Source organism: Eptesicus fuscus, chromosome 3 (assembly GCF_027574615.1).
Source record: "Eptesicus fuscus isolate TK198812 chromosome 3, DD_ASM_mEF_20220401, whole genome shotgun sequence".
NCBI lineage: Eukaryota > Metazoa > Chordata > Mammalia > Chiroptera > Vespertilionidae > Eptesicus > Eptesicus fuscus.
The window spans coordinates 102260898-102332986 of NC_072475.1; the positions used below are offsets into that span (position 1 = coordinate 102260898).

At 42.1% G+C, this 72089-nt stretch overlaps 1 protein-coding gene across 1 annotated transcript; it reads left to right on the forward strand.

Annotated features, from left to right (window-relative positions):
* Positions 1-21863: 21863 nt before the first annotated feature.
* On the forward strand, positions 21864-24040 carry LOC129148614 (formin-1-like). Its single transcript, XM_054714076.1, has one exon. The coding sequence runs from the start codon at positions 22230-22232 to the stop codon at positions 23853-23855; it is 1626 nt and encodes a 541-aa protein (XP_054570051.1). The 5' UTR covers positions 21864-22229; the 3' UTR covers positions 23856-24040.
* Positions 24041-72089: the final 48049 nt, after the last annotated feature.

Sequence of the window (72089 nt, forward strand, 5' to 3'; positions counted from 1 at the left end):
TCCAAAAAATTAAATTATATTTTAACATTTTTATTGTATTTAAAATATCCCCCTTTTATAGCATATATAATTTTATAATTGCCAATGAACTACTCTATAAATACCCTGAGGACAAGAAAAATCTCTTTTTTTCCCCCTTTAATTCTATCTTTCTAGCAAAGGGCATAGTTGTAGAACTCAATAAATATCACAGGTGGATTGAATGGGATGCATTTATAAAAGAATGAAGGTAATAGATTTTTAGGCATTGTGAAATGGAGGTTGAAATACCAAATTTCTATCTGCAAATCTCTATCCCGCAAGAATAGTCTGTGCATAGAGAGAATTCTATAATTGATGGTAGACAGGACATAGAAACTCATTCAACATATATCTGTGATGCATGTCAGTGCTGTTCTGATCATTTGGAAAACATTGTTGAGAAATATAATCCCTATCCTAAATCGCCTGCATGGCATTGAACACAAGCATTCATTTCACCAGACTCTGACCAACTGTGCCTTAACTAACCTGAACTCAAAAATATAAAGGAGGGATCCTCCAATTTATTTTTCTTTCAGTAGTTTATTATAGTGCTTCTCAAACCTCAATGTGCATGTGAATGGAGATTCTGATTAATTACATCTAATGTGCACCTATGATCTTGCTATGCTAAGACGCTCTCAAGTGCTGACCATGCTACTAGTCCATGGGCCACAGGTTCTGTGTTTGTTTGTTTTTTACCAAGGGTTTAAGATTCAAGAACATTTTTAATTTTTTGAGGAAATGTTATACTGTTTTCCACAGTGCCTACACCAGTCTGCATTCCCACCAGCAGTGCAAGAGGGTTCCTTTTTCTTCACTTTCTTGCCAACACTTGTCGTTTGTTGATTTGTTGATGATAGCCATTCTGACAGGTATGAGATTGTACCTCATTGTTGTTTTGATTTGCATCTCTTGGATGATTAGTGACTTTGAGCATGTTTTCATATGTCTCTTGGCTTTTTGTATGTCCTCTTTCAAAAAGTGTCTATTTAGGTCCTTTGCCCATTTTTTGCTTGGATTGTTTATCTTCCTTTTGTTAACTTGTATGAGTTCTCTATAAATGTTGGAGATTAAATCCTTATCAGTGATAACATTGGCAAATATATTCTCCCATGCAGTGGGCTTTCTTGTTTTGTTGATGGTTTCTTTTGCTGTGCAGAAGCTTTATATTTTGATGTAGTCCCATTTGTTTATTTTCTCCTTAGTTTCCATTGCCCTCGGAGCTGTATTGGTAAATATTTTGCTATAACGTATGTCTGCAATTTTGCTGCCTATGGCTTCTTCTAAGCTTTTTATGGTTTCCTGTCTTATGTTTAAGTTCTTTATCCATCTTGAGTTTATTTTTGTGATTGGTGTAAGTTGGTGGTCTAACTTTATATTTTTGCAAGTATCTGTCCAGTTTTCCCAACACTATTTATTGAAGAGACTGTCTTGACTCTATTGTATGCTTTTGCCTCCTTTGTCAAATATTAATTGAGCATAATGGCTTGTGTCCATTTCTGGGTTCTCTGTTCTGTTCCATTGGTCTATATGTCTGTTCTTGTGCCAGTACGAGGCAGTTTTGAGAATAGTGGCTTTGTAATATAGCTTGATATCTGCTATTGCAGTGCCTCCAACTTTGTTCTTCTTTCTCAAGATGGCTGCAACTATTCAGGGTCTTTTTTTTACTCCAGGTGAATTTTTGCACAGTTAGGTCTTTGAAATATGCCCTTGATATTTTAATGGGGATTGCATTGAATCTATAGATTGCTTTGGGTAGGATGTTGATTCTACTAATCTATGAACACGGTATATTCTTCCATTTGTTTATGTCTTCCTCTATCTCTTTTTTCAGTGCCCTGTAATTTTCTGAATACAGGACCTTTACCTCCTTGGTTAAATTTATTCCTAGGTATCTTATTTTTTTTGTTACAATGGTAAATGTGATTGTTTTTTAGTTTCTCTTTCTGTGAGTTCATTATTGGTGTATAAAAAAGCCATAGATATCTGGGTGTTAATTTTGTATCCAGCTACATTGCTGAAGTCATTTATTAAGTCTAGTAGTTTTTTGATGGAGTCTTTGGGGTTTGCTATGTACAAAATCATGTGATCTGTGAATAATGACAATTTTACTTCTTTTCCAATTTGGATGCCTTTTATTTCTTCTTCTTATCTAATTGCTTTGGCTAGCACTTTCAGTACTATGTCAAACATGGAGTGGTGAAAGTGGGCATCCATGTATTTTTCCTGTTCTTAGGGGAAATGGTTTTAGTTTTGCCCATTGAGTATGATATTGGCCATAGGTTTGTCATATAAGGCTTTTATTATGTTGAGGTATGATCCCTCTATTCCCACTTTGCTGAGAGTTTTTATCATAAAAGGGTATTGGATTTTGTCAAATGTTTTTTCTGTATCATTGATATGATTGTGTGTCAATTTGTTTATATGATGTATCATATTTCTTGATTTGTGGATCTTGTACCAGCCTTGCATCCCTAGAATAAATCCCACTTGGTCATGGTATATGATCTTTCTAATGTAATGCTGGATCTAATTTGCTAGAATTTTGTTGAGTATTTTAATTTTAGCATCTATGTTCATCAAGGATATTGGCCTATAATTCTCTTTCTTTATGGTGTCTTTGTCTGGTTTTGGGATTAGGGTAATGCTGGCTTCATAGAAAGAGCTTGGAAGTATGACTTTCTTTTGAATTTATTTGAATAGTCTGAGAAGGATAGGTTTTAGTTCTTCTTTGAATGTTTGGTAAAACTTCCCTGTGAAGTTTTCTGGATGAGGGTTTTTATTTGCTGGAAGTTTTTTGATTACTGTTTCAATTTCATCAATAGTTATCAGCCTATTCAGTTTGTGTTTTTTTTCCTGATTAAGTTTTGGAAGCTTGTATTTTTATTGAATAAGTCCATTTCCTCAAGGTTGTCCAATTTGTTGGAGTAGAGTATTTCGTAGCATTTTTTTTATAATCCTTTGTATGTTTATGAGGTCAGTTGTTACTTCAACTCTTTCATTTCTGATATTATTTATTTGGGTCCTCACTCTTTGTTTCTTGGTGAGCCTGACTAGCAGTTCATCAATCTTGTTTATCCTTTCAAAGAACCAACTCTTGGTTTTAATGATCTTTTGTATTGTTATGGCTTTTTTTGTTGTTGTTGTTTTTGGTCTCTATGTCATTTATTTCTGCTCTGATCTTTACTTCCTTCTGCTTACTTCGGGCTTTCCTTTTTGTGCCCTTTCTAATTCTTTAAGTTGCAGGGTTAGATAATTTATTACCATTTTTTCTTGTTTGTTTAGGTAGGCCTGTAGAGCTATGAACTTCTCTCTCAGGACTGCTTTCACTGTGTCCATAGATTTTTGAATTGTTGTGTTTTCATTGTCATTTGTTTCCAGGATGCTTTTTATTTCTCCTTTGGTCTCTTTGGTAACCCAATCATTGTTTAATAGCATGCTATTTAGCCTCCAACTGTTTGATTTTTTTATTGTGTTTATTATAGTTGATTTTTAGTTTTATGCCATTGTGATCTGAGGAGATGCTTGATATGATTTCTATTTTCTTGAATTTGAAGAGACTTTGCCTGTGTCCTAATATGTAGTCTATCTTTGAAAATGTCCTGTGTGTACTTGAGAAGAATGTATATTCTGTAGCTTTGTGGTGAAATGTTCTGAAGATGTCAGTTAATTCCATCTGATCTAGTGAGTCATTTAGGATTGCTGTTTCTTTGCTGATTTTTTGTTTAGATGATTTATCCAGTGGTGATAATGGGGTATTAAAGTCCCCTACTATGACTGTATTGCTGTGGATCTCTCCCTTGATATCTTCCAGAAGTTTGTGTGTGTGTGTGTGTGTGTGTGTGTGTGTGTGTGTGTGTGTATTTGGATGATCCTGTATTGGGTGCATATATGTTTACCAGAGTTATGTCCTCTTGTTGAATTGCTCCCTTTAGTATTATGCAGTGGCCCTCTTCATTTTTTGTTATGGTCTTCACTTTGAGGTCTATTTTGTCACATATAAGTATTACTACCCCAGCTTTTGTTTCTCATTTCCATTTGCCTGTGAAAATTTTTTTCCATACCTACACTATCAGTCTGTGTGAATTCTTTGTTCTGAGGTGGATGTCTTGTAGACAGAAAATGTATGGGTCATGTTTTCTTATCCATTCAGCTACTCTGTCTTTTGATTGGAGCATTTAATCCATTTATGTTTAAGGTTATTATTGACTAGAGGCCCATTGCATGAAGATTCGTGCAATCGGCCTTCCTTTCCCTGGCTGCTGGCACCAGTTTTCCTCTGGCACCTGGGACCCAGGCCTTTGCTCTAGCCACAGCGGAGAAGCCAAGCCTCGAGGCTAGGCTTCTCTGCTCCAGCCACAGCGAGGCTTGGCTTCTCCACTCTGGCTGCAGCGGAGAAGCCAAGCCTCTTCAGTCTTCACTCTTCAGTCTTCAGTCTTCTCTTGGACCGAAGCCTTCAATCTTAGCTCTGCGCCTGAATATGCAAATTAACCCGCCATCTTTGTTGGGTTAGTTTGCATACCCATGCCTGATTGGCTGATGGGTGTCATGGAGGTATGGGCAATTCGCATATTTCTCTTTTATTAGTGTAGATAGGTACTTTTTGTCACCATTTTTATTCTTTATGCCTATGTTCCTTCTTCCCTTCCTATTTCTTCTTTTTACAGCAGTCCCTTTAGCATTTCTTGCATTGCTGGTCTGGTGGTAATAAACTCCCTTAGCCCTTTTTTGTCTGTAAAGCTCCTGATTCCACCTTTAATTTTGAATGATAGCCTTGCTGGGTATGGTATTCTTGGATTAAGTCCCTTGCTTTGCATCACTTTGTATATTTCATTCCATTTCCTTTTTGCCTGATGTGTTTCTGTTGAGAAATCAGTTGATTTTCTAATGGGAGATCCCTTGTAGTTAACTTTCTATCTCTCTCTGGCAGCCTTTAAGATTTTTACTTTGTCATTGATGTTTGCCAATTTAATTATGATGTGTCTTGGTATTGATTTTTTGGGTTCATCTTGTTTGGGACTCTGTGTGCTTCTTGAACTTGTGTGAGTTTTTTCTTCCCAATACCGGGACGTTTTTTGTCATTATTTCTTCAAACAGGTTTCTATTCCTTACTCTGCTTCCTCTCCTTGTGGTTCCCTTATTATATGGATGTTGCTTCATTTTGTATTATCCCAAAGCTCCCTTAGGCTTTCCTCCTGCTTTTTAATTTTTCTTTCCTATTGATGCTGTATTTGTGTGTTTTTTCCTACCTTGTCTTCTAATTCGTTGATGCAGTCCTCAGCCTCTTCTAGTCTACTGTTTAAGTCTTCCACTGTGTTTTTTATTGCAGCTAGGTCATTCTTCATTTGCCCTTCATTCCTTTTCATGTTGGTGACATCATTCAGCTCCTTATAATTCTCATTGAGTTGTGTGTATTTGTCATCCAGACTTTTGAGCATTCATATAACCATTATTTTGAATTCTTTCTCTGATAAGTTACTTGCCTCCATTTCATTTAATTTCCTTTCCAGTGATTCCTCTTTTTCTTTCCTTTGGTGATTTTTTTTGTCTCCCCATTTCTTGCTGTAATTTTAATTGTTTCTATGTCTTAGATTCAACTGCTTTGCTACCCAGGTTTTTTTGGGGGTGGTGCTATGTATATGGTGATTTTTGGGACCCAGTGGTGCAGTCTCTCAGATCCCCTGGGCTTGGTGATCTAGTGAAGTCCCCTATTTGAGCTATTTGTGTTCTCTTGATGTATTTGGGTCTTGGATGTTAATTTCTTATTTGTGGATGAAGTCTCATCATGGATTTGCAATGTATCTCATCCCCAGCTTCGTTGTGCAAGCTGTTGTGGATGTGATCATGGTTCCATCTTTTGTGGAAAAGGTTTCCTGAGGTCTCACTGGTATATGCTTACTTGTGAGTTCCCAGAGTCCATAGCTTGGGAGGAACGGGTCTTGGGGCCTGAGGCTCAGGTACTGTGTGACTTTGGCCAGCGTTGTGTGACTCTTGCTGGGGTAGTGTCACACTGAAACTCACCCCGTGACAGTGGGGGGACAGCCATACCATAGTCTTCAGTTGAAGCAGTGGGAATCTGGCCAAAGTTTTTCCCTCTCTGAATCATGAGGAGGTTCCGGAGCCTACAGCTGTGGATTTGGAAATTTTGGAGTCTGTGGCTAAAACAATGTGAACTTGTCCAGGGAGGTGGGTCCTCAGTAAATCCCCAAGTTGTCCAGAGGTAGGCAGCTGGGAGGGGGATGTTGTGGATCCTTCTGAGAGAGCCATGCACCTTTGGTTGGAGAGGCATAGCCCCAGTGGCAGCTCACAAAGGGGCCTAGGAGCCGTCTTCCGGGGCTGTGTGCTCATGGGGCCAAACTTTGGAGTGGCGCAATCATGGTGTGTGATTATGGTGTCCAGACACCAGCCCCAGGGAGAGAGAAGTCCCAATTTCTGCTTCGGGGGCTGTGAACCCTTGGTTGGATACGCACACTCAGTGGTAGCTTACAGAGGCACCCAGGAGCTGTCTTCTGGGGCAGTGGGATCAGGGGACCTGCATGCTGGGGCAGCCCTACCATGGAGACTGGATGCTGGCAGCTGGGGTCACATCTTGTGGTGGCTCAGAGACGCACTCAGGAGTCGTCTGCTGGGGCAGCAGGCTCAGGGGGTCTTCACGCTGGAACGCTGGAACTGCAGTATCTGGAGGCCAGCCGCTGAGGAGGGGGATGTCCGAGTTTCTGCTGCCAGGACCTTGCACCCTTGGTTGGATTCATGCAAGTGTGCCTGGCAGTGGCTCACAGAGTCACCCGGGATCTGTCATCCAGGGTGGAGGACTCAGGGGGCCTTTGCACTTGATTGATATCCAGAGGTCGGCAGCCAGGGAGTGGGAAGTCCCACTTACTGCTGCAGTAGCCATGTACCCTTGGAAGTGGATATCCTAGGGTCTGCAGTTCTGCGGGTAAGGCAGCAGAACTTTGGCTGATGTGGCTGCAGGGTTCCCGGCAGTGTCCAAGGCCAGTCTGGGTGATGCTGATGATGAATTTCTAGAGGAGGCCACTCTTCTCTTCAAGATGGCATGGTCTCTGTGTCTGAGCCCCACAGCCTAGGGAGTGCCTGCAGTGGTGGTAGGGGCTCCCTGTCCAGGAGAGCCTGTTCTGCCAGCTCCTGATACTCCTGCCAGATTTAACTGTCCCTCACTCACTCACACACACACCACACATGTCCACACACTCCCCTTTTATCCCCTCACTCACTCATACCCTTTCCCTCACCTTTGTCCTGCCAGCTGCCATCTTCCTCCTCCTCAATCTCTCACCTTTTGAGACAGTATGGAGAGAGAAAGACATGTGTCATGTAATCTCACTCATATGTGGAATCTAATTAACAGAATAATCTGATGAACAAAATAGATTCAGGGACATAGAAGCATGGACCAGACTGTTGAATCTCAGAGGAAGGCGGAGGTGGGTGGGTGGGTGGGTGGGTGGGATGAGATCAACCAAAAAACTGTATGCATATATGCATAATCCATGGACACAGACAATAGGGTGGTGAAGGCCTGGGGTTGGAGGGTAGAGAAGGCTAGAAGAGGTAAATGGGGGAAGAGGGGCATATGTAATACTTTCAACAATAAATATATTTAAAAAAGTAAAAATAAAATAAAATGTTGTAGAATCCTTTAAAAAGAAAAGAAGAAACTTCTACTTTCCATTCAAGATGGCAGTATAAACACAATACTTTCCTCCTTGCACAATCACATCAAAATTAAAACTAAATTACAGAATAACCATCATTTAGAACCACCTGAAATTAAGCTGAATGGAAGTGCTACAACTATGGAATTACAAAGAAGCCACATTGAGACTGGTAGGAGGGGCAGAGATGCAGATAAACAGAACCACCTGGTCCCACATCTATGTGTGGTGGGTAAAAAATAGGGAGGGAAGTGCCCTGTGAGGAGCAAGATGTCTCAGTCCCACTCCAGGTCCCCCAGCCCAGGTTTCCAGTGCCAGGAAAAGAAGTCCCCATAACTTCTGGCTATACAAACCAGTGGGAATTGAGGTTAATGGAGAAAGAGGCAGCTGGCTGAAATCTCAGGTAGTTCCTCTTAAAGGAGTCACACATGGACTAACTTGGACTTGCTCCCTTTGAGCTCCAGCACTGGGAAACAGCTTGAAAGGCACCAGGAACATATGGGGAGGAACCACAAGGAGAGTCAGCGTTCTCCCAGAAGAGGCCATTGTTTCTTTAATCATCCCTACCTCCACAGAGTTGGCAGGCACATGCCATATCTGAGACTGTTATCAGTGATGTTTCCATACAAATGGACTGTCTTAGCTCATGCTTCAGATTTTGCTAAAAATGTCCCAAATAAACAATATCTGGCCTCAGTGAATCCTGTACCTCTTAGTAAGTGGCCCCAGGTCTTACATGGCAGCTGGCCTTGGTTCACAGCTTGGCCTTGCCTGGGCACCTCCAAGATCAGCACAAGTAGCAGTTATCTGCAGATCACTTTGCAGCTCATGTTGGATGGACCCATTAAGAACATAGGCAGTGACTGAAACTTAACCTGTATCTTACAGGAGTCCCCAGAGCCAGCGTACCAAGTGTACAGCTTCAGATCACATCAAATAACCACCACCCACTCACCTCCACAAGCAACACACTCAAGGGTCAGACTCAACAAGTACCAGAGCCCATGCTGATGTAAGTCCTTTTCTGTGTGGTGGGCCCTTGCACACTTGATCCTCCACAGTGGTCAGAGGTTGGTGGTCAGTGGTTACAACTAGTCCTTGCAGCCAACCAGCCTGGGAATATATCCCTCCCATTTACGTGCCAACAGAAATCAAGGCTGCATACCTGAAGAATGTGTACAGTATACCTGAAGAAGGTGTGTAGTCCACACAGGGGGCACACATCAAGTGCCCATCTTGAATGATCAGGAAGGTTGTGCCACTGGACCTACAAGACACCTACTACATTAGGCCATGCTACCACACCTCAGAGACATAGCATCTCTACCTAATACATAGAAACAAATACAGGGGGACAGCCAAAATGAGGATATAAAGGAACTTGGCCCAAATGAAAGAGCAGGACAAAACTTCAGAAAAGAACTAAACAAATAGAGACAAGGATCTATGAGATGCAGAGTTCAAAACAATGGTTATAAGGAACCCAAGGAACTTAGTTAGAACATCAACAGCATAAAGAAAGGACCTGTCAGAAATGGATACACTAACTGAAATAAAGAATAATTTACAGGAAACTAACAGTAAGTATATGATGCTGAGAATCAAATCAGTGATTTGGAATATAAGAAAGCAAAAAACACCCACTCAGAACAACAAAAAGAAAAAAAGAATCCCCCCCAAAATAAGGATAGTGTCAGGAGCCTCTGGGACAACTTCAAGTGTACCAACATTTGCATCATGGGGGTGCCAGAAGGAGAAGAGAGAGAGCAAGATATTGAAAACTTATTTGAAGAAATAATGACAGAAAACTACTTGGTGAAAGAAATAGACTTACATGTCCAGGAAGCACAGAGAATCCCAAACAAGAGGAACCCAGAGAGGCCCACACCAAAACACATCATAATTAAAATGCCAAGGGCTAAAGACAAAGAGAGAATCTTAAAGCAACAAGAGAAAGCAGTTAGTTACCTACAAGGGAAAGCCCATATGACTGTCAGCTGATTTCTCAACAGAAACTTGCAGGCCATAAGGGAGTGGCAAGAAATATTCAAAGTGATGGAAAGCAAGGACCTACAACCAAGATTATTCTGCCCAGCAAAGTTATCCTTTAGAATAGAAGAATAGATAAAGAGCTTCCAAATCAGGAAAATGCTAAAGGAGTTCATCACCACCAAACCAGTAGTATGTGAACTATTACAGGGTCTTCTTTCAGAAGAAGAAAAAGATAAAAAACATGAACAATAAAATCGCAATAAATACATATCTATCAATAACTTGGTTGTTACAGAATAGTCATGGGAGTATAAAGTACAGCATAGGAAATACAGTCAAGAATCTATACTAATAAAAGAGTAATATTCTAATTAGACCAGACATCTTCTGGACATCCTTCTGGACAAAGCCACGGTGGTGGGAGCCGAGGCAGAGGTGGTTAGGGACAATCAGGCTGGCAGGGGAGAGCAGTTAGGGGAGATCAGGCCAGCAGGGGAGGGCAGTTAGGGGTGATCAGGCCAGCAGGGGAGCAGTCAGGGGCATCAGGCAGGCAGGCAGAGTGGTTAGGGGTGATCAGGCAGGCAGGCAGGTGAGTGGTTAGGAGCCAGCAGTCCCAGATTGCGAGAGGGATGTCCCAGATTGAAAAGGGTGCAGGATGGGCTGAGGGCCCCCCCCCCATGCACGAATTTCATGCACCAGGCCTCTATCCTATATAACAAAAGCCTAATATGCAAATCGACCAATCGACAGAATGACCGGTGGAATAACTGGTTGCTATGATGCACACTGACTATCAGGGGGCAGACACTCAATGTAAGAGCTGCCCCCAGCCCACAGGCCCCAGGCCAGCCAAGGCAGGTGCCAGCAGGGACCCCTCAATTGCCCCACCAGTCGCCCCACAGAGGGAGGCGACTGGCAGTGGTGGCAGGGAGTAGGGCCAGCGAGCGGGCGGTGCCAGGCCAGTCAACACAGGTGCCAGAAGGGGTCCCCCGATCACCCTGCTGATTACCCTCAGATCCGCCCTGATCACCAGCCAGGCCTAGGAACCCTACCTGTGCACGAATTTTGTGCACCAGGCTTCTAGTATTCTAATAAATATGCATGCAGTCGGATGATTGCAAGATTTATTGAGATGATCTCTTAAGTTATGTAATGTCTAATCATTAGGTGTACAACCTGAAACTTATTTAAGAATGTATGTTGTCCTGGCCAGTGGGCTCAGTTGATTGGAACATCATCCTGTACACCAAAAGGTCATGGGTTCAATTCCTGGTCAGAGCACATACCTAGGTTGCAGTTCAATATCCTGTACCAGTCAGGTCAAGTAGGGAAAGCAGCTGATCAATGTCTTTCTCTCTCTCTCTCTCTCTCCTCCTTTCTCTCTAAAAAAATAAATAAATAAAAAAAAAAATCAATGAACATATCCTCAGGTGAGGGTTTTAAAAAGTATTTATGTCAACTGTAATTACAAATAAAAAAGTTTTACAAAACTAAAGGGAAACTTCTGCACATCCCCCTTAACTATCTAGAGGAATTTGAATTAGGGGCTTTGCCCATAATAATAAATTAACAAAAACAACCTTTTTTTACTTAATATATATGGCAGGCCAAACTACTAATTGCTGAACATTAGCTCTTCTTATGGTCCTGCAATTACCTTCTGAAGCCCCTAGGTGCCTGACCTCATGCTTACCTCAGAATATCATATATACCTTATTTTCCCTTTTTATCTTTGAATTTCTCATGTATACAGGGTCTCCAACTCTCTCATGTATGTGGGGTTCCCAGGCATACAAAATTAAATTTTATTTTCTCTTGTGAAATTATCTCATGTAGATTTGATTCAACCAGCCAAAAACAAAACAAGCAAACAAAAACACAGAGAAGGGAAGAGGGCATTTTCCCCTTTCCCCCCAATGCGAAGATGAAAAAGTAGTTAGATGATATTGGAAGTTGTTTCAGAAAGTTGCAGTAGTGGCTCTCCAGAAATTAAGTCAGGTCCCAACCTAGCCTAAGTGATGAAATGACAAATACCTCTAGATAATAATAAACATATTTTGAATAGATATGTCCTTGCCAGCTTCTGTAGAACAACACTTTATACATTTCTCACAACACGAAAGATACTGGCTTTGCATAGAAGTTAAATATGTGCAGAATGAATGAATGAATAAATGAATGAATGTTCTTTATTTTACAATATAATTTGAAGCTTTCAGAATTATAAGTGACTTCTCTGATATATTAGTTATGGAAAATGGTTTAAGCTTTATTGAAATATTGTTAAGAACTGTTATATTGACTTATGTAGGATGAAATAATTCAAGAAGAGTACACAGTACATAAACTGCCTTTTAACTGAGTGGGATGGCTGGCATTTAAGCACTATGGTTTTTGTGTTCTGTGCCAATTGTCTGCCAGAGTCTAGCTGAAATTTAACATTTAATAATGTTAAGTATGTGAATTTGGGGGAGAATTTGCATTTGTATCTCAGATGGCTAGTTATCCAAGCAGAAATGAGTGGCTACATTTTTCTATTTTTTCATGCCTTATTTTGTTAATCATTCCAATCATACTTGTTCCATTTCATAAAAATGAGAAGCTTACCTTCCACCTTTGTGAAATTATTGTTAATCATTCTCTAATGTCTGCATTATCCCATTTAAGCCATCCCCCTGTGGTTTTACAATTCCTTCTGCTCACTAATCCAACAGAAGAAATGATGTGCAAATAGGCAAATATAGGTTTTTCTTGTAAATCATCATTGTAAGTCTCTTCAGCAACATTAGAGTTTCTCAAAGTGTTATTTAAGAATCAAATAAATCTCTAGATAGACCATCCAAGCCAAAGGAGATATAAGCTTGGTATAAAATAGAAAATGATCCACCCCCACTGCACCCAGACTTAATCTTGACCAATATAACATAAATCTTAAAATTTGACCATGATGAAAGAATAATTGGAAAGAAGAGACATATAAAGGAAAATGAAAATATACATAATTTCCTAAGACCCATGTCCCTCTTGCTACCCAAACTTATCTTAGATGTAAAGGACTACATATCTCCACATACTTGTTGCATGAGTAAATACATCAATAAATACTGCCAAATATCTGCATGGAATACAAAAATACACAACCCGTTAGCTGGATATTTCTGAAATATCTGGATATTTGGTGTTATATAAGTAAAGTACCCAGATATGTAACAAGAAATTATCATTCTCAGGTGTGTATTTCATATTTTATACACAAATACCTGATATGTATTTCAGGTCATTATTTTTATCTGGCTTTATGGGATTATATAGTATATAATTATGTATCCATGATCATGTCATATTTATTTCTTTTTAATAAATACTACAAGTTGTCTGATTGGTCACTTAAATAAATGTTCAGGTCCACACTGACCCTGTTTATATGCTAAACCAGTATTAACTGGTGAGAGTTCACTGGTGAGAGCCAGAAAAGGGGGCAGACAGCAACACTTACTGGGTATACATCTTATTTGTTTATTTTCTTTCCAAATACCCTTTGAGATATTATAGGAAAAAAGAACATTTTATTATTATATATGCAAAGATAATAATAAAACAGGAAGCTGACTACCAAAATTACCAATACCACATTTAAACCTTGAAATGAAACTTTTCTCCATCAATTAGGACACAAGCAACTTTTTTATTTTTAGCTTAATAAAGAATAGTACTCTTTTTATGCCACAACCCTAAATCCTCCCCTTTCATTTCACATGACTAGGATCCTTTTAGTAATGTCCACACCACGGTTATGCTAAAGTGTGTATGAGTAGGAAGTTAGGATATTCCCTACCTCCTTCTCCTTGCCTTGTGGGAAGTCACAGAAGGATGTCATCCCTTTGTTAGATAGCCCACTTGACTGCCATCATAGAAAATATGATCCAAACATGACATACACCATTGCTAATTTTCACTGTCACTGTATACTCAGTACAAATACAAGATAAACAAATAAATTAAAGTCCCCTTAACCTCTGATGGTGACCTTAATTATAATGTTCTTTTTCAATCTATAGCACCATTGACATAAACTCTTATAAACCTGCTCTTATCTCTACTAAAGTCTTTTATAGACAACTTTTTTCTATGACTTGCACCTCATTCCTCATTATAAAAATCAAATTTCTTGGCTGTCACAAAGAAAGTGAGTGCAGTAAGCTGGGAATATGTTCTTTGACATATTGAGATGGTATATCAGCCTGGAGGTGTAACTCTCAAAACAGAAAGTTGGAATTATAGATACCACCCACATTCATTCATAAATAGATGAAATAATGATGGTACAGAATAGTGATTTTCAAGTTATAGTGCAAAAGAGTCAAAATAGTATTTTAATTTAAAAAAATTGATTTATGACTCAATATATCAAAATTCACCAGGACTCATTTCCTTCTTGTATTATAAATTAATATCACATTTATCTTATTGGAAAAAATAAAGATATTGATGATTTATAAAATGAAATATAGAGGTTCAACTCTCTTCAGAAGGAAGATCTAGCAGTTTTCTTGAAGCTCTCTACTGATCTGATAACAATAGTTATTTTTGCTATTTGAATTTAATCTACCCCTTTGATCCATTTGATATAACTAATTATGAATTAAAGTTTCTCAAAACATTTACATAAATTTGAGTCATGTGAAGAGAATTAACAATTAGACTAATGAGTTTCATAAGTCATTTCTTCTGCATCCACTATTTATTCATGCATCTATTTTTTAAAAGAATCATGCATTATTCTTTTACTCAGCTCCCTACACTCATTCTCTGACCATCAGCATCTAACATACTGCTTTCATGTGTTCAGTAAATGTATGTAATGAATTTATGTGTCTATTAGTGTATGTATGTGTGTGTTTCTTTCTCACTCATAAGAAAGGATGGAGAGGTCCATCCCTGGAGAGCTACAGGAAGTGAATAAAACCTGTGTTTTGTGTGATGCATTATTCCCCTCAGGATCCTGGGACAGATGATCTCTTAAAGTCATTTTTTTGATCTATAACTAAATGATCAGTGAGCCAGCTTCAGGTTGTCCTGTATGATTTAACTCATAGCGCTATTACTCGAGTACTAAATAGTGCCCCTGGGCTCTGAAAAAATTAATGCACAACCCTTAAGGTCAAAATTACTGCCAGGTAGTGATTTAAATAATGGGAAATAAATCCCATTAATATATAGCTAAGTAGTTAATCAGCAAGTAAAATAATAATGATAATAATGAAAAATAAGGAGTTAAATCTGTTTTCTCATTCTGTCCTCCGTGGACAGAAAGAATAACTGTTAGGTGTATTCCTCATAGAGATCCTATCTAATAAAGAGGGAATATGCTAATAACACTCACGCTGTAGCAAATATGGTGGCGCCCACAGCCAATAAGGAGGGAATATGCTAATTGACTGTCACACCCTCAAAGATGGTGGCATGCACAGCCACAGATGGCGGCACCCAGTCCCCTCGGCCCCAACGGGGCAGCAGGCACGTGGCAAGGCCAGGCCCACCCCCAGGTGGGCATGACTGCTTCGCACGCCTGCCTTCAGAGTCCTCCTCATTCCCCCAGCCACCCAGGGCTGGCCCGAGGCTCAGGTAACCAGGTGTGATGGGGCGTTGCCTTCCCCTGATCGCTGGATCACCTTCCACCCCTGAGGGCTCCCGGACTGTGAGAGAGGGTAGGCCGGCCTGACGGACCCCCCTCCAGTGCATGAATTTTCATGCACTGGGCCTCTAGTCTTTAATAAAAACTAGTGATCAAAACTTCCCATGGGTTTCTCATCTCTAAATTAAATATGTCCTATCCCTTTCATTTTTACACATAGTATTTGTTTTCATCCCTTTTTATTTTCTTTACTTTTTCAATGTCCTCTTCAGTTTAACCACTCTTTATCAATGTGATGACCTACAATATTAACCTAATAAAAAATGAGAATTTATTGTAAGAAGTGCTCCAATTTGCCTATATTTCAAAATATTTCCTTAATCTCATAATAAACACCAGCTTTATAAATGGCAGACCTGCTACAATCATGGGTAGCCATTCTAGCTGGTTATGAAAATACCTAAAATTTCCCTAGTTTATGTACTAAGCTTATGAACCAGGCTCAGTTTAAAAATAATAGTTTTGACAACAAAGTATTTCATTAGCCACAGGAAGGTAAGGAGATTCATTTAGTAATATTAGATGACTTACTGTGGTAGGACTGTAAAAACATACATACAAGTCTTCCAAGTCTGAGAACAGATTGATGCCCAGCAATATCAGGCTGCTCCCTCAATAACTCTATTGATAGGAGAATCCTGAATCTAATGAAGAAACATACAATCATTTGTGATTTATGCTTTTGTGTTAGTGTAGTAGCCTCTGCGTAGTACTTCTCACCTTTGTATGACGTTATTAAATAATGTGGCCAATCATTGTTTTTGAAAATAGCCACTATAACAGTTAAAAAAGTTATACAAAACACAAAGGAGTCAAATGTAAGGGAGAGATACCATAACATATTCCTGGTCATTTTTTGCTCTCCCTTGAACTAGCAATTTCTTGAAAGACTGGGAATACTAGTCATCTGAACATATCAAGTCTCCCTAACCAAAGTGAAAAGGAAGTATATGCCCTGTAAACCATTGCCTAAGGTTGGGGCTTAGTATAAAATTTATCAAAATCTGTTTATTTTTTCATTTGTGAGAATTAGTTATAGTCAAAGTCCTATGCTATCTTACAAAATCAAACTCTTTCCAAAGGAAAGAGTTAATTTTAAAGTTGTAGGTATCCCTTAGCTCAGTTATTTTGAAAGATAGTTCACCAAAACATGACCTCACTAAATTTTGCCATTGGTAAAAGAAGAAAGGAAAGGAATCCAGGAAATAAAGACGAAAAATATATGGCCTCAATTCATGTATCTTTTGTGACATATTTTCTTGTTTTTCCAAAATAATTATATCCTATTTAGGCATAGTAATCTCAATAGCTCCTTTAGTTCTTGAAGGTATTATCTTTACCAAAGTAAGGAAGAACTTGAAAAAAGATGGTCAGTCAAATGAGAGAAAGTGTCAAGCCTGTATCCATAATGCCGTGTATGACACCATTAGTTTTATTCACATGAGGATAATGGATACTTCTTAGAAGAATGGTACAAAACACTATGGAGAATATTTTATTGAGACTAAAAAAAAAAAAAGAAAAGAAAAAAGAAGATAAAAGCAGTCCTTATTCTATGAGAAAAGTAACTCAGATGGTAGGTGAAAACTCAAAGGGATTGGTCATAATCCTAGGGTATCAGGTGTAGTCAGATCAGACAGATATTATTTAGATGTCATTGAGGGAACATTCAGATGTACATATGTACTTAGGCCTGAGGGATTTCAAGGTTACCCTTAGGGAATGTCTGAAGTGATCTGAGATCCTTTTGGTAACAGACTTTACTTCCATAGTAAGATCAATAAAAGTAATGCAAGTATCATTGGCAATGTTAGATATACCATGATCAAATGGTTGAAAGAGAAAGATTCTTGAAAGTAACAAGAGAAAATAATTCATCATATACAAGAGATTCTCATTAAAATTAACAGGTAGCTGACTTCTTATCAGAAACCACTGAGGCCAGAAATCAGTGGGATGACCCATTTAAACTGCAAAAGAAAAGGACTGTCAACCAAGAATTACATATCAAACAAAACTACCTTTCAACAATAAGGAAAACATTAAGACATTCCCAGATAAATAAAAATTGAGATAATTCATCACTACTGCTACACAAAAAACAAAAAAACAAAAAACAAACAAACACTAAAGGGAGTCCTTAAGTCTGAAATTAATGGACATTAGACAGTATTTAATTCACATAACAAAATAAAGAACTGATTAAGACAACTGTGTAGGTAAATATAAAAATGTGTTTAATTATTTTTACTGAATAATTATTTTCTTCTCCTGATTTAAAACCCAACTACATAAAGCAATAATATAAAACTGTGTTGATGAGCTTATCTATCCTATCTAATAAAAGAGCAATATGCAAATTAACCATCACTCTGTTACACCCACCAGCCACGCCCACCAGCCACGCCCACCAGCCACGCCCACCAGCCAATCAGGAGCGAGTATGCAAATTAACCCAACCAAGATGGCTGCAGCCACAGAGAGAGCAGGAGGGAGGCTTGGGTTTCCCTGGCGATGGAGGAAGCCAAGCTTTCCGCACACCCTGGCCGGCCCAGGCCTCCACTTAAGGCTACAAAGTTTCAATTATAGAAGATAAATCACAACAAAAATGGCGGCAGCCACTAAGCTGGAGAGAGCAGGAGGCTAGGGTTGCCCCCTGGCGATGGAGGAAGCCAAGCTTTCCACCTGCCCTGGCTGGCCTAGGCCTCCACTCCAGGCTACAAAGTTTCAATTATAGAAGATAAATAAGTCCCAACAGAAATGGCTGCAGCCACGGAGCAAGCAGGAGTCTTGGCTCCGCTCCAGGTTACAAAGTTTCAATTATAGAAGATAAATAAATCCCAGATACCAGGGCCTTCGCTTGGGTCACCAGGGGGCGTGGCTGGCCTGCAAACCACCACAGGCCCCTTGCCCAAGCCGCCCCATGCCCCAAGGGAACCGCCACCTTCAGGGCAAACCAGCTGGTCCCCACCCATGCACCAGGCCTCTATCCTATCTAATAAAAGAGTAATATGCAGATTGACCATCACTCCAACACACAAGATGGCGGCCCTCATGTGGTCAAAGATCCTGCCCTCATGTGGACACAAAATGGCCACCACAAGATGGCCAGCAGGGTAGGGCAGTTGGGAGGGACCAGGCCGGCAGAGGAGGGAAGTTGGGGGCAAACAGGCTGGCAGGAGAACAGTTAGACATCAATCAGGCTGGCAGGGGAGTTGTTAGGGGGTGATCAGGCTTGCAGGCAGAAGTGGTTAGGGGCAATCAGGAAGGCAGGCAGGCGAGCAGTTGGGAGCCAGCAGTCCTGGATTGTGAGAGGAATGTCTGACTTCCCATTTAGATTGGAGAGGGTGTAGGCTGGGCTGAGGGACACCCCCCCCCCCCCCCCCCGTGTACGAATTTCGTGCACCAGGCTTTTAGTATATATATAAAAGCTTAAGCGACCGGCCAACCATCCAATCGTCCAACTGGCTGGTAGCTATGACATGCACTGATCACCGGGGGCAGATGCTTAACGCAGGAACTGCTGAGCAACAGCAACTTTGCAGAGTGCCCTCTTGCACTCTGGGACCCCTTGGGGGATGTCAAACTGCTGGTTTTGGCCCGATTCCCGCAGACCAGGCTGAAGGACCCCACCTGCCGGAGGGACCCCACTCACTCCGCAGATGCCCTTCGAGCCCCAGCGCTGCCCCAGGTGCAGCTGTCCAGGGAGGGACCACAGGAGGTTGGTTCCAGGGCATGTCTGGCTTATCTCACCCAGTCCCGCCCTGCCGACCACCTTTTAATTAATTTCTGTTCAATGTTCAGGAATCCGTGCACCAGGCCTCTAGTAATATATAAAGATGTAAGTTGTATTACAATAATAGCACAAAGGGAGGTGAGGGAATAGAGTTGTATAGAAGAAAAGTTTTTTTGAAATTAATATGGCATTAATCTGAAATAGATTGTTATAAATTAAATTTTCATTTTATTCTTGGGACAAAAACTAAGAAACTTTTTTAAAAAAATAATAAAAATAGATGGCAAAGGAGTTAACATATACAATATAAAATAAAATATCTATTTAACACAAAAAACATAATAGAGAATTAGAGAAACAAAAATTATATAAGACAGAAAACCAATATCAAAACGTAAGAAATAAATTCTACCATATTTATAATTACATTAAATATAGATGGATTAAGCACTGTAATCAAAAGACAGATTGACAGGTGGATAAAAAATATCCAACTATCTTTAGGTTCAAAGACACAAATAGGTTGAAAATAAAAGCATGGAAAAAGACATATTTCTACACTTCACTGGAATTAGTAAAATGTAAAGTCTATTACACTGTGATAAGTTATATATGTATATTATAATAGCTAGAACAACCACTAAGAAAACTATATAAAAATATACTAAAAAACTAAAAATATGGTACCCTAAAAATTAACTCACAGGAAATTAACTCAAGGAAGCCAAGAAAAGATAAACAGGGATTTGAGAAAGAGAAGGAATAAACAGAAAAACAATATGGCAGACTTGAAACCTATTATGTAAATAATTAACCTTCAATATAAATGATTTAAATTTACCAATTAGGAGACAAAGTTGGCAGAATGGATATTACAAAGGCCCAAATATATGCTATTTATAAGAAAATCACTTCAAAACAACATAGATAGGTTGAAAGCAAAATAAATTCATCGAAGAAAGCTAAGAACCATATGATTTCATTCATATGTGGGATATAAAACTGAAACTTATAGATACTGACAATAATATGGTGGTTACTGAAGGAAAGGGGCGGGGAATAGTAAAAGGCTAAAGAAGCCAAATATATGGTGACAGAAGATGATATGACTTGGTGTGGCGGGGGATTGTAGCATAGAAAGGTATACTTGAAACTTAGTAACCAATGTCACCCAAATCAATTTAATAAAAAATGAAAGTAAAAGAATGAGAAATGGTATACTATGCCAATAAAAGTTTTTTTAAAAGATTGGAGGGAACTCTTTATACCTTTATTAAAACACTCATGGTGTTCTAATACTCTATTACATGATGGGGCTCAGTCTTTGTGAAATTGATTGATGACTACAGTCATGTAGCCTTTCTTACATTTTCATGAACCAGATTACTCAAGTCAAAATCTTACTAATATAAAAAAAAGGTAATAACTAGAAGACCTTCTAGACCAGCACACTGATATGAAATAGCTGGTGTAAGGCTGCTGGTGAAAAGAGCAGCCAACGCTAAAGAAAACACATATGCAGCATCAGTTAAGTAACTGTGGGCCCAGCTTCGTATTTTACATTGGAAAGAAAGTTTTCATGTATCACAAAAATAGCAATAGAGGAGGATCAAGTGGAAAGATTATTTTTATCCTCAGTTCTCTGGTATGGTTTGTGGTTCTTCTTTCAACATCTGTGAGTCTCCATCAATATATGCCTGCAAAAAAGAAAAAAAAAAAATTCAGGCAATTATTATTTGAAAGGTTATAGAATTGTCCACATTGTGAATTTCACCTTCCTCGTTGTCACTTGACAGCTAGGTTGATAAGTTAGATGCCAATGAAATTAGCCTTGAGTAAGAAACTTTGACATTTACTGTTAGAAAGTGCCTGGTACACACATCCCTCTGGAGAAACAGGAGCCTCGTCCAAATGGACCTAAATACTGTGGACCATACTTGACAGCCACAGTCCACGGAAATGCTGGAAGCCCTGGAGAAAAACAAGTTCTTGTCCCTTGCTTTACCCCTTTCTCAAATAGGCCATTGTAGAAAAGTTAAAAAAAAATTCTTTTTTAATGTGAATGGAAATATACTAGACTTTCTACACTTCAATCAATTTTAGGATGTCCTGTGGGATCTAGAACCACTATGCTCTATCCTGAACCTAACTCACTTGTTAATTCTCATAAAAATTGCCACAGATTTATAGATGACCCTGAACTAGGCCCTCCATAATTTGATAAGAGGAGCTATAAGAAAGTTAAGTATGACATTAGAGTGGAAATTGAAAGGACTGTACCACTTTTTCCCGCCGTAGGCTAGGACTAAACCACTTTCTCGCCGTAGCCTAGGACTAAACCACTTTCTCGGGGATGAAAGGGCTGTACCACTTTCTCCCGCCACAGCCTAGGGCTATACCACTTTAGACCACACCCCGCACCTGCGTAAACAAACCCCAGCCCTTACCCAGCCAATTAGAGTAGGCTAACTTAGTAACTTGAGTAGCATTCCCATCCTCCCTGAGCCCTCGTCTATAAAATTGCTGTGAAACAAAGAATCGGAGCTCACAGCCCCCACTCTGTATTCAGGGTATGCTGTGAGACCTAGCATGCTGGTTTTAATAAACCCTTTGTTTTTTACATGAGAGGCGTCTTTTGGGTGCTTTGTGAATGCGGCCAGCTTTTCGGGCGTAACATTTGGAGGTTCCACCGAGATTGCGGCGGCCGCCTTCGGGCTCCAACAGACGCTTCTTGGGGTAAGTGAAGGCGCCTCTTGAATAGCGATCGCTTCGAAATTTGGGAATAAAAATCTTGTCAGAACTGGCAAATCTGTTCGGTCTGGTGGCTGTCGGGGAGGGACGTGAGTCTCCCCCGACTGCGGCTGACAGACGTGTCGGGAGGTCGCAGGCCACATCCCCGGGGGACGCCCTGGTGGAATCTGGAGAGGACCGGGGACGCCTGGATCCCTCTCATCTGCTTAATATTGATTCTGAAACTCTGTTGCCAGTCAGGTCAATTGGTTTTGAAAAACCTTCTTTTTGGATCCTTAAATTCTTGTCTCAACGTGTTGTGTCTGTCCTTGTCCTTTGTTCTTTGTTTCTTGTCGTGTGTGTGTGTGTGTTCGCGGTCATGGGCCAGAGTACTTCTACTCCTTTGTCCCTGACCCTAGGCCGCTGGTCAGAGGTCAAGGGACGAGCTCAAAATCTTTCCCTTGTCATCAAAAAGAGCAAATGGCAGACTTTCTGCTCGTCCGAGTGGCCTAACTTTAAGGTCGGATGGCCCCCGGAGGGGTCTTTCCATTTGCCTCTCATAAGGGAAGTGAGGAATCTTGTTTTTCAGCCTGGCCGACATGGACACCCGGACCAGGAGCCTTACATTTTGGTGTGGCAAGACTTATGTGAAAATCCCCCGGTGTGGGTTAAGCCCTTTTTACCCCCTGATTCCCTCTCTAGGTCGTCGGTCTCCGCTTCCGAACCTGCTATTCTTCCTGTAAAGCCAGCTCTGCCTTCTCCTCCACCCTCTGTTCCCCCGGTTCTTCCGGACTCACAATCTGATCTTTTCCTTCTTGATCCCCCGCCACCTCCTTATGCCTCGGCCAGAGCTCCGCGGCGCGACCAAGGACCTCCTCCGGCACCTGGCCCAGTTCCTCCACCCATGTCCCCGATGGCGGCCTCCCCAGATTCTACTCTTGAGGGCCCCCCCCCGCCGCCAGGCAGCGGACCTGCACTGCGGACTCGGAGCCGATTCCAGCCAGACGAAGGGCCTGTAGCCACTACTCTGCCGTTGCGCCCATATGGGCCAATGGTAGACAATGGGGAAAGGGGGGAAATGCCGGCCCTCCAATATTGGCCCTTTTCCTCCTCAGACCTGTATAATTGGAAAAATAATAATCCTCCTTTCTCTGAGGACCCCACCCGACTAACAGGTCTCGTGGAGTCTCTCATGTTCTCTCATCAGCCCACCTGGGAAGACTGCCAACAGCTACTCGGGACTCTCTTCACTACTGAAGAGAGAGACCGCATACTTCTAGAAGCACGAAAGAACGTCCGGGGACTAGACGGGCGTCCGACGCAGTTGCCGAACATCATTGATGACATCTTCCCGCTAACGCGCCCTAATTGGGATCCAAATTCTTCAGAAGGTAGGGAGCATCTGTCCTCCTATCGCCAGGCTCTTGTGGCGGGTCTCCGGGCAGCTTCCAGGCGGCCCACCAATTTGGCTAAGGTAAGAGAGGTCGTTCAGGGCCCCACTGAGTCCCCCGCGGTCTTTTTAGAAAGGCTAATGGAAGCCTATCGGAGGTTCACACCCTTTGACCCGCAATCGGAGGACCAAAGGGCTTCAGTGGCCATGGCCTTCATTGGCCAGTCCGCTACCGATATACGGCGTAAGTTACAACGCCTAGAAGGATTACAAGACCTCACCCTTAGAGATTTAGTCAAAGAAGCAGATAAAGTTTTTCACAAAAGGGAAACAGAGGAAGAAAAGGAAGAGCGGAAGGAAAAAGAGAGAGAGGAGAGAGAAGATGCTAGAGACAAAAAAAGAAATAAGGAATTAACTAAAATCCTGGCCACAGTGGTAGATAGTGGAAAGAAACAGAAAGAAAAGGGAGGCAGTACCGGGCCACGGCCAAGCTTAGACCCGAACCAGTGTGCCTACTGCAAGGAACATGGGCACTGGAAGAAAGACTGTCCTAAGAGACCCAAGAAGGGCCTGCAGGCTAAGCAGCCTGCCCTGTTAGCCCTGGATGAAGATTAGGGGCGACGGGGCTCGGACCCCCTCCCCGAGCTCAGGGTAAAGTTTAACGTGGAGGGGACTCCCATTGACTTTGAAGTAGACACTGGAGCCGTTTACTCGGTTTTGCAAGCGCCCTTGGGACCACTGTCAACCAAGCGGTCTTTAGTAAGAGGTGCCAATGGGAGCCGATACCGGGCTTGGACTACCAGGAGGACCATGGACCTGGGAAGGGGAAAAGTCCATCACTCCTTCCTTGTGATACCTGATTGCCCGGCCCCATTAATGGGGAGAGACCTGCTCACTAAACTGAAGGCCCGCATCACCTTCGACCCTGAGGGACCCAGAGTAGAGTTTCTGAGTCCCTTGGTAGAACGGCCGGTAGTCACAGCCCTAACTATGTCTGTAGAAGATGAGTATCGCCTGTACAACTCTCCAGTAGAAAAGCAGGACATGACAACCTGGCTTGAGGAGTATCCAGATGCTTGGGCCGAGAAGGCCGGGCTAGGGCTGGCGGAAAACCAACCCCCAGTGGTGGTCACCCTAAAGACCTCTGCAGCACCAATTCGGGTCAGACAGTACCCCATGAGTAGGGAGGCTCGGGAAGGAATTAGACCACACATTCAGAAGCTAATCCAAGAGGGGGTTTTGAGGCCCTGCCAGTCAGCCTGGAACACACCACTCCTCCCTGTCAAAAAGCCAGGAACGGGAGATTACCGACCAGTGCAGGATCTGAGGGAGATTAATAGTAGGGTACAGGACATACATCCCACTGTACCTAACCCCTACAACCTTCTAAGCACCCTTCAACCTGACAGAACCTGGTATACTGTATTAGATTTGAAGGATGCTTTCTTCTGTCTACGGCTTTGTGAAAGCAGCCAACCATTGTTCGCCTTTGAATGGATTGATCCAGAGGCCGGGATAGCGGGGCAACTGACCTGGACAAGGCTACCCCAGGGCTTTAAGAACTCACCCACCATTTTTGATGAGGCCCTCCACCAGGACCTGGGTTCCTTCAGAACCCGACACCCGGAGGTGACTCTGCTCCAGTACGTAGACGACCTACTGTTGGCTGCACCGTCTCAGGAGGAATGTGAGTATGGGACCCGTTCCCTATTGCAAGAACTTGCTCAGCTGGGGTACCGGGCGTCAGCTAAGAAGGCCCAGATATGCAGGCGGGAAGTAACTTTCCTAGGATATACTCTCCGGGAAGGAAAGCGGTGGTTGACGGAGGCCCGGAAAAAGACTGTTGTGCAGATTCCCGTACCCGCCTCCAGGAAACAACTCCGAGAGTTCCTGGGGACGGCTGGGTTCTGTAGACTATGGATCCCGGGGTTTGCATCATTAGCCGCCCCACTTTATCCACTTCTAAAAGGGGATGCGGAATTTTCCTGGGGGCCAGAACAGCAGCAGGCCTTTGATGACATCAAGAGGGCCCTATTGTCAGCCCCAGCACTGGCACTCCCCGATGTTGAGAAACCCTTCACCCTCTACATAGAGGAGCGAGGAGGGACAGCCCGAGGAGTCCTAACCCAGACCCTAGGACCCTGGAGGAGGCCAGTGGCCTATCTGTCCAAACGCTTGGACTCGGTAGCAGGAGGATGGCCCCGCTGTCTTAAAGCTATCGCTGCCGCTGCTCTGTTAGCCAAAGATGCCGATAAACTGACTCTAGGACAAAAATTGACCATCATAGCCCCGCATGCTTTGGAAAGCATTATCAGGCAGCCCCCAGACCGGTGGCTCTCAAATGCACGCATCACCCATTATCAGAGCATTTTGTTGGATAAGGATCGAGTAACCTTTGGGCCCCCTTCTACCTTAAACCCTGCCACCCTGCTCCCGGACGAAGCTGCGGATCCAGTCTTGCACTCCTGCCAAGACATCCTGGCAGAGGAAGCAGGAATCCGCCACGACCTGAAGGACCTTCCATTACCCAACTCAGAAGTAACCTGGTTCACGGACGGTAGCAGCTTCCTGCGAGAGGGTAAGAGACATGCGGGGGCGGCGGTGGTCAGCAGAACTAAGACCATATGGTCAGCAGGGCTGCCAGAAGGGACCTCAGCCCAGAAAGCGGAGCTGATTGCTCTCACAAAAGCCTTAGAATTGGCTAAAGGAAAAAAGGCTACCATCTATACAGACAGTCGCTATGCATTTGCTACTGCTCATGTACATGGGGCCATATACCAGCAAAGAGGACTACTAACCTCAGCCGGAAAGGACATTAAGCACAAGGCTGAAATTCTTGGACTATTGGCAGCAGTTCTGCTGCCCACCGAATTGGCTATAGTCCATTGCCCTGGTCATCAGAAAGGATCAGACCCTATAGCCGTAGGGAATCGGCGGGCGGATGAGGAAGCCAAGGCAGCAGCTCTTCGAGGGGCAGGAGTTCTGGCGCTAGTAACTGAGACCCAAGAGGAGAATCTGGCACCCACGACTGTTAAAAGTAAGGAACAACAGGCAACTTCCTACTTACAGCACGTTCATCAGCTCACTCATCTAGGTGCCAGAAAAATGCAAGAACTGCTGAGGGAACAACCCTTTTCCTTAGCGGCTACTGAGAACAAGAGGTTGACGGAACAAGTAGCTAAGAATTGCCAGGCCTGTCAGGTTGTGAATGCACATCAATCCCAAACCTCAGAGGGTAAGAGACTAAGAGGAAATAGGCCTGGCCAATTTTGGGAAGTAGACTTTACTGAAATCAGGCCAGCCAAATATGGGTTAAGATTTCTCTTAGTTTTTGTAGATACTTTCTCAGGATGGGTAGAGGCCTACCCCACCCGGAAGGAAACAGCCCAAGTGGTGGTAAAGAAGATTATGGAAGAACTTTTTCCTCGGTTTGGACTGCCCCAGGTAATTGGGTCAGACAATGGACCTGCTTTCGTGGCCCAGGTAAGTCAGGGAGTGGCCAGGGTATTGGGGATTAATTGGAAATTACATTGTGCTTATCGTCCCCAAAGTTCAGGGCAGGTAGAAAGAATGAATAGAACAATCAAAGAGACCTTAACTAAATTGACCTTGGAGACTGGCATTCAGGATTGGACCATGCTCCTACCTTACGCCCTGTTCCGTGCCCGGAACACTCCCTCACCCTCCATGTATAACCTCACCCCTTTTGAGATTCTGTATGGAACCCCACCTCCAATCTCGAAAATGTCACCTGCCACAGATTCCAACTTATCACCCCATGCACCTCTGCTTGCCAGGTTAAAAGCCCTAGAGGGAATCCAACGATTTGTCTGGAAGCCTCTAGCCTCTGCTTACCAACCAGGAGACCTCAAGGTGCCACACTCCTTCCACGTTGGAGACTCAGTGTTCGTGAGGAGGCACCAGACCCACAGCTTAGAGCCCCGGTGGAAAGGACCCTACGTAGTGCTGCTGACCACTCCAACTGCGGTGAAAGTAGATGGCATCTCATCATGGATCCATGCCTCTCATCTCAAGCCTGCCCCACAGCCAGGACCTGAATGGACAATGGAGAGGACTGACAATCCTCTTAAGCTTCGCCTTCGCCGTAAGCCCTTGCCTGCCCAGTCCGATGGCAGGTAACCCCCATGCCCCTGCGGCCTTAGCCTGGGAAGTCATCAACCCAACAGGACAAGTGGTCTGGTCGGTCGAGGGTACACACACACCGGGTAGCTGGTGGCCCACATTACACCCTGATATCTGCCAACTGGCCGTTGGCCTGGACACTTGGGACATACAAGACATTGAGAACCCTAATAACATCCCCAAAGGTACCGACTATCATAGTGGGTACGGTGGCCCGGCCCCAGGTTTCGAAACAGCGGGGTGCAGTACCCCACATAAACGCTACCTCCTCAAGGCCCTCACCTTTTATGTTTGCCCGAAAGATGACCGCAGCCGATATATGATGCGGCATTGCGGTGGGCCTGAATCCCTCTATTGTGCAGCATGGGGGTGTGAGACCACAGGGTCAGCTCATTGGGTCACCGGATCAAAATCAGACTGGCTTACTGTTCACCGGGATAGCACTAGGAGAGAATGTGTCGCAAGTGCTTTATGCAATGGACTGAATATCTCCTTTACGGAAATAGGCAGAATGAGCAACAAGCTTAACCGCTGGCATAAGGGGAGGACATGGGGACTTAGGTTCTATGCCTCTGGGCATGATTTTGGCCTCTGGTTTACTGTCAAGCTACAGAAAAAGGCTACACCAGTCCTTGTGGGGCCCAACCTGGCAATTCGACCAGTCCAACCATCTCGCAGTCAACAATCAGTAAGGACAAGGGCAACTCCTCCCCCGGTTACAGCCACCCCAGAAAACGCCTTGCAGGCCCTGAGTAGCGAGGCTCCTGCCCTAACGGGATCAAGTGGGAGATTCCCCCTGTTCAACCTCATAAGCGGGGCCTACGCTGCTCTTAATGCGACTCAGGATGGACTAACTCAGTCCTGCTGGCTCTGTCTCTCGGTGGCACCCCCCTACTACGAAGGGATTGCTGTGAACGGGGTTTACAACCTAACAAACAACCCCTCTGCCTGTAACTGGGGGAGTAATCACCAGCTAACCCTCCCTGAGGTTTCTGGCAGGGGACTCTGCATAGGAAATCCCCCTCCAAGTCACCAGCAACTATGTGCCAGAATTGTCCCCACAAACTCTACTAATAAGTACCTGGCTTCAGAGGCAGGAACCTGGTGGGCCTGCAACACTGGCCTAACCCCCTGTGTGTCCACTGCTATTTTTGACAACAACCACCATTTCTGTGTGATGGTCCGTTTGTTTCCCCGGGTATTATACCATGGAGCAGACTCATTCGAGGATAAAGCAGAAGGGCAGGTCACCCGCTTCCGGAGGGAGCCTTTGTCACTCACTTTGGCCGTTCTCTTGGGAGCTGGAACAGCAGCAGGAATAGGAGTTGGGACCACAGCTCTTATCCAAGGGTCTAGCCAATTGCAGCAGCTCCAAACTGCCATAGATCAGGACTTAAAAGAATTAGAGACTTCTATAACAGCCCTTAAAAACTCCCTCACGTCACTCTCAGAGGTAGTCCTGCAAAACAGACGGGGCCTAGACCTCCTATTTATGCAGGACGGTGGACTTTGTGTAGCCCTCAGGGAAGAGTGCTGTTTCTATGCTGATCACACAGGGGTAGTTGAAGAATCCATGACCAAACTCCGACAGCGACTGGCTGAGCGACAAAAAGAGCGGGAGGCACAGAGAGGGTGGTTTGAATCTTGGTTTACACAGTCACCCTGGTTAACAACCCTCTTGTCAGCAATTGCTGGACCACTCATAGTCCTGCTGTTAATCCTCACCATAGGACCCTGTATTCTAAATAAACTCATAAAATTCATACAGCAGAGAATAGGAGATATTAAGCTCATGATCATCAGGCAGCAATACGCAGCTGTGACTGAGCCAGAGGGTCTCTAGGATTAGAGACTGCCCAAAAGAAAAAGGGGGGAATGAAAGGACTGTACCACTTTTTCCCGCCGTAGGCTAGGACTAAACCACTTTCTCGCCGTAGCCTAGGACTAAACCACTTTCTCGGGGATGAAAGGGCTGTACCACTTTCTCCCGCCACAGCCTAGGGCTATACCACTTTAGACCACACCCCGCACCTGCGTAAACAAACCCCAGCCCTTACCCAGCCAATTAGAGTAGGCTAACTTAGTAACTTGAGTAGCATTCCCATCCTCCCTGAGCCCTCGTCTATAAAATTGCTGTGAAACAAAGAATCGGAGCTCACAGCCCCCACTCTGTATTCAGGGTATGCTGTGAGACCTAGCATGCTGGTTTTAATAAACCCTTTGTTTTTTACATGAGAGGCGTCTTTTGGGTGCTTTGTGAATGCGGCCAGCTTTTCGGGCGTAACAGAAATAAACTATGATACCCCTACAACCCTCATGCAATCTTTCATGGCCAAGCATCATTCTTGTTATAAATATTAATTTAAATATTTAGTCAGAAGGCAACCTTTTATCTCTCAACCACATTCTCTCCCAAGCCAGATGCAGTAAAGAGGCATGCTCTAGGAACAGAATGATAAGTAAATTGATTTCATATTTCTAACACCAGATTATATTATGACCTTACAGGGGGATAAGAATGATGGGCTTAAGTCATCTTTGTGAGGATTCAGGGATTGGGCTGAAACTGGCAGTCTGACATCCTCCAAGGGGTCCCGGATAGCAAGAGGGTGCAGGCCAGGCTGAGGACCCCACCAATGCACATATCCGTGCACCAGGCCTCTAGTATTAAATACAATGACAACATCACAAGGTAAATACCTCCCTCTTTTTTCCTTTTATTCTCTTTCTACCTCCATTTCCTTCCTTCATTCTTTTTCTTCTAACTTTATTAAGCTATAATTGATGTATAACATGTAATTTAAGTTGGACAACATGATGATTTGATACATGGATATAGTGTGAAATGATCACCACAATAGGGTGATCATTATCTCACAAAATTACCATTGTGTATGTGTGTGTGGGGTGGCAGGGAGAACATTTCTTTCTGAGGCATTGTCTTCCCAAAGACAAATACTGGTTTTCACCTATCATTTCCCTAGCATCTAGAAAGACATCAATATTTTTCTATAGTATAGACCACAAAAACAGTCACTTTCTTTGCAGTGATCTAGAGAGCAAAGAGGACTTTCTCAAGGTCACCCATTGCTTTTCCGATGCACACAAGGCAAGCACCAGCACCTCTGCTCTTTGCAAGGGGCATCTCTCATGCTGCAGTTTTCTGTCACCAACTGTAATGCACTACCTGTGATTTTCATCTACTTCTATATGAAAACATGATAGAATGCCCTTCTTCCCTGGGTTATTTTCATAGCTACTGTATTTATTATATTAATGTTTATCTCTTGGATGTCATTTAATGAATGTCAGCAGGGAGGAGGGAGGAGAGAGAATATTCACTGGAAAGAAGCTGTGCCATTAATTCAAAATGGATGGTAAAGACAAGTGTGCACATTCCCGTAGCCACATGGGTGCTGTATTAAGGCACTGAAGCAGTTAATTTTGTTTTAAATACATGATCATAGATAAAATGATCTTTTCAACTTGTTGAAAATTGAAATTATAAGACATATAAGGCTTCAGGTCAAAATGCTATATAGTCTCCCCTCCCCACCTTATCTAGGGAGTGTAATGCCCTTACAATCCCACTTCTTGAACTCTTTCCAATTTGAGATATTTCCTATCTCTTTTAATACCTCATTGCTTTTGCATCAATTACAGCCTGACCTAAAGCTGCACTGGAAGTGGAAGTGATATATAGTGGAATCCATTTAAATGAATTTCTGATGAAAGAATAAAACTGTTAAAAGAATAAATTTACTGCACAAATTTATACAAATCCTGTATGTGCTGTGAAAAACTCTTAAATGAAAACTGATGAAAGATTAAAATATTAAATTAATTAAAATCCAACATACTGATGATTTAACCTACTAAATGAATGTCTAAAATAAAGGTATAAATTTGTAGTGCTCAAATGTATGTCAATTTTAAATGTGTGGTGAGCTAGTATAACATAAAAGTATCGCTGTCTTATTCTTTGTTGAACTAGGCATTATTTAGAAATACTTGTATTGGTTCTTCACATGATAAGAAAGGCAAAATATCTTGTTTCTCATACAAGGTAATGTTATGCATTAGCCTCTTTCTTTTTCCTAATCCTTTATCACTTGAACTCTCTACATTATTTGTTAGTTTGCTTATAATGGCTAAGAGGTGGATAAAAATTGTGCATCTCCCACAGCCATTTTTACCCTCTAGTAGGGGTCCTTATAAAAACAGAACTTATATCTTACTCACAGAATATACCTTTGCCAAAAGCTAATAGAACATACATTTTCAGTGAGACAAAGCAATTTCTATTAAGAATTACTACTCTGCCCATTTAATTCTCAATTTAACATAAAAAACCACAATAATTGTTGTAAAGTTTCTAGCAATTAAAATAAGTACAAACTAGTTTCTTGCCCATAAGAATTAGTTTCCAACTCAGTTTAGAGTAAAGGTGATATGTAGTTTTTGGTAATAAACAAGCTTTGGTCACTCTAAAACAATACTTTCTAATTAGACACAGTTGGAACTGTTTGATTATTGCCAGGAAAAACAAAAATTCAATTGCACTATGGAAAACTTCACCCCACTGTCCTCTGATCCCTGTTCATATTAAGGTATTATAGCCATTGCAATTAGAAGTCATGGCCAGGAAGAGGTAGATCATTGGCAACTGGTAGTGACCAAATATCTGGGCATATGGCCAAATGCATGTGACCATTAATTCAAATGACTTCTACTGACCATCAAATAAAATATAACTTGTCTTAAAGGACCAAGAGGAAAGGGGTTTCTATGTTAATGAGTTCTGGCCAATCCTAAAATTGATTGTAGGGAGAAATAGAAAATTGCCTCTAGTGAGCTTTTGATTTTTCATCAACCCTAGATATTTTGAGGGGCAGAGTGGGAGGGATTGTCCTAACCTTCAATGGAATTCCTAAAGAGATGTGAATCTCAAAGCATGGTTAAAAATGATCCAGGGTGGTCTATGGTTGTAGTTGGCATAGCCTTGGGCAGTGCAGCATCTTTTAAGTTACTATTGTCTAAAAGGTGAAGTGTTTTACTTTTAGTGGATAATCTTGATGTAATTTGTCAACTGCACTAGTTGTCCAATGACTCTCAAATGTCCCAAGAGCAAGAACTGAGTCTTGGTTTATCTTTGTAATTCTAAGGAAACCCACAGCACTCATAAATATTTGGTGAATTAAACTGAAACAGTACATAGCAATTTTACTTTGGCTGAATTTATAAGTAAATAAGACTTGGGGCTTTAGCACCCCCTGGGGGATGCTATACTTGATTTCCCTTATATTTTTTCACTAGAGGCCTGGTGCACAAAATTCATGTGGGGTAGGGGGGACTCAGCCCAGCCTGCACCCTCTCCAATCTGGGATCCCTCTCGCAATCCGAAACCACTGGCTCCTACTGCTTAGCTGCCTGTCTGCCTGATGCCCCTAACTGCTCCCCTGCTGGCCTAATGGCCCTAACTGCTCTCCCCTCCTGGCCTGATCGTCCTAACTGTCTATCTGCTCTCCTTTCCTCTCCATGCCCTTCAGACCCCCGGTGCAGGTGTGCTGAGAGCTCTCTGCCACGGCCTTGCCCCAGTCTTGATTGGTCATTACATGATGGTGTCCTGGCCAATTTACATATTCCTCTATTATTAGTATAGACTAGAGGCTTGGTGCATGGAATTTGTGCACAGGGAGGGTGTGTCCCTCAGCCCAGCCTGCACCCTCTCCAATCTGGGACCCCTCGAGGGATGTCCAACTGCCCGTTTAGGCCTGATCCATAGGACAGTTGGACATCCCTCTCACAATCCAGGACTGCTGGCTCCCAACTGTTACCTGTCTGCTTTCCTGATTGTCCCTAACCGTTTCTGCCTGCCAGCCTGATAACCCCCTAACCACTCCCCTGCCAGCCTAATTGATGCCTAACTGCTCCCTGCCAGCTTGTTTACCCCTAACTGCCCTCCCCTGCAGGCCTGGTCACCCCTAACTGCTCTCCCCTGCAGGTCTGGTCACCCCTAACTGCCCTCCCCTACAGGCCTGGTCCCCCCCAATTTCTCTCCTCTGCCGGCCTGGTCACCCCTAACTGCCCTCCCCTGCAGGCTTGATCGCCCACAACTGCCCTCCTTTGCAGGCCTGATCCCTCCCAACTGCCCTCCCCTGCTGGCCATCTTGTGGTGGCCATCTTGTGGTGGCCATCTTGTGTCCACATGGGGGCAGCCATCTTGTGTGTTGGAGTGATGGTCATTTGCATATTATTCTTTTATTAGATAGGATTAGATAAGATAGAGGCCTGGTGCACAGGTGGGGGCTGGCTGGTTTGCCCTGAAGGGTGTCCCAGATAAGGGTGGGGGTTTCCTTGGGGTATGGGGCGGCCTGGGCAAGGAGCCTGTGGTGGTTTGCAGGCCAGCTACACCCTCTGGCAACCCAAGTGGAGGCCCTGGTATCTGGGATTTATTTATCTTCTATAATTGAAACTTTGTAGTCTTGAGTGGAGGCCTAGGCCCGCCAGGGCAGGTGGAAAGCTTGGCTTCCTCCATTGCTGGGGAAACCCAAGTCTCCTGCTCTCTCCATGGCTGCAGCAATCTTGGTTGGGTTAATTTGCATACTCGCTCCTGATTGGCTGGTGGGCATGGCTTGTGGTTGTAGTGTAGGTACGGTCAATTTTCATATTACTCTTTTATTACATAGGATTCTTCCTGAATATTTATGAAGTACTCCTAATGAGGTGTTTGGTACTAGAAATGGAATACCTATGCTTAGGAAGCCTACTATCTGTCAGAAATGCTGAAAGGTCCTAATTGTTGTCCAATAATTATTTATAGAGCAACAACTAACCACGCACAGAGGTACAGTAGTTAAAAAAGTATACTTCCAGTCTAATGGAGTGCTGATAAAGGAAGAGGCAGTTACAATTGAGTATGAAAAGTGTTCTGAGACAGGTAAGAAGGGAATGGAATAGAGGAAATACTATCTAAACTGAAACCTGAAGGATAAACATAGAAGTTAAATAAGTAAAGTGTCTATATAAATAAGAAGGAAGCTAAACCTATGAGTTTATTCATTTTGTGGATTCTATATGTTCCTGTATTTGAATTTATAGATTCTTCATTAACAAAAAGATGTTTTCTTTTTTTCAAATAGATAATTAGAAAGAATATTTAACTTTGCCAAATATTTGATACTTTTTGGATAGCTGATTACTAACCATAGCTTATTTTTATAATTTCTTTTTGTTCATCTATTTACCAAATAGGTCAGTCATTACTATGTAAAATTAAATATTTATTGGTATCACTGTTATCATTAATGCCATCTTAGAGCTTCAAGATATCCAATACTTACTATGGTCAGAGTAAAAAAGAATTTTGATATCACAAAGTTAAATATAGTGCAAGTGATAGGGAATTCAAGAAGTTAAAAATTTTTAGCTGTAGATATATAGTTTGTAGGCTTGGCAATTAATGCATGTGGAAAGTTTTTGTTCCAGGGACTTGAAAGTATGACTGGACCTGCCATGACTTCAGGAGACCCGCAAGCAATTCGACCCTTGTGCCCCAGGAGGACTGCAAGTGACCAAAATGGTATCTGAGCCACTGTGCTCCGGGGAGAGAACCTCCACCAGCCAGGATGCACATAAAGAACCACTGGTTAGCAGGTGATGGGATGGTTGGAAGATCACTGGACTGCAGCTTTTATCTGATTAACCTTTTCCCTGAATTCCAAACCCCTTATCTACCTTTTCCCTGAATTCCAAACCCCTTATCTACCTTTTCCCTGAATTCCAAATCCTTTACCTATTTTTTTTTTCTCCTTATAAAAAGGATTGGCTTGAAGTGAGATGTAAGACAGTCTTTAGAGTATATAACTCACCATCTTCTCAGATCACCAGCCTTCTGAATAAAATGCCCATAAAGATTTAATCATTGTCTCTGCTTATTGGTTCTGGTAGTGATGGGCAGCACAAACATTGACTTTTCTGGTTTCAGAAGTATATTAAATTGCTAAGGGTTTTTAAAAATCTACTTATATTATTTAAATTGTAACTAAAATATGCATAAAACTATTATTGTTTTTAGAGATATTAATTGAAAATGAGGATATATCTTTATATGATTTTAATATAAAATCTAAAGATTAGTTAGAATTATAGAACATAATTTAAATAAGACAATATATAAATATAAATAAACATTAAAATCAACATGAAAGACAACTAGAAACATCTTAAAAGTCATTTTGAACATTATAGAGACTTTTTCTCAAGACATTCTTCCTTGATTTCTAATTTTAATATATTAGGAATTGAAAAGCAAGGCCTATCTGAAATTCCACATTACAGATCAAACTGCTGAACTTCCATTTTGCATGCACTTAATCCTTTCTAAACTGAAACTTGGTATAAAGTGAGCTGAAAGCAGTATGAACATCTGGTTCACCTGCTGGTGACTCAGACTGATCCGTGTTTAGAACTATCACTGGGTAGTCCCCATAATGCAGAGTTTCCAGAGAAGTGAGCCTCTGATCACCTACATCAGAATCACATGGAGAGCTTGAATTTATAAAATGCATGATCCTTGCCCAATGTCAGGTCTATTGGATCGAACTGGGTGAGGATGGCTTGAAAAAATGATTTTTAATAATAAAAATTTAACAAAATTAATTACTATATGTAATTAAGTTTTTAAAATAGTGAAACCTGATAGAAGGTAAATCTTCAAATTATGAAACTTTGCAGTGGAGCTCAGAGCCTAGATTTCCGTGTTGACTTGAATGTGACCAAGAATAACAGAAGAATTGAAAAGGAGAAAGAAAGAAGAAAGAAAGAAAAGAAAGAAAGAAAGAAAGAAAGAAAGAAAGAAAGAAAGAAAGAAAGAAAGAAAGAAAGAAAGAAAGAAAGAAGGAAGGAAGGAAGGAAGGAAGGAAGGAAGGAAGGAAGGAAGGAAGGAAGGAAGGAAGGAAGGAAGGAAGGAAGTCCCTGGTAGCGTCTAGGGAAATTGCAGGGGATCACAATGGTGATAGGAAGGAAAAGCGATTCTTTCCCAAGTAAGAAACAGCAGTGCTCAGGAAGAAGTGCAGCTCCCTAAGGGATGGGATAATAAAGACTATAAGAAATAATTAGAAAACATTAGTGGGGACAGGGGGTACACTCTCGAGCTCTGGCAGGTATAACACATGCCCTGGGGCAAGTACAACATAGGCCCTCAACAAATTTTGGTGGGATAGATGGATGGGGGAATAGATCAATGAAGGGATAAAAGGAAGGACGGGAATTCTTGAGCCTCATTTTTAGTATGTCAGTATATTGGGAACTACAATTGCAGAGATTCCAAGAAAATAGGTGTTGTGTCCAAGTCCCTTTGCCAGGAGCTGTACCTCCTGGGATGCTGGGTATTCGATAGAGAAGTCATGAGAAGTTGTGGGTATATAAGAGAGTCTTTATGTAGCCCAAGTGGCTATTGCTATGACAGGAGCTATTAGATAAAACAGTTCTTCAAAATAAAATCCCATACAGTAGCCATACACCAGCTAGGTAACAATACATCTTTCCTACAAAATAGTCATAGCCTCCAACATAGGAGCCACCCTTAGAGCTACAGCCTCTCTAAGCAGCTGCCTCCAAGCCCGCAGCAGCAGCCTGCTGGTCAGTAACATACTTTATACTACTTAGACAAACGAGGCTCCTTTCCAAATAGTGACCTCACTATTTTGGGTTACAGAGGGGCATGCTTGCACATGTACACAGTCAGATTACTGTGTCCTTGCTTCTTGCACCTACATATAGTATCTCAGCCTTGAACACTTTTATGAAGACCCCCATGCTCAGAGTAGCCTTGGACATTCGGCATACCCTGAACAGGGCCTCCACACTCCCATTTGCCTTGATCATCCAGCATACTCTGACAGGATCCCCACAATAGGATTTTATGTGTTTCAATTAGAAAGGTATTCTGAAAATTGAATTGTAAATTACTGTTAGAATGCTTACAAGTGTGAAATGCTGAGCTTCTCATAAGGCATTTCCCTGGACACCTATAGGAGACACACCAAGTAATATGGATGCTTTGTGCCATGACCAATCTAAAGCAAGGTTTCCAAGTATAAATCGACAATTGTGATTAATTCATGTTTACTAGTACTTGACTGTAAATTTTGACAGAATGTATCAGACAGGCATCATTTCACCAGAAGATTAATCTAGGACTTAGTATGTAGGTCAAGACTATCATTTCAGTTGGGGATTTAAAATAGGCAACAGATAACTTTACTGGCAAAATGTTAAAATTCAAATGCCTATGGATCTGGAAAACAAGATTATGGCGCTAATTCTGCCACTAATTCACTGTGCAAATTTGGACAGGTTATTGTATACTGATTAATAAAATAAGAAAATTGGAATATAATTTCCAAGGCCTACTCCAGGTGTAATCCATATTGTGCTGGTAATTAACAATGGGATCTCCTGGGGAGCGGTAAAGAGCCCTTATTTGTATCATTTTCTAATTTATATGGAATAAATACTCCCATTGTATTTCAAGATGATGTCACTGAACGCAGAGTTGGGAAGAGATGCCCATAATTCTTGCAAGCTCGTTGGAGATAATATACCATGGTAACATAATGCTATTTTATGTACCTACTAGAGGCCTGGTGCACGAATTCGTGTAGAGATTGGGTCCCTTGGGGTAGCCTGTGGAGATTGGGCCCCAGCTCGCACCCCCAGCCTCACAGCCCTGCAGCTCCACCTGGCACCCCACTTTGGCCTGGCGCTGCCCCCTCATCCTGCTCCACCATCCTGCCTATGGGGCGATTGATTGGAGCCAGGCCCCCTGCCCAGCTCCCTCAGTGCCTGGTAGCCAGGCAGCAGCTCCGCCTCCCACCACCACTGCTGGTCGCCATCTGCGGGATGATCTGCGGGGTGATTGGGCCCCTGCTTGCACCTGCCTTGGCCTGGCACCGCCCGCTCACCTGTTCCACCATCTCGCTGCAGTCCTGCTCTCATCAGGGCCCATCAGGACCAGCAGCACCTCCACTGCTGCCCACTGCCAGCGCCACATTGCCAACACCTGCCATGTTCTGCGCCGCCCCCTGGTGGTCAGCGCACATCAGAGCAAATGGTCAAACTCCCGGTCAAATGACCACTGAGGGGACAATTTGCATATTAAGCTTTTATTATATAGAATTCCTCAACCTGAATATTTGCTCTGTGTTACATTTTTGCTCTTCTTCATAAATATTTAGGTTCCTAGAATTAAAATATCTGAGTCCTCTCCCCCCCCAAATTGTATGTTCTCATATGTAATTTTTTTAAATTTAAGTTCTTTATTATTTAACGTATTACATAAGTCTCCTTTTTATGTCACAAGTTAAAATGAAAAGGTATTTTTTATTTTATTATATATTTTTCTGTTGTTCAGTCTAACAAAAATGGAAATAACTTTTTATGAAGCCTTTAGCTTCTAGCTTGAATATTGTCTGTTAAATTACTATTTTTTTAATGATGTGACAGCTGTTGTTTTCTTAATTCTTTTTTTCTCTGACCTTGAAATATAATTGACTACTTTAAAGGTCTCAATGGTATAAGTTATTAGGAAGATAAAATATATGTGATTAAAGTAAAAAATGATAAGACTTAAGTAATGATGTTAATAATCCTACTTTATGAAAATGGGTTATGTGATAAATTTTAATTATTATTATAATCAGGGTTTATCAACTAAAAATGGTTAAATTTTTTTAAATGAATGAATTTTTAAAAGTTTACTAGAGAAAATACAGCTGTAATTCAAAATTATTAAATGACTTAACTGCAAAAAATATATATCTAACAATTTTAAAAATAAGAAAAATTTTAGTAGCATTTACCAAAAAATATAGTCTATAATGAATATTCAAACACTGGAAAACAACAGCAACATAACACATACTGCCACTACATGTAGTGTACACATAACTTAGTACTTGTATTTCCTAGAAAAGTAAACAGTGATTTGCCAATTAAGGCCATTTTTCTTCCAAAACTTGTTATTTCTCTGAATGTCACTCATAGGAATTGTGTAAACTATATTTTCCATATAAAATTGTTAATATTTTTATGTAAACATAATTCACTTTTAGCAGCTAGACAGGGACACATACACATGCTTACCACATGGTCAACACCTACAAGTTAGATCTGGATCAATTCTTTCCTATGCATTCCTCCTCTACTTCCTGGAAATGCTAATCTTGACCTTTTATACTATGTGTTAGTAAATGTCTTGGATCCAGTAATGTCTCTAAGTTAGTTGTTAAGTCTTAATCTCACAGAAGAATTATAATACTTTCTTGCATTTTCCCAATTTCTTAACTGATATTTTTGGTGATTTAAGAGTCAGAAAAGCATAAATTTTCTAAGTAATGCTGGGAAGAAGTTCCCACGTGTGCACACTACCTGAGTTATACCTGCTTTCTCCATTTGTGCTTAGAGCAAAGCCTTGTAAAGTCAGTCCTATAATGTGACATATGCATTCCTAAAAAATCACTGTTCTGTGCAAAATCACACAAAAAAAAACACCACAGGGCTTTTGTGAAAAAATGAGGCTAGTGATATAACACTTAAAAACTTCATCAGTAGCACATAAAAGAAAGATAAGAAGCAAATAAAAATGGTAGTGCAGTTTCATAAACAATTAAAGAATAAAGACATATATAAATACCACAATAAATATAACACTTTACTTCAAAAAAAATAACTGAGTCAAAGGTAAATGTAAACATTTCTGAAGTTCTTGATAAATACTGCTAAAATATGTCCAGAAAAATCATACTAATTTATGTATCCACAAACAGTGAGGAATGAATGTGACACCAAACAATGGCCAACAAAGGGCATTATTAAGAAAAAACCACAGCATTTTAATCTGGCAGTCTAGTTTCTGAATTTACATTTTTAACTAGATAAGCATGTAAATATACTAATTAACAATTTATATTTCTTTCTTTGAAAAATGTTTATTCATGAGCTTTGTCATTTGTCTATGTATTCTTAATGGGTTTCTCTAATTAATATTTATGTCTATAACCCTTTGTTAAGCTATTGCAAATATATAATTATAAAGTTAATGTCCAGAAATATTACATCTTTAATAATTAAATCTGTGGATGTTTTTACCATTTCTTCTCCAACATTTCTGGCTTATTTTACATTTAATAATTTAAACCACCTTAATTTACTTTGAATATAGTATGAAGAAAGGATCTATGATTTTCCTCCCCTACCCCCGAAATTTAGTCAATTTCTTCCTATCTCTTTTTCAAAAAATCTCTCTCCTTCCATCCTATTTTATACTGTGATTTGCATCAAATGTTAAATTTTATATATAGACATCTCTTTTTGCCCATATATCCTTATCTATTGATCTGTTTACTCTTATGTATCTTCCTACGATAATATATACCCCATTGCAATCAATTTCAGTATATAACAAGTTCAGTCCCTACTAACTCCTTTACTTTTCCAAGTTTTCTTACCATTTTTATGTTAATTATTGTTAGAAGGGTTTTAGCATGTTTTTTTTTTAAAAAACCAACAGGGTTTTTATGTCTATTGTATTAAACATATATTATTAATATCTCTATAGTATAAAACTATTTGTCTTTTGTTTATATTTCCTGATAAATACTGTGGTATTTTAATGTTCTTTTATTGAAATTATTAGTAGACATGTAATGCTTTTACGCTATTGCTAGAGGCCCGGTGCACGAATTCATGCACCAGTGGGGTCCCTCAACCTGGCCTGTGGGATAAGGCTGAAACCAGCTCTCCAACATCCCCCGAGGGGTCTCAGATTGTGAGAGGGTTCAGGCCAGACCAAGAGACCCCACTGGTGCATGATCAGGGATGGGGAGGGATGTGGGAGTTTGGCCAGCTGAGGAGAGATTGCAGGAGGGCTCCACGGTGTGTCCGGCACATCTCGCTCAGTCCCAATTAGCAGCAAGTTAATCTACCAGTCGGGGCATCTGCCCCCTGGTGGTCAGTGCACGTCATAGCAAGTGGTTGAGCAGCCTTAGCATATCATTAGCATATTACACTTTGATTGGTTGAACAGCTGACCGGATGACTGACACTTAGCATATTAGACTTTTATTATATAGGACTAGAGGCCTGGTGCTTGAAAATTCGTGCACTGGGGAAGTCCTTCAGCCTGGCCTTCGCCCTCTCACAGTCTGGGAGCCCTCAGGGGATGTCCTACTGATGCCTCTGTGGGAGGCAACTGGGCCAATCAGAAGAAGACACCACCCCCATCACCCCGCCACTGCTGCTGCCTCTGGCCTCCCTCTGCGGGAGGCGACTGGGGCAGATCAGGGGAAGGCATCGCCTCCATCACCCTGATGCTGCTGCCACTGCTGGCTGCCATGGCTACTGGCCCTTGGCCCTCGCTTCTTAGCACTGGCCCCACCCCCTCCCACTGTGGGGGGGAGGCGATCTGGGGCCAGGCCAGTTGGTGGAGGGGCTGTGGGAGGTTGAGGCACTGCAGTTGCACCCCATCCAGCCTCTGCAGAGGCTCTGAGACCAAAGCGCCATGGCCTCTCCCGCCACCACTTCTGCAGAAGGAGGGGCTGCAGTGTGGGTGGGACCAGACCAGACCCGTGCTGCAACCTCTCCCACACTGCCTCTGTGAAAGGGACCATGCAGCTGGACTGGCCTGCACCGCCACATCTCCCACACCGCCAGCCCTCGGCCCTCACAGTTGCCGGCGGCTGCTGGCCTTCGGCCCATGCAGCCACTGCGGCTTTCTTCAGAAGGATGTCTGGAAGATGTCTGGTCTAATTAGCATATTACCCTTTTATTAGTATAGATAAGCAGAATCTGTTTCCAATCTATTTTCATGTACATGTTACATCTATACATTTTGTAATGTGTCACTGATAAGTACAAAAGTCATTGATTTTATATATTTACTAGAGGCCTGATGCACAAAATTCATGCAAGAGTAGGGCTTCCTTCCCCCAGCTGCCAGCTTCCCTCCAGCACCTGGGACCTGGGCTTCCCTCCAGCTGCTGGCAGGCACCCAGGATCTGGGTTTCCCTTGCAGCTTCAGCTTTGTCCGGAAGGTCATCGGAAGGATGTCTGGAAGAACGTCCGATTTAATTGGCATATTATGCTTTTAGATCACAAACTTATTCACAGAAATTTTTAGATTAATCTTGGAGAGTTATATTTATACTTTATGTAAATAATTATTTGTTTATTTTTAGTTTTACATCTTCATATACTGGCCATGAATTTCAAAACTATAATAATGTTAATGGTGAGCATTACTTTTTCTTTCTTTGGTTTATTTTTTATTTAGAGAAAGTTGTCAATTATATGCAATAGGGAAATTTGTCTATGTGTGTATCTTTACATATTTTGTTAACTCTGTTTGAAATACATATTTTTTTAGTTACGAAGCATACTTATATTTCTCATATTTTAAGAACATTTTTGTTGTTATATTTTTAATTGTTTGCTTTTAATTAATTTATGAGTATTACATTTTACCAGATAGATTTTTGGAATTTATTGATATGACACATATGGGTTTTTATTTGACCAATTAATTTTTTGCTATCAGAAACTTTTCTATTTAACTAAGGTATAGATTTTTCTTATTTAGGAAGAACTGACACTTTGATACTGCTAAATTTGATTTGCTAATATTTATTTTAAAAAATTATGTTTATATGTATAATTTAGTCCTTTCTATGCTAGAAATTTTATTCCGATTTTTGTGTAAAAATCTAAGATTTCAAAAGTACATTGGGTGTTTTGGAATTTTTTGGTAGAGCCACTAAAGATAACATGGCATATCCACTCTGCTGATGGGCACTTAGGCTGTTTCCAAATCTTAGCTATGGTGAATTGTGCTGCTATGAACATAGGGGTGCATATATCCTTTCTGATTCATGTTTCTAGTTTCTTGGGATATATTCCTAGAAGTGGGATCACTGGGTCAAATGGGAGTTCCATTTTTAGTTTTTTGAGGAAACTCCATACTGTTCTCCACAGTGGCTGCACCAGTCTGCATTCCCACCAGCAGTGCACAAGGATTCCTTTTTTCTCTGCATCCTCGCCAGCACTTGTCATTTGTTGATTTGTTGATGATAGCCATTCTGACAGGTGTGAGATGGTACCTCATTGTTGTTTTGATTTGCATCTCTTGGATGATTAGTGACTTTGAGCAGATTTTCATATGTCTCTTGGCCTTCCTTCTGTCTTCTTTCGAAAAGTATCTATTTAGGTCAGTTGCCCATGTTTTGATTGGGTTGTTTAACTTCCTTTTATTAAGTTGTATGAGTTCCCTGTAAATGTTGGAGATTAAACCCTTATCGTTGATATCATTGGCAAATATGTTCTCCCATGCAGTGGGCTTTCTTGTTGTTTTGTTGATTGTTTCCTTTGCTGTGAAAAAGCTTTTTATTTTGATGTAGTCCCATTTGTTTATTTTCTCTTTAGTTTCCATTGCCCTAGGAGCAGTATCAGTGAAGAAATTGCTTCAGCATATGTCTGAGATTTCGCTGCCTATGGATTCCTCTAGTATTTTTATAGTTTTCCATCGTATGTTTAAGTCCTTGATCCACTTTGAGTTTATTTTTGTGTATGGTATAAGTTGGTGGTCTAGTTTCATTATTTTGCATGTATCTGTCCAATTTTCCCAACACCATTTATTGAAGAGAATGTCTTGACTCCATTGTATGTTCATGTCTCCTTTGTCAAATATTAATTGAGCATAGTGGTTTGGTACATCTACACAATGGAATACTACATTGCAGTAAAAAAGAAGGAGTTCTTATCATTTGCAACAACATGGATGAAGCTGGAGAGCATTATCCTAAGTGAAATAAGCCAGGCAGAGAAAGATAAATATCACATGATCTCACTCATTTATGGATTATAATGAACAACATAAACTGATGAACAAAAACAGATCCAGAGACAGAGAAACATCAGTCAGAACGTCAAACCTCAGGGAAGGTAGGGGAGGGTGGACGTAAGGGGGAGAGATCAACCAAAGGACTTATATGCATGCATATAAGCCTAATCAATGGACACAGACAATAGGGGAGTAAGTGCATGAATGGGAGGATTGGAGGGGTAATGGGGGAATAAGGACACATATGTAATACCATAATCAATAATAAAGAAATTTAAAAAAAGAATGCATCTATAAAAACTAGATGAGAGCATTATATTGAAGTATTTTTTTGATTGTGCATGTCTGTTTTGTTTTTTAATTGATATCTATAAAGTAAGTTTCAGTCATTTAAATTTTTAAATCTCTAAATGATAATTAATCACTATTTCTAATTCAATTAGCATAAAACTATGAATATTATTTTATCATATTTTTTCTAAATTTCAATCTGTGGAATAAATAATGGTTTTAAATTTTCACCACTTTGCAACTGCTAATGAACTGAGATTTAGGCATTTATCATTTTCAGTTTGGATGGCTCTATTTTTTCCTTGCTTAAATTTACTATGAATTTATGTTTTATTGTTATTCTTTTAATAGTTTATCTCTGTCTTACTCAATAATTTCTATTTTTATCTTTAATTATTTACCCCATTTTCTTTAATTATCTTTATATTAAATAAGGTTAGTGTTTACTGTATATAACATGTTAACAAAAAATGAGATGCCCTAAACAAAAAAGAAGTTTATTTCTCAGAAAAGTATAAAAAAAAATCCATATGTAGGAGGCATTTGGTTTCTTATAGAGGGTCCCCAAAATTGTCAGAGTACCTGATTCCTTCCATCTAACAACTATTTCAACTTTCTATTTGTAACCCATGAAATTTCCTATATATGAATATCCTGTTGATGCTATAACTACACAGATAGAACGTTTTCTAAGAGTGTTTTAAAATGTATTAACTTGTGTGTTCCTGGTGGTATAAATCCTAAGGTTGAAAAGATCTTACTGAAAAGGGCCTCAATACACATTTTTACAAAGAAGCTATACAGATGGCTAATAAATATATGAAAAGATGTTCAATATCTTTTCTAATCTTCAAGAAATGCAAATCTATACCACAATGATAGTCATTTCATACTTGTTAGGATGGATATTATTAAAAGACAATAGATGAATGTGGGGGTGGGTGGGTGGGAAGAAAACAACCAAAGAACTTGTATGCATATATGCATAACCCACAGACACTAGGGTAGTGAAGGCCTGGGGTGAGGGTTGGGGGTGGGCTAGAAGGGATCAATGTGGGGGAAAAGGGGACATATGTAATACTTTCAACAATAAAGATTAAAAAAAAAGACAAGAAAGAAGAGAAAAAGATGGCGACTGGCAAGAAGGTAGGGAGGGAGAGTATGTGAGAGAGTGAGGGAGCTATAGAGGAATGTGTGGACATGTGGTGTGTGTGTGTGTGCGTGTGTGTGTGTATGTATATGTGTGTGTGTGTGTGTGTGATCTAGGGACAGTTAGGCTTTTATATCTATACTAATAAAAGGGTAATATGCTAATTAGACCAGACATCTTCCGGACATCCATTCAGATGTCTTTCTTAACAAAGCCACAGTGGTGGGGGCTGAGGCACAGGCAGTTAGGAGCGACCAGGCTTGCAGGGGAGGGCAGTTAGGAGCAATCAGACCAGCAGGCAGAGGCAGTTAAGGGCAATCAGGCCAGCAGGGGAGCAGTTAGGGGCATCAGGCCAGTAGCCAGAGGTGGTTAGGGTTGATCAGGCAGACAGGTAGGCAAGTGGTTAGGAGCCAGCAGTCCTGGATTGCAAGAGGGATGTCTGACTGCCGGTTTAGGGATCAGGCGTAAACTGGCAGTCAGACATCCACCAAGGGGTCCCAGATTGGACAGGGTGCAGGCCAGGCTGAGGGACCCCCCCATATGCACCAATTTCATGCACCAGGCCTTTAAGTATATAGAAGTCCTAGACACAGCAATCAGATAAGAAGAAGAAATAAAAGGCATTGGAAAGAAGGAAGTAAAACTGTCATTATTTTCAGATGACATGATATTATACATATAAAACCCTATAGACTCCACCAAAAAATTACTAGATCTAATAAATGAATTTGGCAAATTAGCAGGATATAAAATTAATATTCAGAATTTGGTGTCATTTTTATACACCAATAAAGAACTATCAGAAAGAGAAACTAAGAAAACTATCCCATTTATGATTACAACAAAAAGTAAAGAAGTTCCATAGGAATAAATTTAACAAAGGAGGTAAAGGACCTGAACTCAGAAAACTATAGGACATTGAAGAAAGAAATTAATCAAGATACAAATAAGTGGTAGCATATACTGTGTTTATGGATTGGAAGAATTAACATCATTAAAATGTCCATACTACCCAAAACAATCTATAGATTCAACTCAATTCCTATTAAAATATCAATGGCATACTTCACATCTCTGGAACAGATATTCCAAAACTTTATATGGAAACAAAACAAACAAACAAAAAACAAATAGGCACAGCAATCTTGAGAAAAAAGAACAAAGTTGGAGGTATCAAACTACCTGATATCAAACCATACTGCAAGGCCATTGTAATAAAAAAATAGGCTGATACTGGCATGAAAATGGGTATATAGATCAATGGAACAGAACAGAGAGCACAGAAATCAGCCCAGGTTTCTATGGTCAGTTAATATCTGATGAAAGAGGCAAGAGAATACAATGTAGAAAGACAGTCTATTCAAGTAATAGTGTTGGGAATATTGGACTGGTACATGCAAAAAATAAATAAACTAGACCACCAACTTACACCATACAGAAGAATGAACTCAAATGGATTAAAATACTTAAATCTAAACTGTGAAACCATAACAGCTCCTGGCCGAGCTGCTCAGAGAGATCCTCGGGGCCCCGGAGGCCACCAACACCGATTTGGAGGATTCTTAGGATTTCCCATCTTACATTCAAGTCCTCTAGCCATTTTGACAGAGGAGAACCAAGAAGGCGGCAAAGTTAAACAAAGGAACTGCGAACTGCGCCGCGCACAGCAATTTCAGGGGCACGACTGAAGGACAGAGCGTCTGCCACCCAGAACTACAGGAGAGATGGCTGAATGGTAGATTTACAGCTAAGAGGGAAGAGGAAACCAGCGAAATCGGAGGGGATGAGGTGCGGAGGCGCATGGGTTGGGCTGGCGGCGGGGGAAGGGGGCTTTTGTTCCAAACCTAGGGGAGATTAGCTCCCCATCACCCTGAAATCCAGCTTCTGGGGACGCGCGGGAGACCCAGACGCCTGCGGGGAGAGGCGGGACTCTTGCGGAGGTGCGCCCAGCAATCAGTGTTTGCTGCGCTGGAGTGCGGAACGAGGGGGCTTAGAAACGTGGAAGGCAGAAGGAGCAGACTCGCAGCCATTGGGGTTCTCCGCGCCATGGCCTGTTGGCGCCCTGAGACCCCGCCCCGCCCTGAGACCCCGCCCCGCCCTGGGACCCGCCCCGCCCTGGGACCCGCCCCGCACGTTTTGAAGACCCGCCCCGCAAGTCTTGCAGGAGCATCTGCGCTCCAAGCAACGGCTTGTGCATGTGGGTGGCCTGCCCTCTGGCAGCTTGATCAGATGAACTGCTGTTCTAGTCGGACTGCTCCAGGGCCACTCAGACAGGAGGAGGAAACTACAGTTTTTGCTGTAATCCCTGCTGAGTGCCTAAGGCAGTAGCTGATCTACACCCCATTGGAGACCCAGAAACGAGGGCATCTAGTGGTCTGTCGGAGATGACACCAGATTTCAACCACGCGCATAAGGGACACATTCAACAGACAGATTCAGTGAGCGCCAAAGCCTTGCTGCACCAAGACCCGGCCCATAAACGTGTCTCCTGCAAAGCAACTCTTCCTTTATAGACAAAGAGGGCCCTCCCAGTGACACCAACAACAATCAAGACTTAACTATACAAAGGAGGACCAAGATGGAGGCATAGGGCGGAAGCCTGATTGTTGCCTACCACAACAACTTTGAGACTACGACAGGAGAGCAGAGCAGACACCATCCAGAACCACCAGAGGGCTGGCTGAGTGGATGCTCTACAAGTAGAATAAAAGAGGGGTATGCGGGATGATGCTGATGCCGGTGTCCCAAAGACCACACTTTAAGAACTACGGCTCAGGCGACACAATGGCGGCCTGGAACGTGCTCAGCGCAGTTCCCCCGGCGGTCTCCGGCTGAGGGGACGGCTCCACTGGCTGCCGAGCATGGACAGACGAGCCCCTATGAGACATGGGGTGGGAGACTCCACACTTGCTGACCTCTGAGTCCTTCAAGAATCTCAATGCCCCGGAAGCGGCCAGGTGCGCATGCTCGGCGACCGGCCACCACTGCAGACCCAAGGGACGACGCAGCAACACCGGACCAGCCCGCCGCCGTGCACCAGGCACACCGGAGCTTCGCTGAGCCGCCGCCCAACGAGTTCTGCAGCGGCCGTCCTGGAGCTCTGGGAAAATGGCCGAAGGAATTGCTGAGAGGGAATTGACCAACAGGAATTGGGATCAAGAAGACGAAACCCCGCTGGGACCCGGGTGCAGGCGAGGTTGCGCGCCTCTGGGCTCGGGTGTGGTCACATGCCTCTGGGTCTAGGTGAGGCCTCACATCCCTGGGTCTGGGTGAGGCCACGTGCCCCTGGGTCCGGGTGAGGCCACGTGCCCCTGGGTCTGGGAGAGGCCACGCGCCCCTGGGTCTGGGTGAGACCATGTGTCCCTGGATCTGGGTGAGGCCTCACGCACCTAGGTCCAGGTGAGGCCACGCGCCCCTGGGTCTGGGAGAGGCCACGAACCCCTGGGTCCGGGTGAGGCCTCGCGCACCTAGGTCCGGGTGAGGCCACATGCCCCTGGGTCTGGGAGAGGCCATGCGCCCCTGGGTCCGGGTGAGGCCATGAGTCCCTGGATCTGGGTGAGGCCTCTCGCACCTAGGCCCGGGTGAGGCCACGTGCCCCTGGGTCTGGGAGAGGCCACGCACCCCTGGGTCCGGGTGAGGCCATGTGTCCCTGGATCCGGGTGAGGCCTCACGCGCCTAGGCCCGGGTGAGGCCACGTACCCCTGGGTCTGGGAGAGGCCACGTGCCCCCGGGTCTGGGTGAGGCCATGTGTCCCTGGATCCGGGTGAGGCCTCGCACACCTAGGTCCGGGTGAGGCCACACGCCCCTGGGTCTGGGAGAGGCCACGCGCCCCCGGGTCCGGGTGAGGCCATGTGTCCCTGGATCCGGGTGAGGCCTCACGCACCTAGGTCTGGGAGAGGCCAAGCGCCCCTGGGTCCAGGTGAGACCATGTGTCCCTGGATCTGGGTGAGGTCTCGCGCACCTAGGCCCGGGTGAGGCCACGTGCCCCTGGGTCTGGGAGAGGCCACGTGCCCCTGGACCCGGATGAGGCTGGGTCCCTGGGCCCGGGTGAGGCCATGTGCCCCTGGGTCCGGGTGAGGCCTTGCGCCCCTGGGTACGGGTGAAGCCAGATCCTGGGCCCGGGTGAGGCCGTGTGCCCCTGGGTCCATCTGGGTGAGGCTGGGTCCCGGGCCCGGGGGAGGCCACGCGCCCCTTGGGTCTGGGTGAGGCCACGTGCCCCTTAGTCCGGGTGAAGCCGTGCCCTGGGTCCGGCCGAGACCAAACCAGAGGGAGTCGGACCTCCGTTACCACCATTTGTCCACCATCCAGAGCTGAGGGGTCAGTGCTGACATGTACACATAAGGAACTGGTGGACATTGAAATTGGGTCTCAAAAGAACTGTTAGCCCAGAAAGAAACTCACTACAGACTGATTCATTTGCCTGTCAGCATAACCATTATTGCTCGTCTCACATTCAGTTCTTATAAGTATATATCTAGTGACATATGATCTCGCTCATCTAGGGGAAATGATGAACAATATAGACTGAGGAACAAGAACAGAACCAGAAACAAGGAGGCATCGATCGGACTATCGGGCCTCAGAGGGAGGATAGTGGAGGGTGGAGGGAGGGGGGAGAGATCAACCAAAGGACTTGTGTGAATGCATATGAGCCTATCCAATGGTTAAGTTCAACAGGGGTTTGGGGCATGCGTGGGGAGGGGGGTGGGATGGGAATGGGGGGATAAGGACAAATATGTGACACCTTAATCAATAAAGAAATTTAAAAAAATAAATTAAAAAAAATGTATGATATTCAATGGTAAGACATGTACATATATAATACCTCAATAAAAAAATGTCAAAAAAAGGGTATAATAGTGACTTTCATAGACTATAAAATGAACATATATCAAAGATTATTTGTAATATTAACTAATGAGGACACCAATAAAATATTACAATTAGTACAAAGATATTACTTATTAGTACCTTTATAAGTAGTAAGTAATGCTGAAATAAATTAGAAAACTGGCTTATTACATGGGTAATGTAGTGGTGATAATAGTATGGGGAATCAATTGTATTTTCAGCAAACAAAATGTATTTTCATGTCTATATTCAAGATTCCTCTGCTTGGCATCAAGTTACCTGTAATTTATAGAGTTGTTTAAGAGTTTAAAGGAATTGAAAGCTCAAGAAATGCCATAGAATTAGATAACCCAAAAGAATATGCTAAGACAACACTTAGTTTTCAAAGAAGATAGCCAGTAATCATTTTTGGACAATTTCAAAGTTGTTCATACATTTTCCTTCAAGTTACTGTGGTAGGCAGAATAATGGCTCCCCAAATGTCCATGTCCTAATCTCCAGAGCCAATATGTTGTCTTATATGTAAGAGATTGTGTTTATGTGATTACATTGAGGATCTTGAGGTTGGGAGATTAGCCTGAATTATTCCTTATAATGAAAGAGTCGAGAGAATTAAAATTAGAGAAGATGTGATGATGGTAGCAGGGGTTGAAATTGCAATTGCTTGCTTTGAAAATGGAGGAAGGAGGCCATGAGCCAAGAAATGCAGGCAGCATCTACAAGCCATACAGGCAAGGAAACAATTCTCCCCTAGGGCTTCCAGTAGAAATGCAGGCCTGCTTACATCTTTATCTTAGGCTGCTGAAACCTATTTCTGATTTATAACCTCGGAATTTTAGGGTGATAAATTTATGTTATTTTAAGCTACTAAGTGTGTGATTATTTTACAGCAGCAATAGGACATTAATTTGGTCTTTAATCACCCTCCCCCATTTTAAGATCATCATTATCTCAAAGAAGGATTATTCTTTATCACTAAAAAGGCTGGTGCCACTATTTTTGGCCTGACTATTTGCACAGGAGCAACAAAAATGTTAATAAACCCCTCTGAGTTGTTTTGAAAATCTAGAACTATATAGTTTCAAACAATCATTGAGGCATTAAAGTTAATTTATTTCATAGTTCCCATCAGGAATCTCTGATTAGACCTTTATAAACATCTCATTTGTTTTCCTAAGACTAGAAAATAATGCCCAAGAAAATATGTACTACATATTTAATCTCCAGTACCTTATAAATTTGAGTGAATTTCTCTATTCTAAGGGTTTCCAAATTTTTAAGGCTTCTACACCACAAGAAAGTGAACATCTAATCACCTATAAGACTGGAACCCCATATAACAATATTTCTTAGAGGGTTTTGTAGCCATTGGCTCCTTATATAAAATCAACTTTAGTTTCTTAAAAGTGACTTGTCATATTTATTAAATGTATATTATTTTCAAAAATGACATTTAAGGCAAGGAATTGGTTGCATAACTGACTCGTCCAACTATCTATATATATCAAAGCCCAGCAAATGGAATGGCTGAATGACCAGAACGACCGGAACAACCGGTGCTATGACGTGCACTGTGGCAGCCAACCAGCCTGATTCAGGCCCCAATCGGCCCCCCCGCCCCAGCTGGCCCTGCCCCCGATGGGCCACCAACACCCCAATGGGGGGTGGTGGAGCTGGCCAGCCAACGGCCTGCAACCCCTCCCCCCTGACAGCCTGGCCCGATGGGCCTCCATTGGGGCAGGCCGGCCAGACCCCACCCATGCAAGAATTTGTGCACCAGGCCTCTAGTAATCTCATAAAACAAAGGAAAGATTCTTATTGAACCTATACACATAACTATATTAGCATCAAAAGTGAAGACAAAATCACTAATCATCAGAGAGATGAAAATTAAAACTACAATGAGGTTTCACCTTACACCTGTCAGAATGGCTACCATCAACAAGTCAACAAATAACAGTGCTGGGGAGGATTAAGAAAAAAGGAAACCCTAATATACTGCTGGTGGGAATGTAGCCACTATGGAAAACAATATGGAGTTTCCTCAAAACAATTAATTAAAAATGGGTCCTAGCCAGTTTGGCTCAGTGGATAGAGTGTTGGCCTGCAGACCAAAGGGTCCCAGGTTCGATTCTGGTCAAGGGCACATGCCTGGATTGCAGGCTTGGTCCAATGTGCAGAAGGTAGCCAATCAATGATTCCCTCTTATCATTGATGTTTCTATCTCTCTTCCTCTCCCTTCCTCTCTGAAATCAATAAAAATAAATTTCAAAAAATTAAAAATGGAACTGCCATCTGACTCAGTGATCACACTTTTGGGGATATATCTGAAGAAATCCAAAATACTAATTTAAAAGAATATATGCACCCCTGTGTTCATAGCAGCATAATTTATAATAGCTAAGATGTGGAAACAGCCCAAGTGCCCATCAGTAGATGAATGCATAAAAAAGATGTGATATAATTATACAATGGGATACTATGCAGCTATGAAAAAAGAAGGATCTTTTACCCTTTAAGACAGTATGGAGGGATCTGGAGAGTATTAGGCTAAGTGAAATAAGCCAATCAGAGAAAGACAAGTATCACATGATTTCACTTATATGTGAGACCTAATGAACAAAATAAACCAATAAACAAAATAGATCCAGAGACATAGAAGCATGGAACAGACTAATGAATCTCAGAGAGAAGGTGGGGATGAGTGAGTGGGGGAGGGAAGAGATTAACCAAAAAACTTATATGCATATATGCATAATCCATGGACACAGACAAAATGGTGGTGAAGGACTGGTGAGGAGTATGATGGGTGGAGGGGATTGATGGGGGAAAAATAGGACATCTATAATTCTTTCAAAACTAAAGATAATTTTTTGTAAAAAAGTGAAGACATTAAGAGCTTTGGAAGTCTAGAAAGTCAGTGAGAATAGGTTATTTTTTTATTGTTTAAAGTATTACATGTCTCCTTTTTCCCTGATTGACCCCCTCAACCCCGAGGACAAGCCCCCACCTCCCAGGTGTCCATGTCTATTGGTTATGCTAATATGCACGCATACAAGTCCTTTGGTTGATATCTAACTCCCCACCCCCCTGCCTTCCTATAACATTGGAGAACAGTAACTTTGAAATATAGCTTGATATCTGGTATTGTGATTCCTCCAACTTTGTTCTTCTTTCTCAGGATTGCTGTGACTATTTGTGGTCTTTTTTATTCCAAATGAATTTTTGGAGAGTTTGTTCTAGGTCTGTGAAATATGCTGTTGATATTTTAATGGGAATTGCATTGAATCTATAGATTGCTTTGGGTAGTATGGACATTTTAATGATGTTGAGTCTATCAATCCATGAACATGGTATGTTCTTCCATTTGTTCATGTCTTTCTCTATATCTTTTTTCAATGTCCTGTAGTTTTCCATGTACTGGTCTTTTACGTCCTTAGTTAAGTTTATTCTTGGTATCTTCATTTTTTTCTTGCAATGGTAAATGGGTTTTTTAGTTTCTCTTTCTCTGAGTTCATTATCCTATCTAATAAAAGAGAAATATGCAAATTGACCATACTTTCGCTACACCCACATCCAATCAAAGCAAATATGCAAATTAACCCAAACAAAGATGGTGATTAATTTCCATATGCAAGCACTGAGCAGTCTGGGTCCTGGAAACATCCTCCAGACCCAGGCTGCTCCTAGCCTGTAAGCCGGCGCTTAGGTCTTGAGCGGCAGGGGTCCCAGAACACCCCCTGGCCATTCGGAATCTATGGGTGCAGGCGCCTGATGCGGGGATGTTCCTGCCCCGCCCCCAGCTGCTTGCAAAGGCTCGTGAAGGAAGCTGCAGTTTGGGTCCATGCCCCCAGCCAGGCGCCCACAATGGGGGGAGCTGGCTGCTGGCCTCTGGGGTGTGCCAAGACCCTGGCAGCCACCACTGTGTGCTGCCCAGGGTCCCTGCATGCCCCCAGCCTGGGGCCCATGGTGGGGCTGGCTGCTGGCCTCAGGGGTGTTTGGAGACGGGAATGTTCCCGCCCCACTTGCAAAGGCTCACACACGAAGCTGCGGTTTGGGTCCATATCCCCAGCCAGGCACCCATGACAGGGGGCTGGCTGCTGGCCTCTGGGGTGTGCCGAGACCCCGGCGGCCACTGCTGCGTGCTGCCCGGGGTCCCTACATGCCCCCAGCCTAGGGCTCATGGTGGGGCTGGCTGCTGGCCTCGGGGGTGTTTGGAGATGGGGATGTTCCTGCCCCGCCCCCAGCGGCTTTCCTAGCTCTGGTACCAAGTGGCAGTTCGCATCCACCCCCCAGCCCAGCGCCCTCCACAGGGGGATGGCTGCTGGCCTCTGGGGTGTGCAGAGACCCCAGCGGCCACCACCAGTTAGCAGGGACACGCCCCTAGCCCAGTGGACACAACCCAGGGGCTGCATGAGCTGCAGAGGATACACCTTTTTAAATATATAGATAGATAGATAGATAGATAGATAGATAGATAGATAGATATAGATATAGATATAGATATAGATATAGATATAGATATAGATATAGATATAGATATAGATATAGATATAGATATAGATATAGATATAGATAGATAGATAGAGATAGAGATAGAGATAGAGATAGAGATAGAGATAGAGATAGAGATAGAGATAGATATATATTATTGATTTTTTATATAGAGAAGAGGGGAGAGGGATAGACAGTCGGAAATATCAATGAGAGAGAAACATCGATTAGCTGCCTCCTGCACACTCTCCACTGGGGATGTGCCTCCAACCAAGGTTCATGCCCTTAACAGGAATCAAACCTGGGACCCTTCAGTCTGCAGGCCCACAGTCTATCCACTGAGCCAAACCAATTTGAGAGTAAATACCTTTTCTGACAGCTCATTGGCTAAGCTCCCTGTAGGCCGCCACTTGCAGTGTTCTTGGTAATTTGGGTTATAAGAATCCAAGAAGGTGATCTAGGGTTTTTCCACCACACTCCTGGAGGAAAATATGAAGGTCCCTTGAGGGGTTCCAGATTGGAGAGGCTGCAGGCTGGGCTAAGGGACAACCCCCCACCCCCGTGCATGAATTTTGTGCACTGGGCCTCTAGTCTATACTAAAAAAAGCCTAGATGGCCCTCATGCCTTTAAGCGATGCCCTCACGTCATCACAAATGGCTGCCCCCACGTCATCACAAGATGGTCGAAACAAGATGGCCGGCTAGAGAGCATAGTTGGGGGCGAACAGGCCAGCAGGGAAGGGCAGTTTGGGGTGACCAGGCCAGCAAGAGTGGGCAGTTAGGGGTGACCAGGCTGGCAGGGAAGAGCAATTGGGGGCAACCAGGCTGGAGGGGAGGGCAGTTGGGGGTGACCAGGCCAGCAGGGCAGGGCAGTTGGGGGCCATCAGGCCGGCAGAGCAAGGGAGTTGGGGGCCATCGGGTCAGCAGAGGAGGGAAGTTGTGGGTGATCCAGCCAGCAGGGGAGGGCAGTTGGGGGCAACCAGGCTGGCAGGAGTGGGCAGCTGGGGGTGATCCGGCTGGCAGGGGAGGGCAGTTGGGGTGATTTGGCCCGCAGGAGAGGGCAGTTGGGGGCCATTGGGGTAGCAGGGGAAAACAGTTGGGGGTGATTGGGCCAGGAGGGGAGCAGTTAGGTGTCAATCAGGCTGGCAGGGGAGCAGTTAGGGAGCAATCAGGCTGGCAGGCAGAAGCAGCTAGGGGCAATCAGGCAGGCAGGCAGGTGAGTGGTTAGGAGCCAGCAGTCCTAGATTGTGAGATGGATGTCCCCCGAGGGTTTCCAAATTGGAGAGGGTGCAGGCTGGGCTGAGGGACACTGCCCCCATGCAGGAATTTTGTGCACCAGGCCTCTAGTTGGTGTATAAAATGCCATAGATTTTTGGGTGTTAATCTTGTATCTGGATCCATTGTAGAATTCATTTATTAAATATAGTAGGTTTTGTATGAAGTCTTTGGGTTTTCTATGTATAATATCATGTGATCTGTGAATAAGGACAGTTTTACTTCTTCTTTTCCAATTTGATTGCCTTTTATTTCTTCTTCTTGTCTGATGGCTATGGCTAGCACTTCCAGTAGTATGTCAAGCAGGAGTTGTGAAAATGGGAATCCATGTCTTCTTCCTGTTCTTAGGGGAAATGGTTTTAGTTTTTGCCAATTGAGTATGATGTTGGCTGTTGGTTTATCATATAAGGCTTTTATTATGTTGAGTTATGATCCCTGTATTCCCACTTTGCTGAGAGTTTTTATCAGAAAAGAGTGTTGGATTTTGTCAAATGTTTTTTCTACATTGATTGATATGATTATGTGATTTTTATCTCTCAATTTGTTTACGTGATGTATCACATTTATTGATTTGTGGCTATTGTACCATCCTTGCATCCCCAGAATAAATTCCACTTGGTCATGGTGTATAATTTTCCTAATGTAATGCTAGATCTGATTTGTGGAATTTTGTTGAGGTTTTTAGCATCTATGTTCATCAGGAATATTGGCCTGTAGTTCTCTTTCTTTGTGGTGTCTTTATCTGGTTTTGTAATTAGGGTAATGCTGGCTTAATAGAAAGAGCTTGGAAGTGTGCCTTCTCTTGAATTTTTTTGAATAATCTGAAGAGGATAGGTATTAGTTCTTTAAGTGTTTGGTAGAACTTCCCTGTAAAACCATCCAGAACAGGGCTTTTCTTTGCTGAAAGATTTTTTTTATTACTGCTTCAATTTCATTGTTAGTCATCAGCCTATTCAGGTTTTTTAATTCTTCCTTATTGAGTTTTGGAAACTTGCATTTTTCTAAGTATATGTCCATTTCATCTAGGTTGTTCAGTTTGTTGGAGTAGAGTTGTTCGTAGTATTTTTTTATAATCCTTTGTATTTCTGTGGGGTCTGTTGTTACTTCATCCCTTTCATTTCTGATTTTGTTTATTTGGGTCTTCTTTCTTTGTTTCTTGGTGAGCCTGGCTAGAACCAGCTCTTGGTTTCAATGATCTTTTGTATTATTATTTTTTTTTCTTTTTGGACTCTATGTTATTTATCTCTGCTCTGATTTTTATTCTTTCCTTCCTTCTGCTTACTCTAGACTTTTCTTGTTGCTCTCATTCTCATTCTTTAAGTTGCATGGTTAGATAATTTTTTTTTATTACCATTTTTTGTTGTTTTTTGAGGTAGGCCTGTAGAGCTATATACTTCCCTCTCTGGACTGATTTTACTGTGTCCCATAGATTTTGTATTATTGTGTTTTTATTGTCATTTGTTACCAGAATGCTTTTTATTTCTTCTTTGATCTCTTTGGTAACCCAACCATTGTTTAATAGCATGCTATTTAACCTCCAAGTGTTTGATTTTTTTTCATTGTTTTTATTGTAGTTGATTTCTAATTTTATGCTATTGTGATCTGAGAAAATGCTTGATATGATTTCTATTTTATTGAATTTGAAGAGACTTTGCCTGTGTCCCAATATGTGGTCTATCTTTGAAAATGTCCTGTGTACACTTGAGAAGAATATATATTCTGTAGATTTTGGGTGAAATGTTCTGAAGATGTCAGTTAAGTTCATCTGATCTAGTGAGTCATTTAGGTTTGCTGTTTCTTTGCTTATTTTTTGTCTAGAGGATTATCCAGTAATGTCAGTGGGGTATTAAAGTCTCCTACTATGATTGTATTGTTGTGGATCTCTCCCTTGATATCTTCCAGAAGTTGTTTTTTTGTTTTGTTTTGTTTTGTTTTTTTTAATGTATTTGGGTGCTCCTGTATTGGGTGCATATATGTTTACCAGAATTATATCCTCTTGTTGAATTGCTTCATTTAGTATTATGAAGTGACCTTCCTTATCTTTTGTTATGGCCTTCACTTTGAGGTGTATTTTGTCTTATATGAGTATTGCTACCCCACCTTTTTTTTCATTTCTATTCACCTGAAAATTTTTGTTCTATCCCTTCACTATCAGTCTGTATGGGTCCTTTGTTCTGAGGTGGCTCTCTTGTAGACAGCAGATATATGGGTCATGTTTTCTTATCCATTCAGTTACCCTATGTCTTTTGATTGAAGAATTTAATCCATTTACATTTAAGGTTATTATTTACTTGAGGCCTGGTGCACAAATTCATGTATGGGTAGGGTACCTCATCCTGGATGCTGATTGGGGCCAATCTGGGCCATGGGAGGTTGGCCGGAGGTAGGCGCCCTGGGAGTTTGGCTGCCCAGCCTGATCCAGGCCGGACGGTGGGAGGAGGGCTGGGTGAGGTAGGAGGGGTCATGGGAGATTGGCTGTCTGACCAGATTGTGGCCATGGGGCTGGCCGGGTTGGGAGAGGCTGTGGGAGTTTGGCCAGCAGAGGGGAGGGACTGTGGGAGGTTGGCTGCCACAATCGAGGTCATTGGTGCCAGCTGGCTGGGGGGACAAACCCCAGTAGGCTGTCTGGATGGGAGGGGCCATGGGAGGTTGGCTGGCTATTCAATTAGGGTCATGGGGCCAACTAGCCTAGGGGAGGGGCTGTGGGAGGTTGGCCAGCTGGCCAGTGGGAGGGGCTACAGGAGGTTGGCTGTGGGAGCACACTGACCATCAGGGGGCAGCTCCTGCATTGAGCATCTGCCCCCTGGTGGTTAGTGACCATCATAGCGACTGGTTGACCTTCGTTCAGTTGTTTAGTTGTTCAGTTGTTCAGCTGTTTGGATGCTTAGGCTTTTATATATAGAGATAGGTACTTGTTTGTTGCCATTTTTATTCTTTATGCCTATGTTCCTTCTTCCCTTCCTATTTCTTCTTTTTACAGCAGTCCCTTTAGCATTTCTTGCATTGCTGGCTTGGTGGTAATAAACACCCTTAGCCCTTTTTTGTCTATGAAGCTCCTTATTTCACCTGCAATTTTGAATGATAGCTTTGCTGAGTATAGTATTCTTGAATTCAATCCCTTGCTTTGCATCACTTTGCATATTTCATTCCATTTCCTTCTGGCTTGATTTGTTTCTGTTGAGATGTCAGTTGATAGTCTAATGGGAGACCCCTTATAGGTAACTTTCTGTCTCTCTCAAGCAGCCTTTAGGATTCTTTGTTTTTGGTGTTTGTCAATTTAATTATGATGTGTCTTGATGTCAGTCTTTTTGGGTTCATTTTGTTTGGGACTGTGTGCTTCTTCAACTTGTGTGAGTATTTTTCTTCCCAATATCAGGAACGTTTTTTGTTATTATTTCTTCAAACAGGTTTTCTATTCCTTGCTCAGTTTCCTCTCCATCTGGCATCCCTATTATGTGGATGTTGTTTCATTTTGTGTTGTCCCAAAGCTTCCTTAGGCTCTCTCCCTTCTTTTTAAGTTTTTTTTTTTCCCAGTTGCTGCTCTGTTTGGGTGTTTTTTCCTACCTTGTCTTCTAGCTCACTGATGTGGTCTTCAACTTCTTCTAGGCTACTGTTGATGCTTTCTCTTGTGTTCTTTATTGCAGTGATGTCATTCTTTATTTCTTTTTGGTCCTTCTTCATTTCCTCGTGATTCTTACACATGTTGTTGAATTTGTCTTCCATCCTTTTCAGTGTCTTTATGACCATTGCTCTGAATTCTTTCTCTGACAAATTGCTTGCCTCCATTTCGCTTACTTCGTTTTCTGGTGATTCCTCCTTTTCTTTCATATGGGGGCTGTTTCTTTGTCTTCCCATTTTTGCTCCTCTCAGGGTGTCTGGTTATGTGGCTCAATCTCTACCATTTTGACCATAAGGCACAAAATACAAGTTGACAAGATATGTCACAGAGGAAGCAAAACACAAATTTATTCCTGACACCAATAACCCCAATAAAGGTTACCTCCAGAGAAAAGAGAATTAGGGGAGAGAAAAGAGTGCAAAAATAATACTGAGAAAAGGAAAAAAAGTAAGAGAAAGAAGAAAAAAGGAGGGGAAAAATATACGTTAATGGGGAGAAAAATCCACAAAACAAACAAATAAACCAAAAAATGCAAACTACAAACACCCGGAAAAAAGAGGGGGAACAGAATCTGAATAGGTAGAGCTTATTTCCAGAAGGTAAGTTAAAGGAATTGAATGAATGGGGGAATGGCCACAGTTCAGTATAGAGGAAGTAGAAAGGTAATGGATGGATAAGAAGAAAAGTAAAAAAAAAAAAAAATAAAAAAATCAATAAATAAAAAATAAAATAAAATAAAATTTCCTTTCTTTTATCTATCTATCTATTCATCTATTTTTGGAAAAGAAGAATAGAATAGAGAGGAAATAGTCTTGAGTTTGGTGAGTGAAACTAATTAAGCAATTAGGAGAAGAAGAGAGCAAGCGAGGAGAGGAAAAAGAAAAACATAAAAAATGGCTATTGAAGAAAGAGAAAAGAGAAGGGTGCATGGACTTGGGATGAGGAAATTAAATATATGAGTAAGCTAACAGAGACTACTATAATAGTAATATGTCAATAAATCAGATAAAGAAGATTAATTTTTAATAAGGAATAAAAAGAAAGGAGAGAGAAAAACTAAAGCAGGAACAGGAGAAGAGAAACAGGATGAAAAAGGTAGAAGTCAGGAAGAAAAGGTTGGCAAACAGGAAAAAAATGAGATAAAGTAAAATAATGATAATAAAAATAGAATGTAGAACACTAATCCAGAAAAAATAAAAGATTAAAAAAAGATAATAATCTAATCTAATAATAGACAAATATGCAAATTGACCGCACCTTCGCTACACCTAAGCCACGCCCACCAGCCAAGCCACGCCCACCAGCCAATCAGGACGGGTATGCAAATTGCCCCAACAAAGATGGCGGCTAATTTGCATATCAAGACAGTGTTGAAAGAAGCCAAGAGCTGCAAAGGGGAGTAAAGCTTCGAAGAAGCAAGCAAGCCAGTGGGGCGGGGGGAGGAGAAGGGAGGAGCGAAGTCAGGGCCTTGGGCGAAGGGAAACAAAGGCAGGCTGGAGGAGAAGGCGGGGCCGGCGGCAAGGGCGGGGCGGAGGCGGGGCCGGGGGCGAAGGGAAACGCAGGCGGGCTGGAGGAGAAGGCGGGGCCGGTGACAAGGGCGGGGCGGAGGCGGGGCCGGGGGCGAAGGGAAACACGGGCGCTGGAGGAGAAGGCGAGGCGGGCGGCAAGGGCGGGGCGGAGGCGGGGCCGGGGGCGAAGGGAAAAGCAGGCGGGCTGGAGGAGAAGGTGAGGCGGGCGGCAAGGGCGGGGCGGAGGCGGGCGACAATGGCGGAGCAAAGGGAAACGCGGGCGGGCTGGAGGAGAAGGTGAGGCGGGTGATAAAGGCGGAGCGGAGGCGGGGCCGGGGACGAAGGGAAACGCGGGCGGGCCGGAGGAGAAGGCGAGGTGGGTGGCAAGGGAGGAACGGAGGCGGGGTAGAGTGCAGCAGGAAATCCCATTGCAGGAATTTTCCTGCAACGGGAAAGCTAATAATGATAATAAATAATAAGAAGAAAAAGAAAAAAAAGAAAATATGTTTTTCCTTTTCTTTCTTAAGTAAAAAATAAAAAATAAAAAAGTGAAGTAGTGAAGTGTTGCTCACTTCAGCTGAGTTTTAATGTCCCATGGGGGCTGTTTTAAGACCCCTCTCTACTGCTTTGTCTTCTAACTCTCAGCTTCCTGTTAGGTAGTCAGCACCATGTTGAAGTTCCCAGCCACCCACCCTTTCTCTGTATCTGTCTCCAAGCCTTGGTTTCAGGCAGGTGGGACCTATCTGCCTGCTTTGTTTTTCTGCCTGCTTTCAGTCATATTTACACAAGCATCTATTTCTGACATGGTCTCTAGGTGGGGGTGTTGTTGTATTAGTTTCCAGGACTCAATTGTAAATGAGAGCTTTGCTGGGTAGAGTATTCTTGGTTGTAGGTTCTTGCTATTCATCACTTTGAATATTTCTTGCCACTCCCTTCTGGCCTGCATAGTTTCTGTTGAGAAATCAGCTGACAGTCATATGGGCACTCCCTTGTAGGTAACTAACTGCCTTTCTCTTGCTACTTTTAAGATTCTCTCTTTGTCTTTTGCCCTTGGCATTTTAATTATGATGTGTTTTGGTGTGGGCCTCTTTGGGGTCCTCTTGTTTGGGGCTCTCTGTACTTCCTGGACATGTAAGTCTGTTTCTTTCACCAGGTAGGGGATGTTTTCTGTCATTATTTCTTCAAATAGGTTTTCAATATCTTGTTCTCTCTCATCTCTTTCTGGCACCTCCAAAATGTGAATGTTGGTACCCTTGAAGTTGTTAAAGAGGCTCCTTAAACTATCTTCATATTTTTGGGGTTCCTTTTTCTCTTTGCTCTTCTAATTAGGTGTTTTTTGCTTCCTCATATTCCACATCATTGATTTGATTTTCAGACTTCTCTACTCTACTGTTGAAAATCTGAAAATTATTCTTTATTTTAGTTAGTGCATGTTTAATTTCTGACTGTTCCTTTTTCATGCCTTTGATTTTATCACTAAGATCCTTGCAAGTCTCATGAAGATCCTTGAATAACCTTATAACCATGGTGTTGAATTCGATATCCGGTAGTTTGCTTGCTTCCATTTCTTTCATTTGTGACAGGTTTCTTTGTCTCCCCATTTTGGCTGCTTTCTTGTGTTTGTTTCTATGCAGTAGGTAGAGCTGCTATGTCTCCTGGAATTGGTAAAGTAGCCTTGTGTAGTAGGTATCTCATAGGCTCAGTGGCTCAGCCTCTCCAGTCACCTGATCTGGGCACTCTAGGAATGTCCCTATCTGGGCTGTTTACACAACCTGTTTGGGCTGTTTACACAATCTTGTAATTGAGCCTTGATTTCTGTTGCCGTCAGTGGGAGGAATTTACCTCCTGGCCAATTGGCTATGAGGACTAGCTGTTGCTACAGGGGGAGAGCTGCTGTGCAGGAAACATCCCTATGGAGCAGGACTTGCTTCAGTGGTGCTTTGATGCTCACTGAGTCTGTCCTTTGAGTGTGTCACTTATGGATGTGTAGAGTTGTAATCTGCTATGGTCTGAAGCTGTCCACTGGGTGCACTGGCCCTAGGGCCTGCAGGGAGGTGCCAAGTCAGCCACTGCCTGGGGCCACCCTGCAGGAGCTATTTGCATTGGGCTTGGAGGTATCCAGATGAGGCCCAGTTGTGAAGCAAGGCAGGCTCATGCTAGTGCAGAGTCTTGGGCATTTTCTTGATAGGTTTGGGGCAGCTGACCCAGCTGCATCTTGTTTAGAGATTTTAGCAAAGTCTGAATCCTGAGCAAGAACAGGCTATTCATATGCAAAAGCCACTGCACTCAGGCTGGGTGGAGCTTTAAATTGGACGGGGCAGGGTCTCAAGGAATCACCATGACAGAGAAAACAGATATGGCTGCCAGTCAGCCCTAGGACCAAGGAGCTCCCACCACAGGAACAATGACCCTTCAAACACCTCCATCTGGGAGAAAGCTGCCCCTGAGTTTCTGCCTTGATACCAGACAATCCAGTTCCTCCTCATATGTGTCTGGGTCCCTGACAGCCTCACCCTGGTCCTGGAGCTCAGAGGAAGCAGGACTTTATAAGTTCAGTTTGTGCACAAGTCCTTTTAAAGGAACAGCTGGGTCTTGGCAACCTCCAAGTCACTGAGTCCCAATTCCTGCTGTTTTTTTCAGCCTGAAGTTAAAGTGACTTCTCTTCCCAGCTCTGGAAGCCTGGGCTCAGGGTCTGGTGTGGATCATCTCCGCAGAGATGATCTCCCTCCTGATTAAAAAACACCACACATAGGTGCTGGCCCAGCCTGTTCCGTACCTCCGCACCTCCTATCAGTCTCAGTATGCTTTCTTCTTTACTTCTCTAGTTGTAGGCCTTCCATCCAGCCACATTTCAGGCAGCTCTGAAGGACAGTTGTTCTGTATTTTATTTGTAATTTTGATGTGGTTGTTGGAGGCAGCAAGTACAGGCATTTACCTATGCCACCATCTTGGTTCTTGAGAATTAGTTATTATTTTAAAATATATAATTTAATTTATAAATGCAGTATTTACAAAATTTTTGTGGGTTATAAATGCTTTCAAAAACAGACCATCCTCATATATATAGAAAACAGAAAAATAAAACAGCAATGTTCAAAAAATATTAACTATAATAAAAATGGTTGTTAATTCACTTAGACATCTTTAATTATTATTCTGCTAGATATTAGGTTGCCAGTTTTATGAAGCATCTACTTTTTGACAAAATCAGTTGTGAAAATCTAGTCCCATTTATTGGTATAGTCTGACAGCAAACTTTTTCTGTAAAATCTTAGATGGTAAATATTTTAAGAATTTTGAACCAGTTCTGATACAACTATTCAACTTCACCATTGTAGTAAATAATCATCCAGAGACAACAAATAAATAACTGGGCATGACTGTGTTTCAATAAAATTTTATTTACAAAACCAGGCAGTAGATATTTTTGGTCCACATGCCATAGTTTGCTGATGCTTGCTGAAAGCAATGCAAGATCAGCCTTAATATGTCAACAGTTTGAAGTACAATACTTTTCCTCGATGTTTTGAAACTTTTCTGCTTTGTTGAACATATAAACTCTTTCCTGTAGCTTATGGCAAAGCCCCATGTAAGCATCAGAGTAAAACAGATATTAAATGCAGATGACAGAGAATTAATGGCAGTGGTTAATTTATTACTGGTAATTTTCAAATGTGAAGAAATGATGAGGTTTCTTGCTTCTAGTCAAGATAATAAATGTGGTACTCATATCTTCCCACAACCACATCAAAATTACAAGTAAACTAAAGAATAACCATCATTCAGAATCACCAGAAATCTAGCTGAACAGAAGTCCTATAATTAAAAATATAAAGAAGAAGCCACATCGATATTGGTAGAAATGGCAGTCTCAGAAAAGACAGATCCCACACCATGTGCAGTGGTTAAAAATTAGGAAGTATATTTCAGCTGCAGAGGTCCCCCCTGAGAAGCGAGGGGTCTCAGCCCTTCATCCTAGGGTTGCAGTACAGAGAAGTCCCATAATTTCTGTCTATAAAAACCAGTGGGGGTTATGGCTGAGAGATAGAGGGCTGCTGGAGTCTCAGACATTCCCTGTTAAAGGGCATGCTCACAGACTTAGACTGAATCATTCTGAGATCCAATGCTGAGGCAGCAGCTCAAAAGGTGCCAGGGACATCCACCAAGCACTGAATTGTCTGGCTTTGAGGCAAGAGTTGGAGGGTTAGATTTATCCCAGACAGAAATATTGGCAAAGGCCATTGTTTCTTGGCTGAGCCTTCCTCCTGCAGAGCTGGCAGGCAGGAACCACATCTGAGTCTCCAGCAACCTGACAAATACTCTCTCCCTTCCCTCACCCCTCCAATGATTCCCTAAGACTCCAACTTTCGGGCCCACCCATGCCATTTCCAGTGGCTTTTCTATATAAACATCCTATCTTAACCCATGCTATAGACTTTCCTAAATTCTCTCCAAGGTTTACAAATTCCAAACAAGCAGCATTTGGCCTCAATGTACCCCATGCCTTAGGCTAAGTGGCCCCAGGCCTGGTCTAGTGACAGCCAGCCTTGGTTAGTATCTGGCCTCTCCTGGGAACCTCTAAGCTCAGCATAAGTAGCAGCCACCTGCAGGCCACTCTATAGTTCATGCCCGGTGGCCCCAGGTAGAGCACAAAGAGTGGCTGATCTTGGCCTGCACCTCATGAGAGACCCCAGATCCAGTACACCCAGTTTTTATCTTCAGACCATTCCAGAGTACCACCCTACCACCTTCATAAGTGAAATACTCAAGGGGCAGACTCATATGGCACCAAAGCCTCACTGAAGTGGGGTCCTGCTGCATAGGGTCAGCCCCTACACAGCAGTTCCTATATTGTAGTCTCCACCAATCCTCATAGCCAATTGGTATTAGGGGTAAATTCCTTCCATTGACATACCAGAGCAATCAAAGCTCAACCACAATAGGGGGTGCACATAGCACACACTGGGGCACAGCTAGAGTGCCCCACTCTGGTGACTGAGGAGGCTGTGCCACTGGGCTCTACAGGACACCTACTATATAAGGATGCTCTACCAAGACTGGGAGACATAGCAAGCTCTACCTAAAACAAAGAAACAAAAATAGAGAGGCAGCTAAAATAAGGACACAAGGAAACATGTCCCAAGTGAAAGAAGAGAACAAAATTCCAGAAGAAGAACAAAACAAAATAGAGACAGGTAATATACCAAATGGTTATTAGGATACTCAGTGAACTTAGGAGGAGAGTAAATGAACTTACTGAGAACTTCAACAAAGAGAGGAAACATAAATATAGAAATAGGAACATGAAAAAGAACCAGTCAAAAATGAAGAATGCAACAACTGAAATAAAGAATACATTACAGAGAATCAAGAGTAAGTAGATAAAGCAGAGGATCAAATAAACGATTTGAAATATAAGAAATCAGAAAACACCCAATGAGAACAGTCAAAAGAATGCCTCCCCCAAAATAGGATAGTTTAAGGAACCTCTAGGAAAACTTCAAGTATAGCAACATTCACATCATTGGGGTACCACGAGGAGAAGAGAGAGAGCAAAAAATTGAAAACCTATTTGAAAAAATAATGATGAAATATATTTCTAACCTGGAAAATAAAATGGACATACAAGTCCAAAAACTGCAGAAAGTTTCAAACAATATCAAGCCAAAGAGGCCAAAACCAAGACACATAAAAATTAAAATGCCAAAAGTTAAAGACAGAGAAAGAATCATAAAAGCAGCTAGTTTAAAGCAGTTAGATACAGTCAGATGCAGCAAAAGCACTGCTCTGAGTTGCTCTGAGTCCATATATTCTTCTAAATTCTTCCTGACTACACCAGAGTAAGTTCCTTCTCAAACCCTACTCGCTACACTAACTGTTGGGAACTTAGTCCAAGTTCCTCCTTTGCCTTCTGCTCACTAGTTACAGGTATCAGGTCCAAGCCCCTCTCTCTAGGGACTGGACCTTCTTGGATGTAAGGTCTTAGATGGAGAAGCTATGAGAAGTTGTGGGTATATAAGAAAAGTCTTTATTGCAAAAGCCAATGGCACAACAGTCCTACACAGGAAAAACAGTCCTTCACAGCAAAGTCCATGCAGGCAGGCACTCCTGCACTGGCTGATGAACAGCTACATCTTTCCCACAAAAGCAGTATTAGTCTCTGTACCCACAGCTATTATCTGAGCAGCCGCACACTGCCTCTAAACCCACTGCTTTACATCATAGCAATATCTGAGCCCTCTGCCTCAGCAGCTTCTCCTTCTCTGCTGCCCAGCACACTGGCTGGTCTCTATAGCCTCACATAGTAACTACCTCTGAGCTTCTTTCTCAGCACATTGGGTGGTTAACATGGTAGCTATATCTTAGCTCTCTATGAGCTCTTAGCCTTACATCGTAGCAATATCAGCTCATAGCTCCGTCTGAGCTCTCTAGCCTTTTTCCCCTCTCTCCAGCACACTCCTCTGCCCAGCACACTTCTTCATACTCCAGCAGACTAGCTGGGCAGTAACTTGTATATTATTCTAGAAACAAAAAAGGTTTCATGCCAGTAGTTACATCAATCATTTGGCTATCGAAGGGCACAGCATACCGGGTGATTGCTGTGGCCTTGCACCTGCTTATGGTATCTTAGCCTAGGCACAGTGTGACCTTAGATATTTGGTATATTGACAAGGCCTCTGTGCTTTAATTGGCCTTGACTATTAGGAGTCTCTGGCATGGTTCCCACAGATACCTACAAGGGAGCTCCCATAAGACTGTCAACTGATTTTTCAACAGAAACTTTACAGGCCAGAAGAGACTGGCATGAAAAATGTACTCAAAGTGATAAAAAGCAAGGACCCACAACCAAGATTACTCTACCCAACAAAGCTATCATTTAGAATTGAAGGTTAGAAAAATAACTTCTCAGACAAAAAAAAAGATAAAGGAGTTTATAACCACCAAAGAAATATTATAAGAAATGTTAAAGGGCCTTCTTTAAGAAGAAAAGAAATAAAAATAATAATAACAAAACAACAATATGTACTAATAAAAGGGTAATATGCTAATTAGACCAGATGTCTTCTGGATGTTCTCCCGGACAAAGCCACAGTGGCGGGGCTGAGGCAGAAGTGGTTAGGGGTGATCAGGCCAGCAGGGGAGGGCAGTTAGGGGGTGATCAGGCTGGCAGGGGGGTTATTAGGCCAGCAGGGAGTTGGTTAGGGGGCAATCAGACAGGCAGGCAGGGGTGGTTAGGGGTGATCAGGCTGGCAGGCAGAGGTGGTTAGGGGTGATCAGGCAGGCAGGCAGGCAAGCACTTAGGAGCCAGTGGTCCTGGATTGGAAAGAGTGCAGGCCAGGCTGAGGGCCCCCTTCCCCTGCACGAATTTCATGCACTGGGCCTCTAGTAAATACATATACATGAACAATTACCTTAAATGCAAATGGATTAAAATGTTCCAATCAAGACTTATGGTGACTTAATAGATAGAAAAGTAGGACCCGCATATGCTGTCTACAAAAGACTCACTTTTGATTGAAAGATACACACACTGAAAATAAAGGGATGGAAAAAGATATTTCATGAAAATGGAAACAAACAAACCAAAAAAAAAAAAAAAGCTGGGGGAGACATATTTATACTAGACAAGCTAGACTTTAAAACAAAGGCTATAAGAGATAATGAAGGAATTCCACTTCTGGGTATTTATCCAAAGAAACTTAAAACACTATATCAAAAAGACATATACATCCACATGTTCATTGTAGCACTATATACAATAGCCAAGACACAAAAGCAGCCTAAGTGTACATCAATAGATGATTGGATAAAGAACTGGTGCATATATACAATGAAATATGACTCAGCCATTAAAAAAGAAAGAATGAAATCTTGCCATCTACAACAACATGGATAAACCTACAGGGTGTTGTGTTGAGTGAAATAAGTCAGACAGAGATTTCACTTCTACATGGCATCTCAATAACAAAATAAATGAACAAGCAGTCTAGAAACAGACCCATAATTATAAATAACATTTTGACAGTTGTCAGATGGTTGAAAAATTTGAAAAGATTAATAAGTACAAATTGGTAGTTACAGAATAGTCATGAGATGTAAAGTACAGCATAGGGAATATGGTCAATAATATTTTAATAAGTACAGGAAAGGCAAAAGTAGGTTTACAGTTGTAATACAAATACATAATACAGTGATTAATAAATAATACTAGAAGAAAAAAACTTTGTGGTTCACGTACTCACAACTGTAAACCTACTTTTGCCAACCCTGTATGTATAGTGTCAGGAACATAGATGGGAACTAGATTTATTGAGGTGACCACTTTGTAAGTTATATAAATGTCTAATCACTGGGTGGTACATGAAACTAACATAATAATGTACATAAATTGTAACTGAAAAAAATAAAAATTGAAATAAAAAAATAAACAATGTGTATTGGTGAAAAAATACACAAATAGATCAATGAAATAATAGAAAGCCCAGAAATAAACCATCATAAACATAGTCAACTGATCTTTGACAAATAAGCAAAGGAAATACAATGAAGCAAAGAGTCTCTTCAGTAAATGGTACTAGAATAACTGAACATACCCATGCAAAAAGAAAAAAATAATCTAGAAGCAAACTTTATACCCTTCATAAAAATTAACTCAAAATGAATAACAGGCATATAAATGTAAAATTCAAAACATAAAACTCCCAGAATATAACATAAAAAAAATTTAATAATCTTAGGTATGTTGATGACTTTTTAGATGTAACACGAAAGACACAATCCATGGAAGAAATAATTGATTATCTGAATTTCTTTAAAATTAAAATTAACTGGACTTGTTTAAAATTTTTGCTGCTTTAATAAATACCAACATTAAGAGAATTAAAAAGACAAATCCCACACTGGGAACAAATACTTACAAAAGATATATCTGATAAGGGACTGTTATCCAAAATATACAAAGAATTCTTAAAACTCAACAATCAGAGAACAAACAATCCCATTAAAAAATGGGCCAAAGACCTTAACAAACACTTTACAAAAGAAAATATGCAGATGACAAATAAGCATATGAAGATGCTCCATGTCATATGTCCCCAGGAAAATGCAAATTTAAACAATGAGATACCACTACAACTATTAGCACTGCCCACATTCAGAACACTGACAATACCAAATGCTGACGAGGATGTGGAGCAACAGGAATGCAAAATTATACAGCCTCTTTGGAACATAGTTTGGCAGGTTCTTACAAAACTAAACACACTCTTATCATATGACCCAGCAATCATGCTCTTTGATAATTATTCAAAGGAGTTTAAAATGTATGTCCACACAAAAACCTGCACATTAATATCTAGCATCATAACTGTCAAAACTTAGAATCAACCAAGATGTTCATCAGTAGGTAAATGGGTAAATAATCCTAATATATCCAGATAATGGAATATTATTCAGTGCTAAAAAGAAATGAGCTATCATGCCATGAAAAGACATGGAAGAAACTTCAATGTATATTGCTAAGTGAAAGAAGCCCCACATGAAAAGGCTGCATACTGTATGATTACAACTATCTGACATCCTTGGAAAGGCAAAAATTGAGACAATAAAAAGATTGCCCTGGTCAGTGTGGCTTAGTTAGTTGAGCATCATCCCATGTACCAAAATGTCACTGGTTTGATTCTTGGTCAGGGTACATGCTCAGATTGTGGGCTCGATCCCCAGTAGAGGGCATGCAGGAGGCAGCTGATCATGCCAGGGAACAGATGAATAGAAAGAGCACAGAGGATTTCTAAGGCAGTGAAAATACTTTGCATGTTATTATAACAATGGATATGTGTTATTATAAATTGGACCAAACCAACAGAATATATAACACCAAGAGTGGCTTCTAAAGTAAACTGTTGACTTTAGATGATTATGATGCGTCAATGCAGGTTCATCCTTGGTTAAAAAAAATTAATATATAAAAATAATTAATGAGGTTTCTGACATGAATAATGTAATTGATAGTAGTATATGATTATTTCTGTGACTTGAAAAATAAAAATAATAGAGCCATTTCAAAATGAGTCACTAAGTGTAGTAACTCCATTTTCAAATATGTCATTGAATGTTATATCTGATTTATAAAAATGGAAGAACAATTTTAAGAGAATAAATTTTGAGGAAAAAGGCACACAATAGTTCTGAGAGATTTTATATATATAAAATATATAATATACCAAGAATACACCAAGAATATCAAGTAATAAAATTCAGCAAGTCTTTAGTAGAGTCTAAATATGTGTAAAACTCCTTGGCTAAGTTTGATGTTCATCTCCCAATTGAGAACCATTGGCCTAGAAGATTCTAACTTTTGTTGTGTGTGAAATTTTATTTTACTCTATTTGCAAGCTACTGAGATATTCTGTTACTGTTTTATGGATGCTGACAGAAGACAGGAGATTCCTTGGTCAGAGACAAAGAACTTTATTGCATCACAGCAAGTAGCATGAACATAAAAAGTTGCATTACTTTTCCTAGATCCCAAGTCCCTTGGGGGTGACAGACAGAGGACTGATTGATGCATGAATGAAGTGGGTGTATTTCAGAACCTAAGGAGCACTGAGTTTGGGAAAAT

What these genes read in the sequence shown, in the direction of transcription:
- LOC129148614 (XM_054714076.1), top strand. Translation starts at nt 22,230, where the DNA reads ATGGGCCAGAGTACTTCTACTCCTTTGTCCCTGACCCTAGGCCGCTGG.